At 43.7% G+C, this 72089-nt stretch overlaps 1 protein-coding gene across 1 annotated transcript; it reads left to right on the top strand.

Moving 5' to 3' along the window:
* Positions 1–19340: 19340 nt before the first annotated feature.
* Positions 19341–56324, top strand: LOC147673407 (TRPM8 channel-associated factor homolog). The gene is made up of 8 exons (XM_086947264.1): positions 19341–19621; positions 23685–24320; positions 30562–31553; positions 31889–31983; positions 37211–37424; positions 44079–44318; positions 50617–50954; positions 53639–56324. Exons 2-8 carry the CDS (start codon positions 23704–23706, stop codon positions 53888–53890), a joined length of 2748 nt encoding a protein of 915 aa, XP_086803390.1. The 5' UTR covers positions 19341–19621; positions 23685–23703; the 3' UTR covers positions 53891–56324.
* The last annotated feature ends 15765 nt before the right edge of the window (positions 56325–72089 follow it).

Raw genomic sequence — 72089 nt, 5'->3', positions numbered from 1 at the left:
CATTTCCTCAATCTAGTGGGCATTTCCTTTTGTACTTCGTTACAATGTCTGAATATTACGACGCAGACGATGACTGCTATTACGATGAGGAGGAGGATGACTCCATGGAGTACAACCTGGTCGAGGAATTGGACAAGGGTGTCCAGTTTTCGGTCAACAAGGCCTTGGTTCGAGCCATTACCCCTCTGAAAAGACATCTCAGTGACTATGCTGTGCAGCAGGGGTGGTTGCCGCCTTCGCAAAAGGCCGCGAAGTCCCCTCACAATCCGCATAAATCGGACTTTCAAAGGCTAGCACGGGCCTTGTCTTCGGACAAAACCAAAGCTTCTGTGTCTCAACCTGTCGAGGAGTCGGACCAGGCTCAGGCTTCTTCGGAGCACGACTCTTCACCCCCAAAGAAGCGTCTCCGTAAAGAACGTTTTGTGGACGCACCTGAACGTCCCCTTCTCTTGAACTTTGAGCCGGAGGATATCTTCCACCCTAACTCCACGTCATGGTTGCCGGCTCCGGCTGTGGCCGCATATCTTGAGGCGCACGTTCGCCACCCTTTCGAGGCTCCTGTCAGGGCTCGTCTGCGCTCGGAGTGTCCGAGGCCAGATCTTGCGGACAACATGGCGGAGACACCGGAGGTGGATCCAATGATGGTAACGTACCTCAAGAAGTACGCCAAGGACCCTAAGAAAGGTCTTGACCGCTCGTGGAGGTCCTGTCAGGACAAGTTGATGGACATGCTGGGACCTCTCTCTAAGATCTTGGATTTGGGCTTCAAGGCCAAGGAGGCTTCCGCGACCGTCAACCCTGACGAACTGATTGAATGGGCTCAGCGAGCTGTCTGTATGTTTGGCAACGTTAATTGCGCCATTTCCGCGGAGAGACGCAGGTCCATTCTCCTCAAGCTTGACCCGAAATTGGCGGAATTGGCTACGTCTGAAGCCGGCCCGGAGGCGCAAGGCCTTCTTTTCGGTCAGCCTTTCCTCAAAGAGTTGACCAAATTCGTTTCCGCCTTCAGCGGCATTGACAAGGCGCAGGCGTCTTTGCGCCGGGCCATGCGTCCGGTTTTCAGCAAGGCCGGACGACGGGGACGGTCGTTCGGCCGCGGGTCGCAGCAGCAGTCCCACAGGGGAGTTCCTCAACAGCGCGGCGGTCAGTATGACGCCGGTTATTCCACCCGCGCAAATTTCTATCCTTCCCGGAAAGGAAAAGGCCAGTACGGCAAGGGAAGATCTGGTGGTCACCAGGGACAGTACCAAGATTCCGGAGCTACAGGTGAGCCTAATTCAAGCATGCGAGGTGATGCTGGGGGGCAGGATACAGTTTTTTCTGAACAATTGGCGCTTAATCTCCAGCGATGCTTGGGTGCTGGAAACCGTTCAAGGGTTCAAAATCGAATTCTATCACCCAATTCATCAGACCCGTCTGCCGACCCCTATGCTTTTTTCATGTCACTCTCGAAACTGTATGTCAAAGGAGATTCAGGAACTCCTCAGCAAGGGGGCGATTGTTCCAACAGTGCGCCATCCTCAGGGCTTTGTCAGCTTCGTCTTTCTGGTTGAGAAAAAGGGAGGCGGCTCCCGCCTAGTTCTCAACCTGAAAGACTTCAACAGCGGAGTTGTATACAGGCATTTCAAAATGGAGGGCATCCATCTTCTGAGGGATCTCCTTCGGGAAGGGGATTGGATGGTCCGTCTGGACCTGAAAGATGCTTATTTATCCATCCCGATATACGGTCCCCATCGCAGGTTCCTTCAATTTCAATGGCTGGGTCAGTGGTACGAATATCAGGTTCTCCCATTCGGTCTCTCGTCAGCCCCGTGGTGCTTCACGAAATTGCTGAGGCCTGTAGTGGAACATCTTCGTTCCAGGGGGGTCAGACTGATTATTTACCTGGACGACATCCTTTTTATGGCGGATTGTCCCCTCAAGCTCCTACAGCATCTGGAGTGGTCCATCACCCTTTTACAATCTCTGGGTTTTCTAGTCAATGTGCCCAAATCGGTTTTGGTTCCCGCTCAGTCTATCGATTTTCTGGGTTTTCGGATCGATTCGTTGACTTGTCAACTGCTCTTACCCAACCAGAAACTCCGTTACATCAGGAGAGAGTTGACGTCTGTTATTTCCAGACAGACTGTGTCGTTGAGGTCGTTGGCGCGTGTAGTGGGCCTTCTGGCGTCCTCCATTCAGGCGATCTTCCCGGGTCCCTTACATTACCGGGCGATGCAACGCTTGAAGATACAGCATCTTCAGAAAGGTCTCCGCTATTCAGATCAAATTCCTCTTTCGGAGGAAGTGCGGATGGAGATGCAATGGTGGCTAGACCACATGGAGGCCTGGAACGGTCGAGCCCTGTTCGGGTCTTCTCCGGAGCTGGTGATAGAATCGGATGCCAGCCAATGGGGCTGGGGAGCCCGTTGCGGGTCCATCTCGACGGGGGGTCGTTGGTCTCCCCAAGAATTGTCCCTACATATCAATTGCCTGGAACTCCTGGCGGGTTCCTTTGCGATCCGGTGTTTTTCCCCCATGCATGCGAATTGTTGCATCCTTCTCCGGATGGACAACGTGTCGGCAGTCCGTTATGTGAACAAACTGGGCGGGACACGGTCCAAGATTTTAGCGGAGATTGCCAAAGATTTTTGGCACTTTTGCCTTCACCGGAAGATCACAGTTATTGCCGAGTATCTTCCGGGCCGCAACAATCAAGTGGCGGATTGGCACTCCCGTCATCTTCGGGACTACAGCGACTGGAGACTTCACCCTCGAGTCTTCCGTGCCATTATTCATCATTGGGGCCAGTGTCACCTGGATCTTTTTGCATCTCGCCTCAATACGCAGCTTCCCCAGTTTTACAGCTGGAGACCGGACCCATCAGCTCTGGCCACGGATGCTTTTCTCCAACAGTGGCCCTCGACTCTTTGCTATGCGTTTCCCCCGTTCATGATGCTTCCCAGAGTCCTGGCTTACGCCAAACGCTTTCGAGCGGAGCTGATTCTGATTGCTCCCTTGTGGAAAGCTCAGGCATGGTTCCCGGTTCTCCTAGAAATGTGCTGCGCGCCTCCTCTCCTTCTTCCCCAGAAGCGGACTCTATTGCAGGATCCTCTCGGGTCTCCGCATCCCCTCATTCTCGCCGGCACTCTCCAATTACTGGCATGGCGAATTTCGGGGATCGCTGGTCGGTCCCAGGCATTTCTAGCGACGCTGCCACCTTTATCAGTAACGCCTGGTCTCCCAATACCCACAAGCGGTATCGAGGAGCTTGGAAACGCTGGAGTGATTGGTGTGCTCAACGGGAGGTTGATCCCGTTTCGGCAGATGTCAGTCTAGTTATAAATTTCTTGACTTCCTTGGCCACGTCGGGCCTTGCCTATCGGACTGTTAGTAGTTTTCGGTCGGCCATTTCGGCAGGTCACATCCATGTTGATGGTAAACCTGTTGGGGAACATCATTTGCTGTCCAAACTCCTGAAAGGCATCCGTCTCGCGAAACCTCCCACACCGAAGTATGTGTCTATGTGGGATGTTTCGATTGTCCTCAGATTCCTGGAAGCCTGGCCTTCTAATCTTCTATTGTCCCGGAAACAGTTGTCTGCAAAACTGACAATGTTATTATGCCTAGTTTCTTGCAAACGTGTTTCGGATATTCGGGCTTTGGACCTGGCGGGCCGCTCCTTCACTCCAGAGGGTGTTACTTTTACTCTTTCTCGAAGGACTAAAACCAACACCTCATCCATTTCCTATCCTTCCTTCCCGGATCACCCCAACCTGTGTGTGGTGCAATGTTTAAAGGATTACGAGGTGAGTACCGCTTCTTTGCGCGCTGATTTGCAAGGGCAGCTATTAATGGCTTTACAGAAGCCTTTTCGCCCCGTAGCCCCAGCTACTTTGGCTCGCTGGGTGCGCTGGCTTATGTCCGAGGCAGGCATTGATGTCTCTGTGTTTGGGGCGCATTCTGCTAGAGGGGCGATGGCCTCCAAAGCCTTCTCTATCGGTGTAACTTTGTTTGACATCATGAAGGCTGCAGACTGGTCTTCGGATTCTGTTTTTAAACAATTCTATTATAAACCTATTGTTAGTGTTGCCTCTGTTGTAATTGACGAGCTTTGAACAAGCATAATCGGAGCCTCCTGTCCTGACATAGAATTCAAAATTTGCAAACATTTGTGACAAGAATTTTCAATTCTATTAAGGACAAGGAGGCGAGGATTATCCCACCCGGACTATGCTTAATTGGTATTAGCATGTGCTGTATATCGAATGTATATTATTACACTTGTGAAGAATTCTGTATTTTTTCCCTCCCCTGTATATCTTATTCCCTCGATGTTGGGATATTACGGCTCTGTCTCTGTTTCAGGTTCCGACCAGAAGTGATTTGGTTTTGCATCATGAGCCTCATCTGTCTCCTTGTGCACGGACCCCGGATGTTTCCTCCTTTGCCTTCAAGATCCTGTGGATTTCGGCGGCCTGCCTGGAGCTGATTCTGTTACTTTATCTGGGATTATTGTTTGATATCGAACTTGTTACCGAAAGAAAGAGGAAGAAGGACTGATTTATGGACCTTTTATAGTGTTTCCTGGGGTCATTCCCAAGTGTTCATGGGATTTGTAGTTCTGTTTTTGATTGGCTGCTGAGCATTTCATTAAAGAAATGAGAAAGCATAATCCTCGCCTCCTTGTCCTTAATAGAATTGAAAATTCTTGTCACGAATGTTTGCAAATTTTGAATTATTTAAAATGAAAATCATGAGTTGCAATAAACAGATATTTGAGGGTGAATTGATTTTACAGAGTGTTGTTGCCTGTAGACAGGTATTTTGCTACATGGAAACTTAAAGATTATGGTAGTAAACTAGGATTTTGGTGATGATTACTTCCTTGGACAATCCCTGTAGGTGGAAAATTTTCAATGCGATATTCCTTGATAGACCTTTGTATATGGACCTGGCAAATATAGTTGTCTGTCAGGCACTTTTAATTATATACTAATTAAAAAAAACTACATAACTTACATTTTTTTTTTTTTTAAACTACATGCATACACATATATAGAGGATCTTTGAGTCAGCACACTTCTGTCTGTATGAGTGTCATTCGCATTCTGATTTTCCGGTGAGGTCGGACTGTCAGTCTGTATCCTCGGGAAGACCTTTTCTGACATTGTTCATATTGTCCTGTGAGTAACGCCATTTTGCCTGATCACATGTGCACTTCCACCGTAAAATAAGTGTGATTAAGGGTCTTTTCATCTGAACATCTTACAGCTCCCACAGACAGTCCTATTAGGCCGCCAGCTTGCATGGGATTGTCCATAGTGTAAATTTGTTTCACTGTTCCAAGATGGCTGACATGTTTAGAAGCATTATGTTGGCCAACTTTGAGCTGTACAACAATACAGAAGAAGATAGCCTTCCAGTGTGATGTTTAATAAACACCAATCTTGTTATGGGATTGTGCTCGGTGTGTCATTGTTATTACAGCTCCAAGAAGCCCAGCACCTCGCTTCTAAATATAGCAGTTAAACTTCAAAACAACAACACACTATCGGCCACATGCATAAACCTCTTTAGGAAGTGCAAACGGTGCGAATCGGTAAATTCGTCCGTTTGCGATTCCTAAATAAGTTTTTGGGCTGCATCATGCATTTTTGTGAAATTTGCTTTTTTTAGCGATTTCCAAAAATGCGATTGCTTTTAAGGAATCGCAAATTTGCGATTCCTTAAAAGCAATGCATGATTGTTTTTCAAATTGCGAATTCGCAATTAGGGAGTGCAAATTACCACAAGGGTGAACCTCGTGGTAATTTGCGAAAAAGTATTAAAATGCTCAAAATTGCATTTTAAACACTGTCATGTTACAGGCACACATGTCCTTAGGACATGTGTGTGTGAAACATGTACTGTAAAATACATTTCAGGGGTGCAGGGGGGGTCCTTTGGACCCCCCCTGCACCCATGGAATGCATTAACATTATGCGAATCGCTAATTGAAATTCGCAAAATGTCAATTCCTTCCCATTGATTCCTATGGGCCTTTTGGCCCATAGGAATCAATGGGAATTGCAAAATCGCAAATTAGAATTCGCATATTTGCGATTCGATAAAAATTGCGATTTTTACCGAATCGCAAATATTATGCGATTAAAATCATGCATCCCATTTTGCGATTCCTTATTTGCGATTCCCTAAAAATCGCAAATAAGGAATCGCAAAACCTTACAATGATGCATGTGGCCGAAAGTACAATACCATTGCAAGAAGGCTGCCGGCTGTTATCTTTATTTTATTTTTGCATTGCGTGCATCTGACCTCCAAGCTTAGATGGTGTTTTTTTTCCTATTTTACTGATTTTATTTCTTATATTTTATCTTCCATATGCTTGCTAGTCTATGTGCCTATTTAGGTCAAGGCTAGGCAGCGTGCATGTGCTGTCTGCAAGACATGTTCTTATATCCTCTTTCGGCTTTTGGCATGCCCCTTAATTGGCATTTGTTCGTTGTTGTGCCATTTAGAAATACAGGGTTTTTATTGGTGCATTGGGTCTGATTCTCCCTCCTTTACATGCTTGGGTCACGCCCAGGCGATTTTACTCATTGTTTGCTTGCGTTGGCCATCCCAATACGTCCGCGGTTCCTTCTGGTCATCCTGATCTGCCTTTTTATTTTGTAGGCTATCAACATTGTTTTAGGCTTTTAGGCTGTTTCACGGAACAATGCTCTTTCGGCACCTGCAAAGTGGCAATTTCTGTCTGGTAGCTGTTGAGCTAGGCCAATAGATCCAAGTCGAAACAATGCGAGACATATTGCATTTCTAATGCTTGCTTGTGGTGCACTGGTAATTGGGAAATACAAGAATGAGTCAGTGGGTGGATGAATTGATGTATGAGTGATAATGCCTGTATGATGGCGAATTGAATTCCGAAACTAATAAGGTACAAAAGAGGAACTTTCTGTTATAAGCCAGGCTTACTGGTGCCACAAACTCTTGTTTACCCAATTTCAAGTTAAAATTCATTATTTCAAACATCTAGACTAAACAAGAAACTGTAGGTCAGGTAGTAGAGGATTATTTTGTTACATAAAATATATACGGATACTCTCACAAGAGCCATGATCATATATTTCAACTAAAACCAGAAGAAATGAAAGAAAGACGGTGAGGAAAAAAGAAAAAAAATAGAGAAAATACATGGACAATATATTATAGAATGATAACTGGTTAGAATGGCCTGACATAGGAAAGTTCCCCAGAATAAACTTGGTCATTTACACACATTTTTCTCTTTCCCAAGGCAATGTGCTATTACTGAAGGCAATTTTCACCCTGTTCTTTAATGCACATTTTGCTGGTGCACAGTTAACTCCAGAGGAAAGACTAGGAGTGCTTCATTTGAATGTGTGCTTGGCACCATGCGCATGGAGAAGTACTTTTACCTGTGCGTCTGTGTCATATTACAGATGCAGTGCACAGTCAAAACATTATTTGAAGGGTTTACTAACTGGAGGAGGGGCATACCCCCCAGGGCATGCCTTGGGAGAGTGCTGGGCAACGTCAAGGAACCTATTCCATTGAGGGTCCAGTGATGAGCTGGCTTGGTAGTGATGCCAGAACGCCTCCTGATAGGCACAGCATGTAGTAACACTGCAAAGCAGTAAGAGCCAAGCTGTCAGTACCTCTGCAGTGGCACCCTGTGTTTCATAGCACCTACGCTCGTGGAGGCCTTTAGGGCAGTGCTTAACTTGTGCCGGTGTTTGCTGGTGCTCGGCACCAGCACCCGTTTACAAACATTGATAGCTATCTATCCATCACATGGTGGCGCTGTGTGTCTATTTTATTTTTTAGCTCATCACTGCAGTGCTTAACAATTTAATAAATTTATAAACAAACTGATGGAACTAGCACGTAGCTACTGCTGTTACTTGCACTTGGCAGCAGTGGAAGGAACTATGGGCGGTGGGAAACAGCAAAAGCAAATACCCTGACCGCAGAACAACGTGTTGCCTTTGCAGGGACTGGAGTTGGAATTGTAAATTATACTATTCCAAAGTCCATCGTCCCCCTAAGGCAAGTGATTGTAACAATTTGCATTGTAAAGGGAATGCGTGGTTCAGACACTTTCGTTGTTCCGCCCGCATTGTTAAGGATCGCATGTTACGGAACATGTGGGAAAGGAAATGTTGGTTGTGTCATACAACACTGGGCGGTACCAGCAGCAGTGACGTCCCGAGTAGTACTTTGAACCTGCCACTTAATTTTTTAACAAGTTAAGCATAGATTTAGGGTCTCTTGTAATTAGGGGAGGTACCCTCATAAATGTAAGGTTTGGCCACTCAACCAATGCTCCACATTTCTTTGCTCTGCTGTCTGTAGCATTCATACTTGCGGTGCAGTCAACATCTATTTATCAAACTGAGGCACAAAGCCCTTGTCTGCACCGCACATACCTCATCATGGGTGTGCACTGGTAAAAAGTGGTGCAAGGCACTTTTACACTATTACGGTGCTCGGTGTTTGATTGTCGTTGCAGTAGTTGTGAAGATAAGTCACATGGGGGGTTGACTGACTAGAAACGAGGTACACTGATAACAGCCTTAGGAGTATATAAGTCAATCAACCAATTAATCAATCAATCAGGGATTTGTGATGCGCACTACTCACCTGTGAGTCTCTCAAGGTGTTGGGGGGTTGAGGGAGGTCGTGCAGCTACTCCTTATCCAAAGAGCCAGGTCTTGAGGCTCTTCCTGAAGGTATGAAGAGTGGGGGAACATCTGACTTTGAGCGGGAGTTCGTTCCAGGTCTTTGACGCGATGTAGGAGTAGGCTCTTCCACCCCTCTTTCTCGGCGGATGCAGAGGTTTCAACAAGGGTGAGGTTGACGGAGTGGAGGCTTCTCTTGGGTGTGTGGAAGTAGATTCTTTTGTTGAGTTATTGGGGTCCGGTGTTGTGGAGAGATTTGTAGACATGAGTGAGTAGCTTAAAGGTTACTCTCTTCTCGAAGGGGAGCCAGTGGTGGTCTTGTCGGTGCTGGGTGAAGTGGTCATGTTGTGGGATGCCGAGGACATGTCTGGCGGTGCTGTTCTGGATGGTCTGGAGTTTTCAGAGCATGGCTTTGTTGATTCTGGCGAAGAGGGCGTTTCTTTAGTCCAATATGCTGGTTATGAGTACTTGGGTGACGGTCTTTCTGGATTTGGGTGGGATCCATTTGAAGGTCTTGCGGTTGATACGGAGGGTGCTGAAGCATGTGGAGAAGACAGCATTGATCGGTCGGGTCAAAGTGAGGGAGGAGTTGAGTATGAAACCAAGGATGTGGGCGTGGTCTGTGGGGTAGGGGGTTGCCAAGGACTGTAGGCACCAGGTGTTGTCTCATGCAGAGGGGGTGGTTACGAGGACTACTGTCTGCTCTAAGTTCAGCTTCAGGCAGCTGCTGCTCATCCAGGATACAACGTCTTTCATTCCTTCCTGGAAGCTGAGTCTGGTTGTGTAGGGTTCCTTTGTGAGGGTGAGGATGAGCTGGGTGTTGTCCGCATAGGATACTATGCTGAGTCCATGCTGTCTGACGATGGTGGCTAAGGGGGCCATGTAGATATTGAAGAGCATGGCGCTGAGTGATTATCCTTGGGGTACTCCGCAGTTTATCTCTGTGGATTCGGAGAAGAAGGGCGGGAGTCTGAATCTTTGATTTCAGCCGGTGAGGAAAGAGCGAATCCAGTCAAGGGCGGTTCCCTGTATGCCGGCATTGTGGAGTCTGATGATGAGTGTACGGTGGGAGCGGTGTCGAAGGCTGCAGAGAAGTCTAGAAAGATGAGAGGCACTGTATGGCCCTGGTCGAGGAGAGTGTGGATGTCGCCTGTGGCAGGAAGGAGGGGACCATGGGGGCACCTGAGTGAATGCTCTTCATTGTCATGGTGGTGTTTTCTGTGGTGGTCGGGATACAGGTCGAGATGGTAGGCTGGCTAGCATTGCTGGAGGTAGGTGTGGTTTCGATATCTAGTATCTGTTCGTTGAAGTTGTCATAGAGTGACTTGATCTTGAGATGGAAGTAGGAGCCGAGTTTGTTGCAGAGGTCCTGGGAGGGTGTGATGTCTGAGTCTTCGCTGGGGGGATTGTGAAATCCTGTATGATGCTGAAGAGTTCCTTTGAGTTGCTGGAGTTGGTGAGGATCTTGTCCTGCATGAAGTTCCTTTTGGTGGATCTGATGTGTTGGTGATATTCTGTCATGGTGTTCTTGTAGCTGATCCGTGCTTCTGGGGTTTTGCTATTTCTCCATACTTTCTAGAGACGTCTGCGGGTGTGTCTGGATTCTCGGAGGTCGGTGGTGAACCCGGTGGCTTTCATGGGGCGCTGTCTGTCGGACTTATGGAGGGAGGCAAGCTTGTCTGGTGATCCATCTGTGTAGTTTGTTGGCTGCAGAGTTGATGTTGATCGTGGCGGGAGGGGGAGCAGGGTTGAGGATGGAGTTGAGGTGTTCTTCATTGATCTTGCTCCAACTCCTGCATGGGGGCGTGGTGTCGGTTTGTGAGGGGTGGGCTTAATGAAGGAGAAGTGTATGCAGTGATGATCCGTCCATAGGTGTTGCGTAGTGTGGCTGAAGTGGATGTTGTTCCCTTGCCAATAAGAGGAAGGAGCTACTTAGCCATAGGCGCTTTTGACTTTTGCTGATAATAAGTGCAATTCATTCTAAAGCGTTATTCTAAAGAAACTAGAAGACATATTTTCATTGAATTAAAACTCAAAGGCAGTTAAGATTAAACAATGTTTGAATTATAATCAGAATCCGCCATTGTCTCTGATTAGTAGGCGCAATCACATCAAGTTGCCAATACTCCCGAAATTAATAAATCTTTTTAACACCTTTCCAATTACATACCACTGTTTTTAGTACGTTTGAATGCCCTGTCATGAAATCAGTACATAATAGTTACAAACTACAAAATAATTACTCGCAAAAAATAATGTTTGCCCCAATGTGGAGATACTAATTACCAACATAAATGTGGGCTATTTATGTGTTCAATTATGGAAGGATATTGGAGACTTTTTTGTTTTTCATGGGGCTACACTATAGTAACCTGCACAACAAACTTCACAAACTACACAGATGCTCATCTGCTTTTCTGCTGGAATCTCCATGCAAGATGATGTAGATGCTGGATTGATTTAACAACTCCAGGAGGGATACTTTAGAGATGAGAATCATTATGTATAACCTCAAACAAGTCCTATCTCTGCCATAGGATAACATTGGGATACCTTTCACACCTTTTAAGTGCAACTCACAATTGGAAAAAGATAGAACCATTAAATTTAGTGTCACTGAATTCACAATTTAAAATGTAATTTATGGGAAGTTGGATTTTATATTCCAGTTTAGCAAATGCCACTTTTAAAAAGTTGGCATGCAGCACAAGATACCAAAAAACTTAGAAACATAGGTGATATTGTGAAATGTATGGCTCTTGTCGCTAATCATAGCCTACCAGAAATACACTAGTTATTCTCCTACTGCATCTCTTTAACATAGAAAAATGTTATGGTGGAACCATACGTAAGAGTATGTACAAGAAATTAGTCCAGAAAGATAATCTTTCGCCAAAGGTTTTCAGTTCAATCAATTTTATCTGAAAATTCACAGATCCCTATGCCATGTGTGATTTCCAAAGATTTATCCCATAGGGGTTTGGAGGATGGATAGGATTTTTTTTGAATTAGTGAATGGATGGATTTCTAAGGAGATGGATTCAACTGAACCACTGATTTTATCTGATGTGACTCAGCTACTCTGTATATTCTTGTTATCCCTAATGTGAAAGTTTACTGTTATAAAGCGCTCTGATACCTGTCAGGTCTAGCTGGCACTATATAAAACTCTTAAATTAAAAAAAAAACAATAATAACAATTTGCATGTGTATTAAAGAAGCCCTTCAAAATTACTGGGGAGGAGCAACTGTGTCTGCCATTCCTTCTGAATAATAATAGCACATATTGACCAGGTGCTAGAGCCCGGATGCTGTTTTTGTCTCCCTCTATTATCTTTAATGTTCTTAAACATGGATTTAACTGAACATTGTTTTAATAGGTGTAACTAGGTTTCATAGACCCTTCGTTTTTGGTGTGAAATTCTATTTAATATTTAATGCAACTTCTTACCACACTATATCGGAAACACATATATAAACTTTACCTTATGGATGGAAGTGAACATTTCAACCCATACAGGGAATAAACACACCAGCACTTGAAGTGGAATTTGGCCCTAGGCCTCAGATGGAAGAAGAGGTAGACGCCATGCATTTATGGTAAGAGCTGTATCGCCAACGACAGGTTCTGTGTTATGAGAATCTAAACAAAATGTTTTCCTAGAATTTTGGGAAAGTTCATTGCCAACAGCCCTGATAAAGATGTTCACATTGTTCTTGATATCAGATTTTTCCTTTAAAAAGTGTAGATCAGAAACCATCACATTCTACAAAGTTAGGAGAGGATGGATATTATAGTTTCAACACAAACAAAGAGATCAAAACAAAAGACTGAAGAATATGCTGTGGCACTGCTGACTAGTCATAGTATGTCAACATGCTGTGGCTTCTCGTAATTCCTCCAGACCGCGAGGTACCGCGAAGAAAGTTTGACCGTAATCCTTGCCTCTGTGTTCTTAATAGAATTGATATTGTTCTTCAGAATTGCTACAATTATTATACTCTTGCAGATGCAAATCCTGGGGAGTGAGGGCTTGTCTCAAGTATTCACCATCATCCCAGCCCAGGTATCTCACCGTACCTCTCTACGGATTATGTTTTTGTATGCCCAGGCATGTCCTGTACAGGCATTTTAAGTCTTGATGGGACATTTCACTCTCTACTCAAGGACAGAGAGGGCAGATCTCCATTTGGGTGTTGTTTCTGTGCAGTTGAGACTGAGGCTAGGCCATTGGGATGGGCCTTGTAATTTATTAATGTTTCAGATCATTGATGATTGAGCTTGGTTATTCAATTTTCTCCATTAACACCTGTTTTTTAATTTTTTTGTAAATTGACATCCCTGTAACATTATGAAAAAAAGATATGCCTGCAACCAAGCACATAAAAGGGTCCTACTCCCAGCCCAAGCGGATGCCTTCTCTGCATCCGCGAGTGCTCATGCCACTAGAAACATGGACCATGAACAGCCATTAACGAGCTACAAGGACATTAAAGTTAGTAAGTATTTACGCGCACCTTCGATCCATGCATTTGCTCAATGGTAACAGTTGGCCCCCTGAGCAATCAATGGACTAGCTTGTGTCCAATGGTCCTATGAGCTGTGAGAAATAATCTCCCATCAGAAACACTGGAGCCATGAGCCTCGCTCCGTGCTCTAGACACCCACGTTTAAGTCCATTCCTACTTGCCAATGAGTAGCGTCAACATCTGGAGCAGTCTCCGATGTCACTGGAGGATTGATTTTAAACTGCTGAAGGCGGTTTTCATGATCTTCATCTTTTTGGTCCTGTGTATTATACTTTTGTGAGTGCCAGTAACACTCATGGCGGTATATTTTGGCATCAGAAGGTGATAGATACTTGTGGTCTTTTGTGTTGTCTACTGATTTATTTTCTCCAACCCTCCCACAAGCATGTAGAGATTGATTCATCTCTAAAAGTAGTAACTTTGCGAACACTCAAGTTTTTGGGTTTGACTGCCATGTTGTTCTACGTAAATGCAAGTCGGTTCTTCATGACCTGGTACTCAGAGTTACCAGGCAGTAGGTGTGACAATGCTGCCTACTATCTCTGGATCCATGGGGCCTGGTACTACTCTGCAGCTCAATGAATTGCCAAGAACCTCCATCTTGTGGTTGTTTTGAGGTCAAATAAGAGAGGCTTGCTCTGTGAGCGAGATGTAGGTTTAGAAAAACTTTATTAAACTCTGAATAACCTTAATTGTCAGTCAATGCTGGTATTTAGAAACAAATTATCACTTTTATTTACATAAGGGCTCAGCTTTTGAGTAGAATGTGATGACTCGAAGGTAATGAGAATTCCATCCAGAGGAGAAGAAAGTAAATCTATCTATCAGATAACAACTCATTCAGGCATGCGCATACTCTTGGACCACACCCGCAGGATGGAGTTACTGGAACTGCATATCTGTTTATCCGTAAGCTGCTTAGAACATTTTTAGGATTTCTCAGTTCACTCCCATTTGTTGGTATTTGGACATTTGTGTAACACTTTGTCATGCGTAGCAATGGAGCAACCAAGCAGTAACTCCGGCAGTTCTTCGTTCCTTACAGTCCCAGACTGATAATCAGGGCCGTCTTAACAGCATTATAGGCCCCCGAGCAAAGCAGTGCACGGGCCCTGCCTACACGACCACTCACAGGAATAAAAATGTAAATTATCGATAAAATAGATTAGCATGGGGCCCCTATGCTCGTGAGGACCCCCGGGTAACTGCCCAGCGTGCCCATGCGTTAAGACAGCACTGCTGATAATCAGCGGAATCACATCATCAGTGTTTCTCGTGTCATTGGAAGTAGGTCCTAGCACCGGGATACCTACAGACAAGAAGTAGGGCTCACAGACATGCCACAGGCCCAGTCAGGCCAGATGGGCTGCTCTGGGTACCTGCCGGTGGCTTAACACTAAATGATGGGGCCCACCAGGATGTGATGAGGGGCCCCTGAGTCTCCTATATCTCACAGATATTCATTGGCCTTAGGTTGAATGGGGGCCCCCTAGAGGGGTGCTCCCCCCACACACCCAGTGCACTGCAGTGGCTGCAAGGGCTTGCGTTACTTCTCTGGTTCTTAGTGCATCCAACGGATTGGAGGATTCCCTGCCATACAACCACGGGAGGGCCCACAGGTAGAATGAACACCTTGTGCGCAGTACTTAATTTGTAAATAAATAAGTGCCAAGGCTCTCGAATGTAGCTTGCGTCTCACATTGCCTCTACCATGCTGCCAATGATCGTAACAACTCAATTACTAAGCATCACACTGCTATAAGTGTGACAGTCAAATTATTCCAGGCCCCCAAAGCTATAATAATGACTTGGGCGGCAGGTAATAGCCATTTTTAATGTATATTGAATTAATAATTAACTGTTGTTGTAGTCATCTCTAACTTAGCCAGACAGTGCTACCTTGGGGCAAACTGTCACAAGCACTGGTGTTGACTATTAAGTGCTGGTGCCAAACACTGGAAACCACTGCCTCAAATTAGGCACTGCTTGTGTGACTTACACAGCATGGCAGCTGATATCCCTGCCTTAGTGTAAGGCATGTGCAACAATGTTCAGCCGCTATCAGGGGGGGAATCGAAAGTGAGCTAAAAAAACTATTTTATCCTAGTGGATTTGGGAGTACAGCACTTGGCACGGGTGCCTCCCATACACAGAAGATCAATAGGGCAGGGCTCGAAGCGGCTGGGTCCCATGGTTTTTACATTCATGTTTGGGCCTCTTTTTAATACTTATCTCCTCTATCCCCTCCTACTTCTCACATCTCTGCCTGAGCTTCTTCCTCAGTCCCAGAGGCCAATGCTGGCTCCACAGGTGGGCAGCAACAAGAATCCTGCCCTCACATTACCCTTTACTGGTCATGATGCACAGAGCTTCAATTAAGTAAACAAAAAAGGGGGTTATTCTAATGTCAATGGTCAACTTAAGTTCTAAAGACCTTGTACTTGGAGAAAGTCCAAAAAGGCCGCCAGATGCTGAGTTAAAGAGGAAAGCGACAAACACTTTCAAGTGCATTTTCTTGTATGTTAAAGGCACATTTCTTTGTAATGAAGCACCCTTTAATATTTGAAGAGTTTCAGGTTCCATGGTGATTCCATGGTGAGGGTCAACATTCCATAGTAATCAAAGGGGGTATACATTTACTCCAGAAAGGCCCAGTCAGTCAGAGTCTGTTTCAGGGGCTGCATTAAATCCCCTGAGCCGACCACAGGACAAGGGGAAGAGCACAGGGCACTTCTCTTTGTCTTAAGTCTGAGCAAGTGGCCATGACATTGGTCTCTCCTTTCATAGCCATAAGCATCTTGTAGGCCACAGAGTGACTTTCCACCTGCTGAAGTAAACAAAAAAGTCACCTGTCTGCTCTATGATAGCTTAATGGAGATCCAGCGTAGACGCAAAACAACCTGAGGTACACTTTACAACATCAACACCACTGCCACCACCACCTTCATCAGGCCCATTAATGGCTAGCTACCCAGATACTACTAGATGAGCTATTTAAGCAGCCACACCAACAGTGGCACAGAGAAAAGGCCTTTGACCAACAAACTATCAACCGCAATCAACCAGCATTCTGGCCATGCCATGAAAATGAAGACCAGACTCCCTTGACAAAAGGTGTTACACGCGGTCGAGGACCGCAATCCCAGAAGGTACGAGTACTCTGCCATGGTGCAACATCAAAAACTCTATGGAGCACATTCTGAGCTGCAAAACGGTCAAGCTCAAACCAGATCAAGACGATAAGGGGGGGTTTCTGCACAAGGAATACCTGACCCTACACTTGGAGTTCCAGGGCCTTCCGACGCCCAGGAGTAAGTCTTTGCTGCTTAACCTAGCTGAAGCTAAAGAGACGCGGAGTGCTAGGTTACCTGTTGGACTGGGTTGAATCCAAGACTAGAGGGCCCTATGGGAAATTATGAGAGACAAGCACCCGAGTGCATGCACACAGACACAAAATGTGAATTCTTTGAATTTAGGACTAGACACACCCGGACCACAAGCTTTTATCACACCCTCCTTTTGACTGTGAGTAAGAACTTGATATGTATGACGTTGTGGTTGTGGGATCCACACCCACAGAAGCCAACCAGACAATAGCTAACTAAACAAACAAAACTCTGACACATAAAGCCCAACAGGCTAGCAGAAAGTGTGCAAAGTCAACAACTTAGATACATATGAACAGGCCCTTAAACAGAGCTCAGAAACCAGATGAGAAGTTTCTCAACATCTCAGCCCTGCAGCTAGAGATTCAGAAAACATTAACTTCAAGTTTTTTCTGAAGGTGAGATGGATGGCTGTGAGGCAGCTGGAGATATGTTCAATGTTGTTGTATTTAGACTTTCAAGTTTCTGCTTCCTTTGAAGCTACTGCCCTGAATGCATCACTTTATTTAATCTATCTGATTTTTACTAACTGTGAAACTATGGACAGGAACCAAACACTTGTGCAACGCCGTTCTGCACTGTCCCAAATACAAAGTCCTTTTCGAATTGCACAGCGTGTTACCTCTATATGAATACAAGCAACCCTAGACATGTTTCGGTCTACATTGGTCTCAACAGTGAGAGACTGGATCTGCATCTGGCCATGTACCTCTCACTATTGTTAATTCACGAAGAATAATAAAAAGTGATCAATGGAAGGATATAATGATGCTCAGCCACCAGTACTTACAGAGTGTAATTCCCAGATGCTGTAAGAGTCCTCGTGCATGAGGGAATTGTCTGCAGACCTACCACCAGGGACAAGGTGATGGGGCCAAGAAAACGGGGAAATAAGGAGAGCCTACAGAAAATGCGACCTAGGGCCACGCCCATTAAAATGCTGCTCCCATTTAAAATTCCCACTGAAATGCATTGTATTGAAGGACCAGGATAGGGGAAGCAGCCTGAAGAAGTCCTGGCAGGCAGATACACTACCGGGCATTAGAAATACACGTACGGCACACTGTTCCAGTCTGCGCGTGGCACACCTGAAGTCGCTCCCGCGCTTCTCACTGCTGGTCTGCCTTTCAACGCAGAGGGCAACATGGCCTGCATTTGAAAGTGGGCAGATGTCCCTATCCAAGATGGCGCATTCACTGAATTCACCGGCCTGCAGGTGGATATCTTGGGGTTCGTGGGATCACATCCCTTTCCACTCTTCCAACGGCTGTGCCTACGGATGGCCTCTTTGCCTCTACATCTGTAATAGGGTGCAGATGCAGCAGTAAAAGTGTTCTTTATTTGTATCTGGCCACGCCCCTATAATTGATGAAGGCCACACCCCCTGTATTTGATCAAACCCCATGTGATCTTGAAAGCACAAATTTTGCACCAGCGCACTCTGTATTACAGACTGGGCTGCAGAAACATCTGCAGGGCCGCGATAAGGTGAGGCGCAAACTTCTGTTTCACCCCTGAGGTACCCCTTGGAATGCAGCTTCGGGTGGTAGGATTATCACCTTTCTCAGAAAAATAAATGCCTAGTTGTATAGGTCGTGAATTTCAGGCAAGGCGAAGATCTGGTACTTGAAGCTCACTCTGCCACTGGATTCAAGCAAGCCGGGCTGAAGACGGCTGGAATGCCAGAAACCGGTCCTCAGAAGCTTGTTTCCGGTCCAGGGAAGACATGGCTTGGCAGTTCGGGCTGGACTGTTCCCATGAGGCACAGGGTCAGACTGATTTCCATATGGCCATGTCTGAACTGGGGTGGTGGAGTGAGCTAAAGAATGGTGATGGATTAAACCCAGATCCGTTGACTGGGGGTGAGGGTTGGATTTGCTCAAACCATCATCCCCTTTGGTATCGCCTTGAAGCAGAAGTGCCTCATTTTGAACTGGAATATCTCGAAGTAATGCCATTGGTTGAAACCACAATACCGTAGGAGGTGTCTTTCCCATTTTTCACTATTACCTTCTCATTATGAGGTAGATAGGGTGGAAATGAGGACAATGCGATACTGCTACATGGTTTCTCCCATTCCAAACTGGAGAACTTTAAATCTTGCATATTTTTTACGTGCACAAATTTCACCAGACTTTACCCAGCAGAATTTGCCATGCAAAAACTGATGGGTCAGTGCAAAATAAGCTTACTGCCTGTTGGCACCAAAACTCCCAGAAATTCAGAACCGCAGCCCTAAATTATTAAAATCCCATATAGTATTATTTATCAAGGAAAATTGCCCTTACTTTAAGAATCATTTATGAACAGTTACGTCAATGTCAAACATTCTTGTATAGCGCACAACTCACCGTGAGGTCTCAAGGCGCTAGCAAACAAAACTTTGGAAGTGACTTCTTCACTCATTTTGTTTTATACTTATATTTCACTGGGGAAAATCACTGGCCTTTAAATGTTCCACATTTTTTTCCAGGGAAGGACAAAAAACACCGTTCAAATGCTGGCCAGGTGACAAGTCTACCAGGTGGAAGGGTGCCCAAACCAGTTCCACTGGCAGAGACCAAGGGGTGAACAGTGACAACCTGTGTTAGCTGTTTTGCTATCCAACTCCCCGTCTCTGCCTACATTCCTAAAGCCGCGGCCTCCGCTCTCGGATGGGCCGGGCCAGACATGGGCGTGTGAGGCCGGGAGTGTTTGCCGTGGCCGGCTCTCCAGGGCTCTGACAGGGAAGTCTTTCTCCCTCGGCGCCGAGGGTGGGTCCCCCGGCTGCCTCTCTCGTCCCTCCCTCACAGCAGCCCTTCTGTCCTGTTTCCCTAATCCCTGCAGGATGTAGTGCGGTTTCTGCCTCAGAATGTAGCTGAAGTGGGTTTGACGCCTGGGGGACCACAACTCCCAGAGATCTGTGCGCGCGTTCCTCTCTGCGTTCCATTGGCAGATAGAAGAGTCGGGCTGCCCCGACCCATCAGCAAGGGAGGAAGAGAAAACTGGTGTGACACAGACACGAAGGGACGAGCCAGACAGGTAAGCTGCTTGATTTCTCTGGATTTTGCACTTTTACTTGTAGGCGACCAGTGCTTCAAAGCTGTCACATATAAGGAGCTTTCAGGAAAGGTTCGCGGCGCTATATATAACCCCTTTAATGTCTTGAGGGAGTAACTGTAGGTTCGTGTCTACACCAAAACTTTAAAAGGGAAAGTAAACGCCGTACGAGCTCGGTGGAAGTTCTGAATCTTAAACGCAACAAGGTGTTTCTTGTCTTAGTTTTTTTTATTATTGACATGAGCTATTCGTAAATTCATCATAACAATTACCAGAATATTTTTAATAACTTATTGCAGTGCAGTGATGACTTAAAGATGCCAGCTGCGAGAACCAGGGGAAAGGCAGGACATAGAGTGGAATTAAAGCTGCTGTTTAAAGAGGGAAATGAAACCTTGCCTTTTCTATTTGTGCTTTCTCTTTCTAGATGATATAAGCAGACAGGAGATATTTATGGCAGCATGTTAATTTTTCCACATGTTTAGGTAATTATAGGAAACATAGATTCTCCCTGCCATCAAGATTTTGAGGAAAGGCTTTTTTTTTATTTGACTTGTATTAAACTGATATTAAAATTTTTTGTCACAATAATCTGTTTTTTGAGTGTTTAATTTTGTACTAGAAATTCTACTTTTATTCTTCACGTTTATAAACATCCTATCTGTTTGCAAACGAAAGAGCAACTCACCAAGGTGATTGTCTCATGATATATTATAAGGATTAAAGTACACCCCACAGTACATTTAAAGGAAATTGCAAGTCGTCTCAGAGTTCTAAGACCTTATAAAGGAACTCAGCCTTGTGTCTCTGTCCTCTATACGGTCAAGCAACTCCTCAGTGACTTTCAGTATGCTTATACTGTATGGCAGGGGGTTCTTTACCGCATAAATACAGTGTCTAATCAGTTGTACCATTGTTATGTCTAAGAACATCAAACAATTGTTTTTGGAAGCAAGGGCTTTGTGCTAAGCTCACCTTTTTAACTTTCTTCTCTACTTGTTGTTTAATAATATCGATATGAACGCTTTGCATTTTAAATGACGCTTCTTACCACATTTCTGCGTTATCTTAGTTCTGTAATTAAAATATGTTACTATTACAAAAAGTAGTGGCACTTTATGAGCCGACCTCAGAAGGATGTAAAGCTGAATTGACTTTGATGAATTCTGACTCGTGACCTGAAGTTAACTTGCTGAGTCATTTGGCTACATCAAAAAGATACAGCTACAAACCAATGATGTGTTCATATATTACTTAACAAGAATGTATACGTTTTAATAATTAGAATTTATTATTTCATCCTAAATCACTCAGTCCTGGTCATTTGAATAGTCAACCCAGAGGGCCAGTTCACTTTTTCTACCTGTGAGTTTAAAGGCTGCTCTTGAGAGTATGAATTACAGAAAGAATACTCTGATCGCAAAAAGTAATTTTAATTAAATTTGGAAATTAGACTAGGCAGATATGAAGAAAAAATGCATGAAAATGTCCAGATGTTCAAGATTGCGAGGCGATGCTCACTGCAGAAGAATATTGATCCAATGCCTTAAAAATACAAATCTGACGAAGGTATATTCCTGAGGATGGTGCCGACTTCTGACATAGACGTTAGATCCATGTGAAATCATCTACAAACAAGCATTGGCAAACCCAACAGCTCTGGCCTTAACAAGCCTACAGTTTTTTTGTGCAAAAATATGCCATATGCAAAGCAGAATGGCAAACCTATAAATGTGAAGAAGTTGCCCAGTAGCCATGAACAGCAGAGAGTATTAAACTGTAACATGTAAACAGGTGTATAAGGGTTTGGCTGGGAGAAGTGGCACATGAAGCAGACTGGGAAATCTGTGACCTGCCTAATGATGGAATTCTTGTCACGGATGCGTGCAACATTGGCCCTAGGTTTACAATGTTTGACAATGGCGAATATATAACATAATTTAATACAAATTCTGAATCAATGACCACAACTAGGAATCCTTACACCATGGGGTAGGCAGATTGCAGCAAGTCAGGTGGCTGGCTGTAAATTGAAGGCCTTAACCCCGAAGGAGGGGTCTTGCACTACCAACAGATAATGGGTGTTTATTGTTCCAGACTCAGAGGTACTCAGTTTATCGACCTGGAGAGGATCATTGGACCACTGAGCCACCAACCCACCATACACTGTGCTCAGGGTATTGTGCACTGGGTTTCACAAACTTGTGCCAGGCCTTTGCTAAAACTGTAATTGGCGCTACAACTAGGAAATCCATTTTGCACCATTATTGTATGAGATCTGGCATCAGCCACCCAGGAGAACAACCCGTGGACTTCTACCGGAAGCGTAAGTAGGCAGGCGTGAAGTTTGTCCTGGGTTCTATACTTACTTAGGCATGAACCCTTGCTAAGACTGGCTGACGGTGTTTCGTATGACATACAAGCACTTGGCAAGGGGGACCTTCCAGAGTAGTAAACTGGCAAGCAGCTAGCCGCAGGCTCCCTCTTTTATCTAAGCTTTCTATCTTTTGGAATGTGATTCTATCTGGCATTTGACCCTACATTTAATTAGACGGTGTGAAACAGCCAAGGTGTACTTTATTCCTTCAATGCACTCTGTAGTATTTGCTCTAGTGTTACAAGTGTATACTTTGTGTAAAAATAATGACTAAATACACTGGTGGAGCAGAGTTGGGCTACTGGACAGTTTTTACTAATGGGTTTATATTGTGCTTTAGTGTTTCATAAAAACGTAATTAAAAAGAAACTAGGAGTGCTCAGGACTGTTTTTCAAACTCACCTTTTTGTGGTAGAACCTGTGGTGCGAGTCCTGTCGTGTCCTGAGGAAAGGCTTAGAATAAAGGAGGGCAGAGATAATTACTGTTGAGCTGTTCAGCGCCTCGAGGCAGCCTGAAGGGTCCATAAGCACTGTATTATTAACAATTCCATGACGTGGCGTGTGATGTTGTGGCAATGTCTTTCTCACCTGAATGTGTGATGTAGACCATAACAATAGCTTCCTGGCAGCTTCACCTACAGTGTTCTGCCTAAAAGGGATTAAAACTGGGCTCTCACAGTGTGTATTTGCCCCGAAGTGGATTCTCGTTATTCAATAAATATTTTGTTGGGTGGCGCAGGGTATGTCGCGCACACCTACGCCCATTCAAGAGAAGATTATTTTAAATTCGGTACAAAAGCAGGTGAGACAATGGGCACCAAACAAATGCAGAAACCTGACACGCAATAGGGTTTCCATGATGGGTCGCAAGGTATTTCAAGAAATAACCTTTGCATTCGAAGGGTGCGATAGAGTATTTTTTTAAATCCATGGCCTTAGTGCACAAGGCGTTCATTAGAAGACTCTGGGCCTGATGTAGATTTCGGTGGATAGGGTGTCCGTCACATCAATGCCGGATATCCTGTCCGCCGAAATGGAAATCCCGTAGGATATAATGGTATATATATATATATTTCTGACCACAGAATATCCGTCACCGTTGTGACAGAGTAACCCGTCCGCCGAGATCTAAATCAGGCACCCTGTCCTTCCTAACCCTCGAATTTCCCTGACTCAAGGCGGTAGAAACCTACAATCCATCTCCATCACCTACTTCCTGCTCCCAGTCCCACCTGCCCGATCCGCCTCTCAAGGTGAAAGCGCATCCTCAGAGGCAGCCTCCGAGCACTGTATCTCCTGCCTCCACACTTGCGATGTTAAGTCGGGTGACTCTTGAACAAAGATGCTAATGCTTGGCATTTAACCAGTAAGTCTCTCCTAATATTGCTAATCAAGTTGTCTTTAATTTTACACTGCCAAGAAGTTTATGCATTTGTGTTCTAATAAATTGACTTAACACAATCATGTAATCAAGTTAAAAACATTTAACTTACTTTGTGAGCCTCGAGTAATGTTTTTTTTGTGAGGCAAGAACTCACCATTTCTATAACCATGCAAGTTGAATTTTCCTTCATTCTTCTGTTTAGAATATTTTGCTGTTACTACCTTATAGCAATGATGCTCTCCTCTTCTAATCAGAAGTGGTCTTGTTTTTCTTCTGAATTGCAGATAACAATTTACTTCAAACATGAGTCCCTCAGAAGCATTCAACGCATTGGTGGCCGGGGTAGATGTGCTGGATTTCACAGTGAAGGATTCCCCCTGTGATCTGCTTCTCTCTGGAGACAAGCCATTTCCATTGCTGGTGAACTCAAACGGTGAAGTTCTGGTTGCGGCCTCCTGGTACGGGAAAGGAAGGGTCCTGGTGCTTACCCACGATGAGTACCTGAATAGTCCAAAGTTTGCCAGGCTCCTCCAGAACGCTGTCAGGTGGCTCCAGCCTTCTCCAGAAGCTGTGGTTGGTGTCCATTCCAGTCTAAATTTCCTGCTCCAGTCTCTTACCAGTGGTGGCGTTCCTGCCCAGTCCAGTGAGAATTTCTACGATACCTTCGGAGTGTACTGCATGAATGCCTACGACGACCGGCAAGCCGGTGACCTTGTTGCGTTTGTGAAGAGAGGTGGTGGGATCCTCATCGGGGGCCAGGCCTGGCAGTGGGCATCCTCACACGGAGCTGCAAATGTCATCCCCAACTTTCCTGGAAACCGCATTGTTGGCGTGGCAGGGATTCACTTCACACCCAACAAAGGTGTGCAAGGGGTGTTCCCGGTCCCTAAAGAGATTCCTGCCGTAAAGCTGGTGATCCCGTGAGTATTGAAACCTAGCTCTGTGCATTTGAAGGATCTTACATTAAATTTTATTTTAGGTTATAGATGTCTTTGTGCTGGGGGAACTGTCGCTCACTTGGGGAGAGTCAACATTAATAAATGCAGATGTACTTGACCATGAAATATTAGATCCTTTGAGCAAAATAAGATATTTATAGGCGGTCAATATATTTTTTATTTCAATCTTTAGCCATTATAATTTATCAAAAGTATTGCATAATAAGGGTTTATCTTAGAATGCTTTAAGGCTATGTATTTTTGTTTTTAAATAAATCTTTTTTATTAAACAGTTGCTCAGTACATTGTAAACACATCATTACTAATAATAGTACAGCGCCTCCAGACATGAAGGCCTTGCCTCACAGCAGGCGCACATATTAGTAGACAATACATGGATTATTGGGAATGGATGGAAGCTCATACAGCCTCACTGCTCAAAGCATATTTCCTCCCTCCCTGACCTAGCCCCAGATCTAGCCTTCATGAGTACCTGTACGTATCCCATTTGTCCCAATTTTTCTCGTATTTGTTTGGGCAACATCAACACTGGAAAAACACCCACTCCGCCTGTAGACACCAATCTACATCATTCTCCCAGGTGCGCATCCAAAGCTTGGGCGACATTTTGCTATGCCACCCCTGCTACTAATGCTAACCAAATCTTGGTGTACCTGGCCCAAGTGTTCTCCCCGGTAATACACAGCAAGTGCCATCTAGCATCAAGTGGCACTGTGAGGCCCGTGACCTTAGTCATAACTTGCCCTGGCCGCGGCCAGGGCGACGGACGCTGGGAATCACTGTTCGATCCCCGGCTCTGGCGGCAGGGGTCTGCCCAGCACCATGCGACTCTGGGCAATGGCTCGCTTAATCTTCCCAACGGCCCCCAGCGCCGAGCTACCCCTTCAGGGAGGATTCGTACTCTATACAAGTACTGTATTTACATTTTACACCACCCTCCTCCAGTATATTTGGATCACAGGGCGTTCCCAGATGAAATGAAATAAAGGAGCCCACCGTGCTGCATCCCCTGGCACAGAGAGTAGTATCACATCAGCCCAAGCGATGCAACAGAGACCTAGAAGAATAGGATTTGTGCACTATACGCAACTGTATGAAGCAGAAGCGGGCACATGTGGCCACCTCCCTAGGGCCGGCCAAAGCCTCCGCCCAGTAGTCATCCGCATTCAGTCCCACGTAACCCTCCCAAACTTCCCGCAAGGAGCGTAGCAGATCCGCAGTTATTCATTATTTCCTTATAAACCAGTGTGGTTGTCTTGGCTGGCATTGGATCTAGCAACAGTCGTTCCTCCAGAAGGGAAGACTCAGGAAACTGTTCCCCCTCCGGCATGTGACACTGCAATGCGTGCTCCAATTGCAAATATCGAAACTGTCCCCTGCTCCCATTTTGTATTCCATCTGCAGGTCTTCGAATTTCAGTAAAGTACCCCCTCCAAATACCTCCAGGGCAATTGATACCAATCAGTTCCCACTTAAGGAAACCTTTATCTGTCAGCCTGCCATCCCAGCCCAAGTTTTGTTTGCATCATTCCACGCTGTACCACCTTCTGAGTGTGGTGTGGCAGCGACTTAGTCTGCTTATCATTATATAGGATCGAGGGGTAGCCCCGACCACCCATGGCCTCCTGATCAACTCAGTAGGCAGGTTCGTCTGTATCTCCAAATACCAAATGTCATTGATTGTCACCAGCTGGGCAGCCCAGTAATAGGCTCAGATGGAAGGCACAGCCAAGCCCCCCTCGACTACTCCCCCTTTGCTGATTTTACTTCTTATCATAAAATGCTTTAGGGCTACATCAGTGTCATATTGGGGTGCTTGAAATTTGCCAACCCTCTGCCCTGTCTCTGTTTACTTTTTAGAGGCAACTGCCCACCATCATTAATTGAGTTTCAGACTTTATGATGTCATCTTGATAGGCCAGTGACTTATCCCTATCCCTTGCACTCAATTAGAGTCCCAGCCTTGTTTAACTGATGGTCCCTCAGCCCTATCTGCTTTTCAGAATAACCAACATGCCACTGATTCTCCAGTCTTTGCTGGCCTTTCAACAGTCTATATGAATTGTGAGTGCCTGTGCACCAGCTTTCTTCTCACAAAGATAACAGACTTTCAGAGACTGAAGTGTGACTCTCTTTCACCAACCCATGTCTGTCTTTTAGTGGATCAAGTGATTGACTCTTCCCTGGCACTAACTTTCTTGTAGAGGTCAGAAAGCATGAATGTTTGTATCAGCCTCGCAAACATAACCCTAACAGACGTCTCATGGGGATCCAGCTTTATCGGTCAGACACATAGCTGCCCCCGACACAATCCTACGGCTTTCCTAGAGTGACCCTAAATTATGGCTTCATCTTCTATTTTGAGACATGAGGGAGATCAGTATTCAATAAATTGAGTGAATACAGACCCTAAGAAGACTGACCCATTTAATATGAAGTCCAGGGAGATGGTTGCATATCTGGGCTCCCACTGTAAGTCATATATTTGATTTTGTCCTCATGGATATAATCGCAGAAAATTCTACATTTGTTAATCGGGAAACTATTATTCATGAAATTATGAGAGAAAAGAAATGTGGGCCATCCTGTGGAGAATCATATTGAGAAATTAAATAGGCACAACAGGAGCACCATGCATTTACTTAGGCCCTTTTCAGATTACTTGTAAAGATCCCAGGAAGAAGGAAGGAGGAGGAGGAGATAAGTTAGGGCAATTTCATTTTGCTCCTTAAATATTTTCTTATTATTTCAGCCCTGTTTTTTACGGGCACACTGTATCACTAAACTGCTTGTAGGTGCAGGAGATACTGTAAAAGAGAAGAAAGAGAACCATCAGGCAGAATGGGTAGGTTTTCAAGTCTTTCCAAAGGCCAGGCGCGGTAGCTAGGGCGGCTCTTCCACAGGTGTAATCCTGCCTCTAAGTAGCATCCATCACCTCTGGATGCGGTTGAGATTGGTGGACTGCAGAGGCCTGGGGTGAATATCTGTGTATTTTGTCTTTTAGATAGGTGGGTGCTGAGCCACTGAGCCATGTGAAGGTGAGGGTGGAGATCTTTAAAGTGGTCCTGTCTTTAACTGACAGCTAGTGGCAATATCTGCAGTGTTGGGTGGTATGTCTGTTTTTTAGATGTATGCCTGTGTTTTATACATTTCTAGTCTGTGACTCTAGCAGTTAATTGTTATCTCCCTAAATGACCTACCTCCTTTTCCGTTGACGTTCTGAATGTTAAGATGTAAGTGGAAAGGCAAGGTTGGTATTGTTACATACACCTCACATTAACGATGCGCTTAAGGACTTTTGGAACGAAGAACAGTCAACAGCTCTGATAGCGCAACATCGATAATCAAAAGCAACCATAATAAACAGAATGAATTGGGTCAAAAGAATAATGGGACAGAAGAAAGACTAAAGGACCATGTATGTGGACTCAGTCACATGGCTATCTGTGCCTAAATCTGCTTGGAAGCCCATAGTAGTAGAGTCGACTGAAAGAGATAGGACCGTAAATATTCTGGTCATCGTAGGGAGGAAGAAGAGGTAGCTGGGGGGGAAACTTGGAAGAGCCCAGGCAATACAAATAGAGTGTTAGGGGATACAGAGAGCAAGCAGGAGGGGATTTGTGAATGAGTTGTAGGTACTCCTTGTGCAACAGAGATGAGAGGATATGTATGTGAAGGAGGGATATAAACTGGAGACAAGAACAGCAAGTACATGAGCAAGAGACAGACTCAGTGGAAGACTAATGAAGGAGATATCAACTAAGATTTCAATAAAGTTATGTAAGTTGTAGCTGTGTGGTGGTTTTATATTAATAGGTAGGTGAACAGTGGTTGCCATGGTGGTGTGAATAGATTAGAACTTTACTGAATGTGTGCTGCTCACAAATAATAGATTCCAAATTGTTATTCCCCAACAAATAGGGAGAAGTATTGAAAGGTTGACTTTACATGCATATGAGAAATGGTGAGAAAGTGATACATCTTACATACAGTATGAATGTCTCTCATTGATGATGTTACACATTTTAGAAGAACTCCATTAGTATACATTGTCAGACTAGATTATTTTTAGTATTCACTCCATTACAAAATCAAAAATCTTATAGATGTCTAAGGATCACACATACTGTATATCATGAGACTTATTCTTATTTTGGCATCATATTGATGCAGAAAATTACCCATATGTTCGTCATCTTAAATAATGATATCCTTAAGAAAGTGAAAATGGATGCTGAAAATATATTAGGTTAAGCATTCACTTGATACACTTTATTTTGTGTTAATTAAGGACTTACACAAATATTGGTTTGTTTTAGTGGCAATTGCTAACTTACAACAATGGCAGAGACTCTTGGGGAGATGGGGTCTTAAAAATTGTGTTTGACCTACTGGTGAATACATTTTTATGTATTAGACAGCTCTAAAGCACTGACTAAGACCCATTTCTTTGATGATAAATCTAGTTAACTCTCACATGGAGTATGCCGTTTAGCAAATGTTACCCATATGGCGTTAGTTCTACCATTGGCAAGAAGCAGTGCATATTAAAATAATCTATAGTAATGGCTGAAGTGTATTTTGATTTGGGTGATGCGAAAATTCACTTCACGGATGGATGTTAAAGCAATTTACTATGGGAAGCATATTCAATATTTGAGTATCCTGCCAGATACAAAATTGTAGAGGGAAGCAGGAAAAAAAAAATTGCGTAATGAGTGCATTGAAACTTTTCATTTTTGGACTTCTATTTGAGAATGATATTGATCAAAACCTACAAAATTAAATAATGCTCGGCTACAATGTTGGATGCCCAGTGTGGTTTCATGAGGCGATATAGAATGTAAATTTTGGAAGAGTACTTTGGGAAGGAGTACTTTGGTGCCTTTTGAGTTCATCTACAGATTAATGATCCAGCTCTGCATATCTGTGTGTGTACAACATTGATATTAGTTTGATTGACTTCTAAATTATGAGAAAACTCCACCTCAGCACTTTTAAAGGGTGTAAGAAAAATCTCAGTTCCGAGTACACTGGAAAGGAACAAGAATCTTTAATTACCTGTATTACAATAGAGATAACTGTGCTGACAGAAGTAGAAGAGGTTGATCTAGAAGGGCCGCAAAACCCAACAACATGATTACACACACGCACCGGCGGACTGCCAGAATGTTCGGGTGCAGTCATCAGAGGTGTTGGATAGCCGAGCCTAAGACATATAACACTCTCTGGGAAGGCAGAATCCTACAGGACCGAAATGTAGAGTGTATGTAAGAGACTGACCAGGAGACGGAGGGTGGGTGGACAGGGAGGGATGGGTAGTTGGGGTTTAGCAGAGATTATCTAAGTCACGTATATGACAAATGAACGATGTAATTAAGAGATATCCGGAGAATTGTAAGACGCAATGGCAGCCTAATTTTGAAAGACATGCTACCAAAAGTTAATGTTAAAGAAAAAGGAAAAGACTGATATAATGTAAAATGATTGAATGTAATGTGAACCAACTGCTACAGTCACGAATAAAGAGTTAAAAAAAAAATACAATAGAGATAACTGAAAATAGTGTTGACTCAACATGAAACATTTGCCCTTAGGGTATGTTCAAATCAAATTTGAAAAACATCTTAGAATGCAGCTATAGAAAATGTCCATATGGCAGTGATAGAAAAAAAAATGTCGAGTGTGGAATTAAATCGATCAGTGTGCAAAACCTCAATTCTTAGTGTCACATTTATTACGAAAGTAATCTTAGGATTAATTTAGAAAAGGGCAGTTAAAATTGCATGGGTCTATATCCCATGGAAAGAGAAGATAAGTAGTGTGTGTTAAAAAAATAAAAAACAAACATGTTTAAATGCAAATTTACAACTGACTCTGTATATATTTTGTTATGGAATTGAAAGAAACAATATGACCAGAATGAGATGCTATGTAAATTCCTGAAGATTTCAAAGAATTGGTTCTCTGCTTGTATAATTATATTGTCTAATCAATTTCAGAAATTGACGCCACTTTTGCGAAAATTAGCAAAGCATTATGTTTGTATATGCAAATTTTGAAATTGTTACTTAAGTAGGCTTTTCCCAGGTATACTTAGAATACTAGTAACTGCAGTTTAAATGTGTATTGTTTAAATATTTATTAAAATCAACACTAAATTAAGTTTTTGATTGTCTGATTAGAATATGTTTTCCCATAGACATGGTGTTGATGCTACTCCGGACCTGAAGTATCTCTTTAATGGTGTGACTCATCTAAACATCAAGGGCAGTGCGGTCCCTTCAGAGCTGTTAGTCCATGGGCAACTAGCCTTCCCCGTTGGACTCAGTGATTCCCATCAATGCTTCGTGGCTGCAGCACGGTATGGAAACGGACGGGTTCTGGTGACAACACATGAAGCATATATGTCCCACTCTCAGCTAAAGAAGTTCTTTCAGAATGCGGTTTCCTGGCTCGACAACGGGAGGAAGGGGAAGATTGGCGTTGACAACAGTGTCAAAGGCGTCCATGGCCTTCTCAGTCAGGATGGAATTGCCAGTGAAATTTCTGGCTTGGTCCCAAACCTTAGCGTGTACTGCTGCAATGCCTACAGTGACCGCGATGCTGAGACAATTCATGAGTTTGTTGCAGAGGGAGGAGGGCTTCTGATTGGAGGCCATGCCTGGTGGTGGGCATCTCAAAACAAAGGAAAAAGTGCAATAGCAGACCATCCCGGCAACAAAATCCTAAACCGGTTCGGCATCAGCCTCCTGCCGAGCACCATGAGTGGAGACAACTTCCCCGTTCTGTGTGCCGAGGAGGATAGCAAACACTACCACTTCCGGCACGCTCTCTTCCAGTTCCAGCAGCATATTCGCAACAAGGATGAACCAAGGGCACCGCTGACGTCTTGGCTTCAGAGGTTGCGCCAGGATTGTGCCACAGTCATGAAGGTTCCAGTTGAGAAGTGTCCCATGTTTGCACCCTTCCAGCGTGTCTTCGGACGGCTAGTCCACAAGGGTGGGATCCCGACAGCTTGCAAAGAGAATCCAGTGAAGAGCAAGTCCAAGGAGGCCATGCTGCTGGGCTTGGTGTGCGCCATTGATGATGCCAGCCCGGACGGTTGTTGCGCCAGCCAGTTGTTGCTACAACAAGCCCCAGTGCCTCCTTCAGTGCCTCCGATCTCTCTGGAAATCAATGCAACCAATCCAGGTAAGACTTGCGAGCAGTAGTTTAAGCTATTGATTTTACTGTGAAATCATTCTGGTCGCAGGGTGCCTAGAGTGTATCTTCAAATGGGAAGATGTAAAGTAAGGAGTGAGAGTGTAAAAAGAAGCTGATACAGATAAAAGGAAGAGAATAGAGAGAAAAGAAAGAGAGAAGGAGGAGGTCCCCCCTTCAGGGTAGTAGATGAAAAACAGCCAATGCCAAGTATGTTTTGTGCCTGTGATTTATGTGTAGATGTTTCTGTGTGTTTGTCTTGGTATCTGTGAATTTCTTTGTGAGTTTGTACCTCTTCTGAAAAAATGCTTCCTTTCTGCCTGCAGGTCCCGCTGCCTGGGTCAGCACAGCCCTCTACATTCCTCCGGCATGGACAGCCACAATTACTCTCCCATCAAATGTGGCAGGAAAAGGTCTTTCAGTAAGTTGTCCTTCATTCAGGATATACCACTTTGCCTTCAGTTCTCTACAGCATGCAATGTTGTAAAATGTATATATGCACCAAAGATTATGAGCTCGATTCACAAAGACCCTCCGAGTTAAGGCGGAGGTTCCAAAGTCGCGTCGGAATCTCCACCATGAGAATTGCCATTGTTTAGATTCCGCTACAACTGCAGAGCCTTATCCATGACTCCAGAGGCTCCTTGTAAATCGGCCCATGAGAATACAATCATTATGTTTTTGGTCTAACGCGCACTTGTGACTAGCCCATCTATTGATGGGCCTTGCTCCCGGAATGAGTACATTGAGGTTTACAATAAAGAAAGTTCATTTGATTTCGTGTGAGCAGAAAATGACTCCTTGCTTACAGGGAAAGGCAACCACTCGAGGGCCTCATGGATGGTCCTGTTGCTTGTGACCGCACCTCCATTTATGCTTTTTCCTGGCAGATTTATTTCTCATTTGCAGCTGCTAAATACTGTCAGACTCACATCCTATAGGGCAGAAGTACCCAATCAGTTGACGTATCACATTGCAGCCAGGCTTACAACACTCAGTGCCCCAGTACAGCTGTGAGGCTCCCACAAACAGTACATGCAAGAGCTTCCCCAAACACATCTCAATCCTCAGTTCCTGCCGTAGACTCCTGGACTTTGGGATTTACTTATAGTTTGGCCAGATAGGTTACTGCATCAGAAACATGGCCGATATTCAGTCCGCTGTATTACAAGCGCATTAGAGCATGTGGCACTTGTAATTCAGCAGACAGAACATCTGTTATGTTTTGGCAGAGTATTCTGTCCACCACAGTCTAAATAAGGTCCTTTGTTCTTTTACACAAGGATCACACACCTCAGACCACATCATCCACATGCTTATCTTCCCCTCATCTCTTGTCGTTTCCACAGTAGTAGTGTAAGGGTTGCCATTACTCAACTGGCTATAGAATCACCCAGGCTTCCAGCTGGTTGACCTGCTGTGCCGACATTTCTCCACTAATTTACAAACTAGTGTGTGCCCTTGTCCATTGATTTATATAATTAATAACAAATTCTCTGTATTTGCATGCTTTGTCCATGTCACCTGTCAAGTCACCCGTGAAAAAAGGTTACTGTCACTCAGTTAAACACACAACGGTTTTAACTTTTATTTTCTATGATCCTAAACTAAAATATATAAAATATATCATCCATAAATTTATTTTTAACTCTACCACTTCCATTTTCTTGCCATAATCCTAATCTTAAACCAGAGTGGTATCCACTTCATCCAATCCTTTTAGTTCCCATGTACCTTTCTTCTTCCCATAGTACCATAAGCTATACCTCATCACCTAACCAAGAGCTCATTTTTTTCAAATTGGGGATACACACAGAATGATAAGGATCTCGAATTTTCCATTTTCGAATGGATTGAATAACATGAATTAAATATAATTTGCTAGATTGAAACAAATAAAGTACTTTCACCAGACAGGAAAGACATCCTCCTTGTGGGTTTTTTACTTTTTTTATGAACATGAAGGCGCATTTTGTATATAGTGATTGTAGGCTGTGTGACAATGGAAGGCTGGACTACTTTCTATAGGCAATGTTTTTGTGGGGGCTGCATCTAGCCTAAAGTACTAAGGGCCAGATGCACTAACCCTTCTTACGAACGCAACAACACTGATTTGTCATTTGCAATAGATAAAATGTTTTTTCCTCTGTACTAATCCCATTTTAGGAGCTGTAAAAAAAATTCCAACTCATTTCTTTTTTACTCATGAGATGGGACTCCAAATTGATACGATTCAGTATCTGGAAGGGGGGTTTTCTAGGTGTCCAGAGGACCACTAGCAATTCTTAAATAAACTTTTAAAAAATGAAAACTTTTTTAAAGGAAAGGGGATGCAATAAAAAAATGGGTTTACTTATTGAAAATCAGTCACAGACATGGTGGTCTGCTGACCCTTGCGGGCAGCAATTCCTGTTATTGTGGCCAATTGGATTGAGTCACAATTTGTGATAAGAATAATATTTAGATAGGTCATATTGGGACTGAATCCAATTCTTTTTTTTTTTTATACAAACCCACTTAATAGTTCATAGAATGGTTCGGAAAAATATTTATTGGTCGCAAAAATACTGGTTGCAAATTGCGACCATTTTTGTCTAGTAAATAGTACACATGGCCTTGAATGATCTATTTGTGTGTATATTGGAGGTCTCCACTTTGTGTTTCCTTGGTCATCTGGGTGACAGGAGCACTGGCCGCCAGAGCCACTTATATCTTTATAGCTAGTTATAAGAGTGCATAGGCACATACATGAGGGTCTTAAGGGGGTGTCACACTGGCTACCATTGAACCGTAGAGGCGCTGCCTCTACTCTTCCACCGATCTCCTGTTCGCTTGAGTTTGGATGCCACAAGGATATCTAGATTTGAAAGAAGATAAGGTATCTTGGGGAATAAGGTCTTCAAGACATTCTCCTACCTTTTTAAAATTAAGATATCCATCATTCTGAGCAAAATCTTAAAGTTGGTGGTCAGAAAATTCTACAATTGAAGGCTCCAGAGGTGGTGTGCAACAGATCAATATGCTGTGCAAATGTGGTGTGATTCGCTCCCTGTCCTTACTGACTACCCAGCCTGAGAGCCAAAATATGCAGAAAGTTTCTGTGATGAAATGAATCAGCTACTCTAGTCACCTCTACAGGGCTCCTATAAATGTACGAAGGGTCTGTATTTATTCACAGAGCTAGACCGATTAGCGATTCAGGAGCCTTAAACCACAAGAAAATATTGAAGATTAGCATTCTTGATCCAATTACTTAAATGTATTCAATTTAAGACCTCTGCGCATTCCATAAAAGTACCAAGAATGACAAGAGCAACCAGACGTTCCCTCTCGATCGCTTAGATCAGGAGATCAAGAACTCCTATGTGTCCCAAGGATTAAGAAGACAAGGCAAGGGGGCAGGGCCTTATCTTTTGCCGGCCCTAAGCTGTGGAATAATTTCCCCAGAGACATCAGACAATGCAGGGAACACCTTCCGTTTAGGAAGAAACTAAAAACCTTTCTCTTCCAATATTAGGTTATCTATATCAGGAAATAAGGATACATGAAAGAATCTGCTTTGCTTAAAATGATGCCAGGGGCGCGGAGATACTCCTTCGGGAGTCGATTCCCAGCGCGGTATAAGCTTGCAAATAAATAAATAAAATAAGAGCAATCAGACTCAAGCTTTAAAGATAAAAGATTATCACACTTTACCCAAAATTGAATTGTATGTTATAGTACGAGAAGGACTAGCACTTAAGTGCCCACCCACCCATCCAATGAAATGGAAGAAAGACTTTTGAAAGAATAAAAAAGACAGCAACAATAAGAAGTGCTTCCATTACTGAAACAAGCTTAGGCCCTCAGTATGGATAAAGCATGGATAAATTTTGTCTTCCACACTACACGAACCCATAGACAAAAAACATAGCGTACTTATATGGAGTGTTTAAAATTGAGAACATTCCTTCAGCTCTTTGCAGAATTAATTTGATATTGGATACTATAATATTCACTGCCCACTTCTTATCTTGTCCCATAATGCTTTGCAGGGCCTTTGGTTGGGATTGTATGTTTGCCCATAACTGGGCTTGGGGTGGTCCTAAGAGGATGGGACCACCACAGAATCGTTCAGCATGATATGCTCTTTGTGTTCAATTCATCTGATTGGTTATCTCCCTAGGTTAGGGGGACCCCAAAATCATCACCTCTCTCATTGCCCGATATTTTTTATTTTCAAAGTTCACTTTTTTGAATTGGTTATATGCTTATTAGAATGTAAAGTTGCTTTATGAAAGTATTTGTGGGTGCAATTTAGTAGATGGCTCCGCTACGCAGAGGAACTGAGTTATTGCCTGAATTCCGTGTTTTTAATGGAATGCGTAGTTAACCAAACTCCACGAGCGGAGTTCATTGCCCAGGGTTAGTTTGAATCCTGGCTCAAGTCAACATCCTTTGATTCTGGGCAGATCTCTTAATCTGCCAGTGACTCAAAACATGGGTAATGTAGTCTGGTTCTGTTGGAAAGAGCTCTAATGCCCTCCAGCCAGATTCAAGCTATAAAAACTGCAAAAGAATATCAAAGATCATAAAGGACAGTAGTCTGTAGGTGATATTTTCACAGGTAGATACATATTATGTTTTGCACCTGAATATTAACTGATGATAATAGATTGATAGCAGAAGCCAAATGCAAGCTTATAGCCCATGTTAACAAATCTTTCATTTATGCTGCTCCCCGGTGTCTGCCTTCATGTGCTGACCCACACCCTGGCGACCAAGGTGCTGGGGGCAGAATGGCCAATGCGCCACCTTGACCGCTGCTTCATAGTTGGCAGGCCACTTCCTTATCCTCGTTTCTGTACACTGCGACCACCATGTTTTTTTGGCCATCATGAGTTGTCTTGTTTTTTGTTCTCCTTTCTCCTACCCCTCCTGACCGATCACTTCCACTCTCATAGTTTGTCCCCACCGCTTCCCGCATACCTCATCATGCAAGTAGTTCTCACCGCAGAAGCAGGGAATAGGCGGAATGTGTACTGATGTGTATTTTGGCAGCAAACACACCATTTTATTTTGATTGGACTGCTCCAAAAATTATCTTTTAAAATTCTCCCCTGGCCCATCTGTTGTTGACTCCTACACTGTTCAGAGTTCAGCTTTTGGCCTCTGTGGACGGGATGTGGGGGCGAGTGTTTTTCACTCTGGTCACTTTGTGCGTGGCAGTGATTTGAAACCTCCTTCCCATATGATGTTGCTACTTCTTTGTGCAAACGTCTGCATCCACTTGCAGGAATCCAGAGCTCCAGAGCAGGAATGTACCAAAGACATCCATATCCTTCTTTGCTGGGAGCTGCTTTTGTGACCTGAAAGATCTATACTTTGTCAGTAGTGAATTTCCTTTAATATTATTAAGAATTCCTAGGGAATGAATGATTTAATGTTTCTAGCCTGGATTATTCCTATCTATATTGACTAGTACATTTAAAAAAATGGATTTTAATGCATCCATTACAAATATTTTGTGAATAAGTGCTTCATTGACCAATGCATTGTTGACAAAGGTAAGGGTTGAAATATAATTGTTTATCTTCCAAACATTAATGATAATTTGTCACCTACAATGGGATTCATTTACAAATTCATCAATTCAATTGCAATTCCAGGTGCAAATTGGATGCCATTCAGATAACCTAAACAGCGCTGACCAGTTCTGCCGTGCTCCGGTAGTTATACGGAAATATAGCGTCAACGAAGAAAGAATCCCGGTCTCTTGCCTCTGGGGAGGCCTGCTCTATTTTCTGGTGCCTGAAAAAAGTAAACTTGGCAAGGTGCAGGTCACCGTTGAAGGTGCGGTGCGAGCTCCCTTCTTCCGGCGTGGTAAGTATGTACACAAGTGCCAGTTTACAACAGCTTGTTGATTGAATCCACTGTGTGGTTCTCCCTGGTCTCCACCAGGGGCGGCCTTAGGCATGTGCAAGCTGTGCACCTGCACAGGGCCGCCAAACCCCAAGGGCCGCCACGCCAATATATATCCTTCACATAATAATCCTCTGAGGATGGATACATATTTGCGTGGCGGCCTCTGGCAGGGATTTGGCGTATATAAGACACGACCACAGGGGCCGCCACGCCAATATATATCCTTCACATAATAATCCTCGGAGGATGGATACATATTTGCGTGGCGGCCCCTGGCAGCGACTTGGCGTATATAAGACACGGCCACAGGGGCCGCCACGCCAATATATATCCTTAATATAATAATCCTCTGAGGATGGATACATATTTGCGTGGCGGCCCCGGGGTCCCCTACCTACGCTCCCTGCCCAAGGCCGCCAGGAACCTAGAGTCCTGTCTCCACCATGCCAATAAACAAGTCAAAGTATCAGTCTTCTTTCCTGTACAACCATCCAGAGTTTCAGCTGGCTGCCGCTGCGGAAGGAGGTGGTCTCAGGAAATAAAGCTCACGTTCTCCACAATGTTGTCTACACATTCTGAGGTGTCTGATATAGAGAGGATTACAATGGCTTTGAGTCTTGACTTCACCAGGTTACAATTTATTTTTCCTTCCCATGGTATAGTGCTTATTATTTTGTACCTGAGAATATTTGCATTTATTACCCGTCTGTGCTCTAAATATCTTAGTTTTCTCTGGTTCATTTTTACCACCAGATGTTTCATGGGTTCATCAAGTTTTGATATGGCATGTTGTGTCAATTCATTTGTGCTCTAAATTCTTTCTTTACTCATAATTTGTTGGCTTTTTTTGTTGGTATAACACAATTGATGGGGTTCACCCAAACCCATTAACACTGACAGCACTGTCTGCTGCAGAGAAACAAGCCTCAACCACACCGCAAAGGCTTGTCGTCTCTTTGCAGTTGCATTATATATTCTTTTGTTTCCACTTGGCTGCAAACCTTCATTTTGTTTGTGCATAAGTTCAGTGTATGACATGAAAACAAGACTGTGGGATCAGCAGACTCCTCACCATGGCCCATCTAACTCCTTTACCATTATACTTACAGGCTACTGCCCGCGACAACCCCGACCATCTCTTTGTCCACCCATGACCATGTAAATTTAATTTGATCTCTGCGTACATTGCTCCCATGATGACATCAACCCTATGGGATTGCACCCCAACTCCTCGAGGCTGCCTGCCAGTACAAAGTCTCAAATTGCCTTTCTTGTACATTGTTCTTAAGGGCAGTTCCCCAAACTTCAGTTCATTTTTTGCAGGAGGAAATCATAAAATAAAACGTTTATGTAGTTTACAAATTGGAAGTGATTCCATCATTTGCAGAAGTTTAAATATGAATGAATGAATATTGCTTTATTCAATAAAAACATATCTTATAGCAAAGTTTAAATATGTACTTTCATGTTTAACATTTTGACAGAAACTCACTCCAGTGGCAATAAATTGAGAGCAGTCGGTGAGTGAGATGGAAGACGAAATCCACTGCTGTTCATTTTTTAATTTTGAGATCAAAGTGAATAACAAAGTAGTCAACCACACTTGCTGAAGCCCCTGCATAGGCATAGGAAGTCGATGGATAGACTTGTAGAGATGTTGAGGGTAAAAGATATGTTAGGAAATCAGTTTAATGCTACAAATTTGACTTTACATCTTGTTGCTTTCACTGTTTCCTCCCCAGCGCAATTCACAGATGCCTCGTCATCAGAGAGCGCCTTGATCATTCCATTTTGATAGGTTTTTAGTGCACCCTCTTATGGCTTGCTCCCAAGTGTCCTTTCCGCAATCCTTCTCAGTGCGGCCCAGATTCCTATCTGTGCCCCTTCCAGATTGCTTTTCTGTGCTCCATAAGGTTTTCCCTCAGATCCTTTTCAGATTGAATTTCAAGGCCTTTGCCAAATTGGCGCCCTTTGAGGAATACTCTTAGGTACCCTAGCAGCTTGTTGCTTTTAAATGCCTCCGTTATGGCTTACATCTCAGAGCCTTTGCGCCCTTCTAAATTGTAGCTTAGTTCTAGATAGCATCTTCGTGCTACCTCATTCGCGATTTGATTGCTCCTCGGTCTTCCTCCGAAGAATTCCTCCTCAGGTCCCTTTTAGGCTCATTGGTTCCCAATTCCCATTGCTTTTCAGTGCCCATAGCTGACAGCCACTTCCAGTTTCTTGCCTATCCATTCCTGATTTCTCCAAACCGCCCACTTCCAGGTTCCAGTCCCTGTCTCATATTGCTGCACAACTTTTTTTATCTAGAATTCAGCTCACTGCCATCTTTGAATTTATGCTAAGTTTTCTGGTCTGGATTTCTGCTTACTGTTCCTACTTGGATTTCAGCTCTGTGCGCTCATCTTTATTTCTACTTGAGACCCTCTTTCAGATATCTGCTCAGCATCTTTTTCCAGATTTCAGCTCATTGTCCTCTTTTATATTTATGCTGACTGTTCGCGTCTGGATTTCTGCTTGCTGTTCTCCCTCGAATTTCAGTTCTGTGCATTCACCTGGATTTCTGCTTCGAAATATATTTCAGATTACTGCATAGTGTCCCGTCTTAGACTTCTTCTCAGTGCTATCCTGTGGATTTCTGTTCAATGTTTTGGTTTGGATTTCTCTTAAGGCCAATTTATGGATTTCTTCTTAGATCCCTGATTCTTATTTCTTAACTAAACACTTTTTGGCATGTCTTCTTAGAGGCCATATCTGGATTTCTGATTAGTGTAATCTTCTAGTCTTCACTTCCATGCCTTATTTGAGATATATTTGAGGTCACTTCAAGTTTGATGATTCTGAAAAGTTTTTATCTTGTTACTGAGCTCCAGATTGTCCACCCCATTGGCCTTTTCATGTTTTTCTTGACTGGCTTGTCATTTTTCATTACAGTCCTCCTGGTTGTTCATCTATAGCCTCTTGTTGTGTCCTGTGCTCTACTCTTGGAATACTTACTTTTTCCTTATTCATAGCTCAGCCTTGCAGTGCCTCTTTTCTAGAGTCACATATTTCGATTAGTCAAGGCATAAATGGGAGCAAAACATGTAATATCTTAGATGCTCTGTTCTGCAGTTCAATCCCATCTTAGTCTCTGATTAGGTACAGTAAGTTGGTAATGATTGTGGCGATATTAGCATTTAGGGCCATATGTATCATAGTTCCGTTTTGCGATTCCAAAATAGCGATTTTTAAGGAATCGCTATTTAGGAATCGCAAAATGGTATGTATGAAGAAAATCGCTATTTTTTAGCGATTCCTTAAGCTTCCTTAATTGCGAATTCGCATTTTGCTAATCGCAATTTGAGAATTATTGCAAGGGTGCAGGGGTATCTCAAGGACACCCTGCTGCACCCCTGTAAATTACATGTGTGTGCATATGGCGCACATACATGCCCAATGGGCATGTATGTGCGTTATATGCCACCCTCACAAATGCACAATTGTGCATATTTACAAGAAATCGCAAATTACCACCAACTACAAGTTGGTGGTAATTTGTGATTTCTAAACCTCAAATCGCAATTCTTAAAAGCTTCATACATAGCATTTAAGGAATTGCAAAATTGCGATTCCTTAAATGCTATGGCAAATTAAGGAATCGCAAGTATTTGCGATTTCCTTAAGATGCGAATGTTTCATGCATTTCAAATCATGCAAAATAGCCTTTTGCGATTCGCAAAGGCCGAAATTTGGCGAATTTCGGCCTTTGCGATTCCCAAAAGGCTTGATACATATTAGTGTAGCAAGAGTGCTATGGCGTCTCATGCAACAAAAGGAATAACCCCCCTCTGCCTCTGAGTAGTGAAAGACTGCTGCAGTTGGGTTCATTGGACCATCAAGCCCCAAGACAGTGCAAAAGCGCCTGCTGCAGTAATGACATGTTATAGTTAACAGGAGTATGACCCATATACCTGATTAGGACTGGGTAAGGAAGGTATAATCAAAAAACAATGTCCCAATAGGTAAAATTAAACAGTCAATTAAACAAGCATGCACATCGCATTGCAAAAAGGAAAGAAGGAGAACACTCTGGAATTTTTTGACAAGATAGTTAAATCATCTTATTTATAATATACGGTCATGGTCAAGAATATACAGTTATTTCAGCAGCACTGTGTAAACTCAATTACGTGACAACCATAAAACTTGGTGCTCTACAAAAGTGACTGTCGTGAGGATGAAAGTGGCGACGCAAGTGAAGAAATAAACAGCGTGAACGGCGCACTGTGAACAAGGTGCAAATTGTCTACAGTGGGTGGCTCGTATCATGTGACAAAGTGATATCACAGATTACAGATTTTTCCACTATTTGAACCACAATAGTAAAGTACGCCAGTTAATAAGCTGTGGAGTCGACGGCGTTTCGATCCACGTAAGTGAGGATCATCTTCAGGACTTGGTTGTCTAACTCGGGGAGTGCTGGGAAGGAACTTTGTTTGGAAGCGATCAGAGACGATCGTCAACAATGGGTTGGGGGCCTGCCCGGGGGCATGGCTTATGAGGTCTAAGCGGTCATCTGTGATCCGCCGAGTATCTGGATGTGTCCTTAAGTTGGTCAACTGGAGCCAGAAGTAATCCAATGATTTAATGCTCGCCGAGTGGCTGCACGTGTCCTTAAGTTTGTCAGCTGGAGCCGGCAGTAATCCAGTGATTCAGTGCTCGCCGAGTAGCTGCACGTGTCCTTCAGATCTGCGTGCTGGAGCCGAAGATTCACTCCGGCTCCAGCACGCAGATCTGAAGGACACGTGCAGCTACTCGGCGAGCACTGAATCACTGGATTACTGCCGGCTCCAGCTGACAAACTTAAGGACACGTGCAGCCACTCTCGAGCATTAAATCATTGGATTACTTCTGGCTCCAGTTGACCAACTTAAGGACACATCCAGATACTCGGCGGATCACAGATGACCGCTTAGACCTCATAAGCCATGCCCCCGGGCAGGCCCCCAACCCATTGTTGACGAGCGCCTCTGATCGCTTCCAAACAAAGTTCCTTCCCAGCACTCCCCGAGTTAGACAACCAAGTCCTGAAGATGATCCTCACTAACGTGGATCGAAACGCCGTCGACTCCACAGCTTATTAACTGGCGTACTTTACTATTGTGGTTCAAATAGTGGAAAAATCTGTAATCTGTGATATCACTTTGTCACATGATACGAGCCACCCACTGTAGATAATTTGCACCTTGTTCACAGTGCGCCGTTCACGCTGTTTATTTCTTCACTTGCGTCGCCACTTTCACCCTCACGACAGTCACTTTTGTAGAGCACCAAGTTTTATGGTTGTCACGTAATTGAGTTTACACAGTGCTGCTGAAATAACTGTATATTCTCGACCATGACCGTATATTATAAATAAGATGATTTAACTATCTTGTCAAAAAATTCCAGAGTGTTCTCCTTCTTTCCTTTTTGCAATGCGATGTGCATGCTTGTTTAATTGACTGTTTAATTTTACTTATTGGGACATTGTTTTTTGATAATACGCAGTAATGACAGCTACACCCCGACTAGCACTAGTCGGAACTAGGCCTGGGCGGTAAATTTCGTTCCGTTCGCGGAATTTGGGTAATTTCGCGTTCCACGGAGAACGCGAAATTTCTCAAAGTTCTACATTCCGCAACTTCGCGACATTTTTTGCTTGTTCTTGTTCTGAAATGCGTGTTTGCGAGATATTTCCCCTTGAGCACGCAAACAGCTATTGCATACAGTAAAAAAGCATCACGAACAAGCTATTCCGCATGTTCGCAGAATTTCTGCGTGTTCGTGGAGATTTTTTACCGTTTCGCAGAGATTTGCGTATTACGATTACCCAAATTCCGCCCTCCCCTAGTCGAAGCCGTTACTGCCTTACTTGAAAACTTGTGGAATATCCTCTGGTTAATATTACTATCACCGGTCCTTTCCACATCCTCAGTGCAGACGCTTTGCAGTGCCAGAAGCATTTGTGGAAATTACCGAGGATTGTGACAGTATTCATTCCACACCTCCGAGTAATAACTTTAAATGTGTACATGCCACAAAGTACAAAAAAAATTCTTTCGACCCGGTTAGCAGACCTCGGTTTTACACGGGCAGCATTAAGCCTGTGTCAAATGAGGAACCTAGGACCTGGTTTAGAGTTTGGGCGATAACATTCTCCATCATTGACATGTCAGATATCTCGGCAACCATTGCATTATAGTCTGAAGCACTTATAATACAGCCGACTGGATAAAAGCTATCAGGAGCGGCCCATGCAGGTAGGAGCGGTGGGCAGGATGGAGGGGGGGGGGGTGGTCTCGACAGACGACGGCGAGGGTAAATAAAATAAATAAATAATTTTCCCTTGTTGTCATCTGTCAACTCCCCCGCCCCACCACTCTTACCTGCACGGGCCACTCCTTTCAGCTATGTTTGTGATGGAGAATCAGAATTCTCTTTGCTTCGATGGGCTAGGTGTATCTCTTGACTCTGGTTCTGCTATGAACTGTTCCATTACCATTCAGAGTTATTACATTATGTTTTAAATCCATCTAATTTATCTTAACAACTATAAGGAAGATGATGATGATGATTTTCTTCTTGTAGGTGAAACCAGCAAGTCGGCTTGGCAGAAAACCATCCGCCATTATCCATCACCCTGGGCAGAGCTGGCCACAGAAAACATTATCCTGACGCTTCCCTCTGATAATGTTCGCGCGATGGAGGACCCAGATGTTGTACTTGCTCTATGGGACAAGATGATGGGCGCCATAGCGGAGCTAGCGGCTTCCTCGCCACACTTCCCTAGGCCTGAGAGGTTTGTCACCGACGTTCAGATATCTGCCGGTGAGTACTGGGTTGTCATTAGCAGACTGCATGTGTGTAAGAACTTGACATAATGAATTAGTAGATTCTCAGTCATGCTTTACGACTGGGAATCTACTTGGAAGTGGCAAGCTAAAGTGATCAAAAGTAAGCAAACCTCTCAATCATAGGCTCTAGAAAGAGGTTTTAACATGATGCAAAAATAACAAAATAATGCCAAAAAGCATAATTAAGTTAAAATGGAATTAAAGATCACTTTCTTAATCCTCAAAGGTCAGCTCCAGTGGAGCCTAAAGAGAAAGTTTTAGAAGTCTTGAGAGGTTGGAAGTGCAGGTATGAGTATTAGAAAGAGACCTTATTTTGATGGAACAAGGCGAGTAACCTTTTTATTTTAAGTGCGTGAGGTATCTTGCTTCTGGGTGCCAAGTTCTAATCCACTACAGAAAATAGCCAGAAAAATTGTGTTTTGCAGTTTTTGCCATTGATTCTCAGTTTTGCAAAAATTGGTAAAACATGTAGAAAACGGTAATTTGTTATTGCTATTTCCACATTTCCCCCTGCTGCACTGTTTTCAGTTTTCTCCATGTAGTACCTGGAGGAAATTGTGTCTGTAAAAATTCTGACTGGACCTGTTATTGTAAACCTGGGCTCTAACACTGTTCAAACACAATTGTATACTTTGCACGATACGTTGAATGCACTTGTTTCAATATAAAATTGACTGGTAGAAAGAAACAGATTACCAGAAGAAGTCTGTGCTACCTGTTGGTTCCCACAGTTCTCAGTATCTAGGTATTAAACCCCTTAAAAGAGGGGCACATTTTGTCTATGAAGGAATCTGCTTTGCATTAAAAAAACAGTTTGGTTTATTAATCTTTTGTGCGCTGTGAATTTCACTTTTTCTCTTTACAAATCTTCCTCTTCCTACACTTTGTTTCCCTTGCCCTCTTTTTTGGACTGATTTCTTTCATACTAGTTTTTTTCTCCATTCGAGGACTACTACTTTTGCATTGCTTTTGTTTCACACCCCCTCCCACTCTCCCTGTGCGTTGCTTCCTCTGTATTTCCCTCCCTATTTTCCTACAATTGATCCTCTTGCTCTAATTCTCCTCTTTCCGCCCTCCAACATATACTCCAATATCCGCTTTCTCTCTCTCTCTCTCTCTCTCTCTCTCTCTCTCTCTTTCTCCTCTCTCTCTCTCTCTCTCTCTCTCTCTCTCTCTCTCTCTCTCTCTTTCTCTCTCTCTCTCTCTCTCTCTCTCTCTCTCTCATCTCTCTCTCTCTTTCTCTCTCTCTCTCTCTCTTTCTCTCTCTCTCCCTCTCTCTCTCTCTCTCTCTCTCTCTCTCTCTCTCTCTTTCTCTCTCTCTCTCTCTCTCTCTTTCTCTCTCTCTCTCTCTCTCTTTCTCTCCCTCCTCTCTCTCTCTCTCTCTCTCTCTCTCTCTCTCTCTCTCTCTCTCTCTCTCTTTCTCTCTCTCTTTCTCTCTCTCTCTCTCTCTCTCATCATCTCTCTCTCTCTCTCTCTCTCTCTCTCTCTCTTTCTCTCTCTCTTTCTCTCTCTCTCTCTCTCTCTCTCATCTCTCTCTCTCTTTCTCTCTCTCTCTCTCTCTTTCTCTCTCTCTCTCCCTCTTCTCTCTCTCTCTCTCTCTCTCCCTCTTCTCTCTCTCTCTCTCTCTCCCTCTTCTCTCTCTCGTTCTCTCTCTCTCTCCCTCTTCTCTCTCTCGTTCTCTCTCTCTCTCCCTCTTCTCTCTCTCTCTCTCTCTCTCTCTGCCAGCTTCCTCTCCCACTGTGTCTCCTCCCTTCTCATTTGTTCAGGGTGACTTCTCCCCCTCTTCCCTTCATCTGCCCACCCTGTCCTATGTAACTTGGTGACAATCTGTACTGTTAAGTGGAGGGCATGAAATGGGTTCTACTTGAGGAAGCAACCAAGGAAATGTTTCCAGGGTTGAACAGGATCGATACCTGCAAGGAATGTTATTTTGCAAGGTGGCACTTTCAGGGCTGGAGAAATACTATGGAAAGATCAGTGTCTTGCTTCTCTTCCAGTCCTGGCCCACCTCCAGTCTAAAGCTAGTAGGAGTATGGAGTGGCAGACTGTAATATTGGCAGTTTTGTGCATGAAACTGCTGCAGCCTATATCAATAAAATGTGTCCTCGATTATCACCTGTCGAAGGGTCTCCAGCGACAGACTCTCCTCAAAGAAGTTGAGCTCTGTAGCAGAAGGATCCGAAGTTCTGAACCTTGGTTCAGGAATTGCTGTAATTTAAGGTGGATGGACCTCGCCTGATCCCTTCTGATCCAGGTGTGGGGTTCACCTGCATGTTGCTCTCCTTGTTGGTTCCTGACTGACTTCTGGATGCTCTAAGTACCAAGTTAAAGGATGGGACGGCAACCTTATCTACTCCAGGACTACTTGCTCCCAGACCACCGCAGTGTTGTACTACTGGTTATCCCAAAGGTAAAACTCTGTCTGAAGCTCCCTAAGCTGTCCTCGTTCCCTTTCTCAGCTGGACACGCTGGAGAGAGTCCAGTTAACCCTTTAGGCCCTGCTTCTGGTAAACCCAATATTATCAAAAGGGCTGGTGATGAACCAGCGGATCCCTCAGCCACAACATCTTTTCCCTTCGACTCACTGTTTTCCAGACCCAGATATAGAATCTGATGCCAGTAGCAGGAAGGACAGGCAGCTACACTGTGGTATATTTCTGTGCCCGGGGACCATGGAAATGATTGTGCGCTTGAAAGCAAAAACATCTTCAACACCTCCACTCATGTTGTCCCCATTATGTACAAAAAAAGACAGAATCATGAATACATTTCTGAGTAACTTGAATTGGGTACCAACCAGACCCCAGTCCTCTTTTCATGTGGTGAAGGTCAGCATTTCAAAGTCAGAATGTCCCAAAGGATCCAGAAGCTAATTGGACAAAAGTAGGCATTTCAGTGGAAAGACTTTCTCCATTTACCAGACTTTAACAATGGCAAAGAGGGCCCAGTAACTTCAATGGAGTTTTGATGTCCTCGTTACATCTCTGGAGTAACACTCCCCTCCAGTGGAGGCAGGTCCTCCTTCCACATCCACAGTCGACCCCAATCACCGTTGATGCACGTGTGAGCTAGGTGAGGCGGTGAGAGCCACTATATTGCATGTTGTATTACAAAGAAAATTGCAATATATTAACTACCACAACATTGTCATGATAAGTGGATATGGAGTTGAGAATATTAAATCTATACTTAACTATGAATACTTACCTTAGTGATTGAAAGCTAAGTGATATGGGGATACAGTATGTCAAAGGTCGATGTTGCTGACCCTGATATAGTGACATACAACTATGGTTGCTCTCAGTTGCACTGGATGGCTGAGCGCTACAGTTACCCCAGCCATGACAGGCAGGATCACCCCCATCTTGTTAACACCTGCATGAGGTCAAGTGATTTATTCATGTTCAGATGAGAAGTTTGTCATACCTTCTTGTATGGAACGAAAATATGTGGATTTGCATCATCATATATTCATACAAGCGCAATGAATTCTACCTGCACGCCGAACATCAAGCTGCTGAGTGGTTGAATGTCTTGCAGATCAGATTTCTAGAACACAAATTGGCTGTGCACAGTGGACCTGAATGACACATGCATGTGGCCATCTGGAAGGACCAGGGGAAGTCGATCGGAATGGGGGTGGAGAATTCATGCTATCGGCACAGGATGCTGATTTAGGACGGAGTGCAGTACATTGTCACTGTAACAAAATCCAGAATCTGGTGGCCAGTTTTGTGCTCCATGGAATAGTCCACTGCTACACTTACCTTAATGAGTGCCATGTAAGGCAAACTCAAGTGAGACTTAGGTTCTCAATAAACAACCCTCAAAGTAGATTTAACGAGACCTTTTTAGGTCGAGCCTGGGTGGCTCATGGGATGCTCTGCGAGGCATGCTGTATTCGAGTATAGACTTGAAGCCCCTCCCACTCCCCACCCATATTTGTCATTGGCTTGTGTCAATGTCCTTCGTAAATGCTGGTTTCTGATTCGTTAATAGGCTTGTTAGTACCGCCTTGTCTTCATTTGTAACCTCCTATGAGGACTGGCCATTTGTGTTGTATTGTGTTGTTACACGCGATGTCTTATTTAGTCTGTAAGCATTATTTTCTTTAATGAGTTTCTCCTACTGCAGACACAACATGCTTTCCTTCAACACTCAGAGTGCCATGAGTGCTTTCACTTTCCACGCAGCCCGGGACAATGGCGGCCGCTTATTTGAAATGAAATAGGTCTCACATTTACAACAGTTTGCGCTATTCGCATTGTAAAGAACAATGCATTTTATTTATGTATTGATCATCAAAACAGATAAAAGGCATTGTCATTTACAATGCCAATCTCGTGCAAATGTGGGACTTATTGCATTGCAAATGCTTGTTGAAAGTAGCATCCAAAAAACAGAGTAAGAACCGGTTAGACCAGCCATGGTATGCAGATCTCCACGTGCGCTGCCTGCAGCTGCAGAAGGCTGTTCCTTTGATATGGTAATGGACCAGAAGTCTGAGCCTCTTCCTGTTAATCAAGTTCTCTGTGAGATGTTTGGCCCATGCTGCCGGCCTTCTAGACACTGCCCGTTTCACCTACTATTCCACCGATCATGGACATTCCTAACTCCTAAGTGCTCTGCTGGTGGGCTCACAGTAGCATTCTTTTGAAACAGATTCAATACATCTTTTCCTCATACATTTTTGGGAGTTAAAAGTGCTTTCTTGGCCTAATAAAATGCATTTTAGTGGCAAGCAAAAGTAGGAGTGAGCCAATGTCCTCAATTTGTTTCTGATGGTTTATCACATTGACTCCACAACTTGAAAACAGACCTCATCAGCCTTGCTCTGCAAGTTCAGCTGTGAACGATGAATCTATTAAAAAGTCATTGACAGAGTTTTTTCGGGTGTTAAACTATCCATGCTTTGTGATACATGTGTAAACAGTTTCCTTCCTCTTAAGGAGAAGACCAAATCCCCAGGCCAGGAGACATCTGTTGACTGATGGAGAACAACCTTTTGACACATCTTGGTTCTGACTAAGCTGATCCAGGTTGCCATTCAGAATGTGAAGGAAGCCTTGGTCGTAGTGTCATTCGGGTAGCCTGGCTTTAGTTCTGCTAGGCGAGGCTCTCAGACATCCTGTAAATACTACACAGGAATCTGCAGAGGATGGACCCTCTCAAAATAGGAGACTTCCACGCCGCATCCTTACATCAATCTGCTCAAGTGCCTGGTTCTTGAGGACCTCGCCTTCCATTTCATAAGCCTCACGGCACATGCGGATTTCCCAATAGATGCCTGAAAACAGCACAGTAGACTGTGAAAATTTCTAATATTAGACATTGCCTTGAAACACCTATCAAATCGCCTGCTTAGTGGATGCTGTTATTTCTTTTTCCATGCAATAGGCAGAGGCAGGGATCCAGGTACATGTGCAGAATTAGCCCTGGCCACCGGTGCCTAAAGGACCACCTTGGGACTCTTGATCCTCAGTGTTTGAGCGGTGATTGAGTTACCTTCTTCAGCTGTTCCACTGACAGACATCCGGCAGTTAAATAAGACTTAAGCCCTGGGATTAGGCAGACTAATGCTTTCCCATCCCATGTCCTCAACCTGTATATAGATCCTCTCAGGTAAGACTTCTTGCTAGTCGCCATAACTTCAGTCAAGTTCATGGAGGGTTTCAGGCTCGCTGCGTTCCTGAAATGTAGACTGTCTACAGTCAAGCCTATGGGTTGCTCCGGAGTGATTTCGCTTTCGTTCTTGGGGAATTTGATTTTCATCTGTACAAATGAGCATTTCTTCCAATCTTTTGCTGAGTTTCTGGTACAAGGTGTACAGTGCACTCCAGAAAAAAACTATTGAGGCAGTTTCCAGCTATTTAATCAGGCTACTTTTAGACTTTCTATAGGCTATCATTAATAGATTCATCATAAAGATAACCTTTTCTTACTAAGTCCATAGAATGTGAGCTTTCAAATCCATAAGTGTGCCCCGGTAAGGATTCCCAGCACTTCAGTGGTATTCGGAAACATGGGTCTGCCTTCAGATGTTACCAATCAGTTACTCTGACTGAAAGATACTATCTATAATTTTTTATAATGATTTTACCTTCTTTTCCACTGGTAAAAGAATTACTGAAAATACTAACCTTTAATTTTGTCCTGGAAGCAGCTTGTATGGAAAACTTTGCTCAAGGATGCAATTGTCTTATTTTGTTGTAAAATAAAGCATTGTTACCTCTATCAAAAACTGAACTGTTGTCTTTGTCCTCTGTCTTCAGGGTGGATGCATGCGGGTTATCCCATCATGTGCCACTTGCCTTCCGCGAAAGAGCTGACCAATGCGGAGCACATCGCAGCCAATGGCCTGTGGGGTCCTATTCACGAGTTGGGACACAACCAGCAAAAACGTGAATGGGAAATCCCGCCTCACACCACAGAAGCAACCTGTAATCTGTGGTCTGTCTACGTACATGAGAACGTTCTCGGAATTAAAAGGGATAAAGCTCATCCAGCTCTTGCGCCGAAGTCCAGGGAAGAAAGAATCCAGCAGTTCTTGAAGAACGGTGCGAAGCTGAAGGACTGGTCCGTGTGGACTGCCTTGGAGACATACCTGATGGTAAATATAAGGATATAGATGTTCAAGTGAGGATACTTTTTGGATACTTAAGTACAGATGATCATCTTATATGGTTAAGAACAGATAATAGGAACATCTGAAAGGTAGGATTGTTACTGCTGTAGGGGAAGACAGGGTGGAATGAATGATTTTTGTTTACATAAAGCGAGGTTCAAGTGGTAGCTTGGTTTGGGACCTAGGGCCATATGTATCATCAACCTGATTTGCGATTCTCAAATAGCGATTTTTAAGAAATCGCTATTTGAGAATCGCAAATAGGTATGTATGTACAAAATCGCATTTTTTTTGCGATTTCTTAAAATTCCTTAATTGCGATTAGCAAATTGCGAATCGCAATTAAGGAATACTTTCTCATTCATTTCTATGGTCCAGGAGGCCCATAGGAATGAATGGGAAGTTATTCTAAATTTGCGTTCGCAATTTGAGAATCGCAAATTGAGAACAATTTCAAGGGTGCAGGGGTGTCCAAAGGACATCCTGTTGCACCCCTGAAATATGCATGGGTGCACATGTGGCGTACATACATGCCCTAAGGGCATGTATGTGCGTCACATGGCACTTTGAAAAATGCAAAAATGTGCATTTTTCAAGGAATTCGCAACTTACCACCAACTAGAAGTTGGTGGTAATTTGCGATTCCTTAAGGAAAATTTGCAAATGTTTTTTGCTTCATACATTGCATTTAAGGAATCGCAAAATTTGCGATTCCTTAAATACAAATGCAAAATAAGGAATCGCAAATTTAGCGATTCCTTGTTTTGCACCAGATTTTGTTTAATACATACCATTTAGCAAATTCGCATTCGCAAAGGCCGAAATTCTGCGAATTTCGGCCTTTGTAAATGCGAATTTGCTTGATACATATGGCCAATAGAGGATAAAGTTAAAATGCATGGTTGAAGCTTAATCAAAGTTTAGAATCCCAGGGCTAGACCTGGGTGAACTAGGATTTAAAGGCTAACTTAGTGTCATGTTTATTGATGATTGCCTAGGCATGGCCAGGGATGCTTTACTGGAAAAACAAAATCAATGGCAGGTCCACTGGCCAATGGTGAACCAATCCACGAGTAAAGAGAGGAACTTGAGGGAGCTACCTTATACTACCTCCCTATGCACACATTTATTGTATGAAATGTATCAGGAAGACTGGCTAGATGTATGTGGTGTCATGACATTGTGCACCTATCTATGCAACACCATCTGAGAGAAAGATGGGGTAATTTAGTCTCCAATACCCATGTGAAGATATTTCTTTAAAAAAGATGTTCCTCATCCACTTCCAGTGCACGCTTCATCTTTAGGTACCTCCTCGCTACTACCAATGATTTACGTAAGTAGCGGGCACCCTTAGGAGCACTTCATCAAGTGGTGGTTTGGAGCAAATATGTGCGATTTCACCCCGTATGTATATATAGACTCTCCATGAGTGTGTATTTAATTGGAGAAAATATAACCAGAATTGTAATGACTCCTCCTTGAATAGTGACGGACGATTGTATAAAAAGGCATATATCAGGCTTAATTCATTTTAATATTCTGTAATCCTGTTTTTGCATGTTAAAAATCAGTGACCCTAGGAAGTTCAGTAAAATACAGGTGCTGCTCAGTCAGTGTGGCGCACAAGTCAGCAGCATATATTTGTTCTGAAGAAAAACTTGCAAAGCAGGGTTTGTTTTTGGAAGATAAGAAAGGGAGTGCCTGATAAACTGGGACTTTTCTACCAGCACACAAGGGACTTTTGGAATTTCTCATGTAGTAGTGCAATGCTGTGCATGTCAGAGTCAGTCTTGAAAATGGCCAATGTAATTGTAGGATCCCTCTGAAAATAAGCCAGGCACTCAAAAACCATTTATGCCAACATCTCTGCTGGGGTAAGAGTTTCCCAATGGTGAGTCAGAAAAGGTTCTCTCTTCCGGAAAACCTGCATGTCCGAACTGTCGATGAGATGGTGGGTTCAAATAGTGTGCGTTCAGTGCTCCTGCCAATTTGTAGTGGAGGCCAATTGTTGGCCAACTGACCCCCAAAGTCAGCAGTGGAACACAACTGATTTGTCGGTTCATCTAGTGAGCAATAAGTCCTGGAAATATTGTCTGTAATTATATTCTGAATTTCAGAAGATAATGAGCAGGTTTGCTGTAGAGGTAGACATTATTCCACAGTCTATTAGTACAGAAGAAGAATGCCAATTTGTGGATCATATTTTTGTGGCATTTATGTTTGTAGATGTTGTTAGTGCGTGCACCAGGCGATTGAGACCTTCTACAGATTTAATGCCTTCTGTGCAAAAACGTCGAGGAATTTTGCCGATCCCAACCTTGTAGAAGATACATAGCACTTTGGCTACCAACACAAGATAGATTTACATACCATTAATATAAATAGGAATCGTTTACAGACCTTGGGTAATCTGAAAATATACTCTTCCTGTGGATTTGCAGGACCAATGCTATACTTCCTTATGCAAATCTAACCTTCCTCTTCTTGCACATGTAGCAGCTCTGTTCTTACTTATAATGGACATGGGTGTGAACATGAATGCAGTCTCAAATGGACCTAGATTAAGTTCCAGGTATTGTTTAGGAGGGTCATTTACAATGGCTCTCTTGAGCGCTGAAAGGTCGCCAACGTGCAAGCGATTGAACCTGGTTCTTGCTTTCTTCCAGTTGCAGGAAAGCTTTGGCTGGGCTCCCTTCATTCAGCTCTTCTCTGACTACCAGAAGATGAAAGATGTCAAGAACGAGAACAATTTCAAGATGAACCTGTGGGCGGAAAAGTTCTCCTTGCAGGTGCAGAAGAACCTGGTGCCCTTCTTCAAGTCGTGGGACTGGCCAATTACTGATGAGGTGTCAAAGAAACTGTCCTCCCTGCCCGAGTGGGAGGAGAACCCCATGAAGCGCTACCTTGCTAAGGCCTAGCCACGGGGAGAGATGGGCCCAAAAGCAATGCTTGAATCAACCACATTTAGATATCTTTGTAGTTCAACAAGTGATAGACGCTTAATAAAACACCATGGGCAACATGGAGCAAGCCGTGGTGGACTTATAAACACAGATCGCTTTCTGTTAAAGTGCAATATAAAAACTATTGTAGTAATTCCATTCAGATTTAAATATTTCCGCAGATTGATATGAGATCCCGTACTCAGAAAAGAGACGATCTTTCTAAATCTCTAGAATAAACTTGTAGGTATCTCTAATCCCATGAACTTTGGCATCTTCTCTAGATGTAGTCAATTGCGATTGAATATTTATTGATCCATACAGGTAATGCCTCCATCAGTCAAAAAAGAATACACTTTGCAACAGCGAGTCACATCCAAATAAAATTCCTTTGATTTGAATGTTTTAGAAGTGTTAATGAACATTGTTTGGTGACAGAGTTATAGGAAACAAATGCTTTCTATTTTTAGGCGTTCAGGACCCACTGCCAAATGTTTCAAATCCTACTATCTATAAGGATCAACATTCATGCCAAGTGAAATGATTTAAGAGGTAAGGGATTGCAATTTTGGCAGAAATGCAGGCCTGCAGATTTATCAGAGTAATCTACAGCTTTTGGTGGAGTTGTGGATTGAATGTGTTAAGAGGTGAAATTCTGCGAATTCTTCTTCAGGAGTTCTGATTTAAATCAATGGACGTCTCCGTGAGGTTAAATCCAAGACGCCTCACAAAGGTTGTCTTTTTTTGTCATTTAAGTCATGCATATGTTGCCATTTACTGCTTCTGCCTGGTCATCTGATTTTGAGGGTAAGCAATGTGTTTTTCTCCTGACAGATTTCTCTGCCTTATCCTCTTGCTTTACTGGGAAGTTGCAAATGTAACCGGTTAAGAGGTAAACTTGTTCTCCACTCAATGATAAAGTTACTGATTAACATCACTGGATGTGTTAGATAGTTTATCTCTTGCCAAGGTACACACAGGTTTTTTTAATTATTGTCATGCCATTTATTGCTCAGGATTCAGCCTGGGTCAGACGCCACGTGGTCCAACCTACAATGTAATGTGATTTCCTTTGATGTTAAACTCAGGCGAAAGATCATGTGTTGAAAACGAGTGTCTTTGACTTCGGTTACATTAAACATTTGTTATTTCAGCACCAGAAGAACCAAAGATAGATATTCATCTTACAAATAAACATTGTGTTATGTCATGATTGTGGTAATTCTTGGTTTCAAAACTGGAAAATTCCAACCTTATTTTTGGTCCAAGAATGTTGGCAAGTATGAATTGGTTCATAAAACCATTTTGTTATCATCTGCATGGAGCTAAGTTTCTACTGGACGTTTTGCGTATGAGACTTTACTGCTCAGAAAAAGAACCCTGCCCATTTTTCGTCTGTGGCTCGCATTCCTGTGCTACAGTCAGCTACCCGGCTGCAAACGTCTGGGGTCAACCTGCATTCTGACTACGAGCGGATCCGAATGCTGATCTCTTAACCATAGTACAGTGAGGCATTTAGGCCCCAAAATCTGGACACTGAAACATGCGGATAGGAGTACAACTTTAAAAGTTCAACCCTTTGGTTGGATCAGGCTTCCAGCCTACGCCCTCATGTGAAATATATGTAAGTGCTTTGAACCAAACATGTTGCCAGGTTATCTTCACATGTGGATGTTGAAATATATGCAGAACCTGTACTAGTCATTTCTTGCCTTCCTGTTGGAGGCTGGCAAGGATTGTGGGAGGCTCCTGTTGTTGGGCCCAGATTGGGAATATAAATGAACTGCTCCACTTTGAGAGGACCGGACACCTGATTGCTTGGAAGATCTGTACACTGCTTGACAGACTGACACATCTGTGGGAAGCCTCCTAATGCAACAAAGCCACCCAGTAATCGTGAGCAAGTCTATGACACCCCAAGGGCTATGCAAGCATTCAACATTGTTGACGTTTCACTGCTGGGTGTTTGGGGGATTGATTTTTTTGAATATTTTTTAACCTGAAACTCAGCAGCCGTGATTGCATCCTTGTGATTTGACAAGTTTGGGAGAGTGTGTTCCTAGATTTAGAAACCTTTGTAACAAAAAGGCAAACCTATCACGGTAATCTTTATAAATTGTATTTTCTTACCCGGTAACTCTTTTCCATCAACTGTGCTAACAAAAACCAGGGTAAGCTCATGAGGTTCAAAGGCAGCCGAATTTTCACAAATACTGCCCTCTATGACTACTTTAGTGATAAGGCTCAATTTTAATTTTAAAACTAGGATAAAGTACATATCCTCTATAAAGTGCTTGTAATCTGAACTCTGCCGCAGAAGATGCTAGCACTTTCTTGTTTTAAGCTGTTGTAATCTTAAATGCTCTCCTTGTACCTGTTAATAAAAGTTTGGTTCTTCTTTATAAATCTAGCATTGCCTGGACATTACATTTATGGAGTTTGATGTACTTTCTTTTGGTGTATCTGAGTTTGTGACCAGTCTTGTAATATCTTAGGGCGAAGTGTTGATCTTTCCTTATGTTTCTCTTCCTTCTAGTCCCTTAGCTTTCATGATGCCCCCTTACCTCTTGGTACCTTCCTACCTGTGATGTCATCAACATTACATTTAGAATGTTGTTGTGAAGACAGAAAAAGAGCAGAATAGAGATGCTGTTAGAAAAGCTTAGGAGGCTGTTTATATTTTTGAATAAGGAAACTTCCCTTTAAATATGGATGCTGTTTCTTCACCCGCCTGTTCTAAACCTGAAGTGATTGACTCAGTACACCCTGGAGAGCCAAGGAGTAACTTCTTTATCCAGTTGGAGTACAGTACTGTGGATGGCCCGGTGCCATCAGCAATAAAAACAATACACACCAGCATTCTGCACACGACATACCGCATACTGTACCAGAACCAGGATCGGTGCAGGAGGGTCCGGTCAATGTAAGCTTTAAGGCTATTACTTTAAATCAAATTAATTTAAATGCAAATCAATTCCAGAGCCGGTCGTTATCCTGATAATCGGATCACTAATGCACATAATTAAGAAAGGCGAACAAATCCCGGGTGCAGGAAGTGGCATTACACAAAGGTGCTCTTATGATTTGGCACATTTTTTTAGTTCTGCAGATTGAGGTAGCCAACATCCTGGTTGGGCGTAATTTGTCCTGGTTTTGCTTTCCTGTTTTGGATGCAGATGGGGGTTTGCAGCTACAATGAGACTACAGGTCCTCTAAGAATGAGGCTCAACATATACAAAAGATCATCACAACAATTTGACATGTACATTTTTTGTCTGAACAGAAAAAGATCATTAAAATAACAGGTGTTCAAATATACATAGGTGCAATTACAGTATTTATATTGCATGTTCTGTACAATAGGATCAGTGACACAGAAAGCAGAGTTTAAATATGGGTCATAACTGGGAAAGAAGGTAGGAGCACACATTTTACATCTCTTATGTAGATTTCAAAGGAAAGGATTACCAGAAAATCTTGCTGAAGAGTCTTTTCATTTGGGAAAGAATGGATTTTAAAAAGATGAATACCAGTCCTCAGGAAAGAGCAAGGTCCAGTTGAAATTAATAGTTTCTGCACCATATAGTTAGGCTTTCTAGAAAGAAGAGTTTTATGTACAATGCAAGACAACTTGAGCACATATCTCATGTGTTTATTTAGAAGTTATTCATTATCAGTTTCATATAGGGCACATTAGACCTAAAGAGTTGATGCAGAAGCATAAGTTCAGGGTTGGTTCTCCAGTATTACATCACGTAAACAGAAAAATATTCCACCACGGTAACAGCAAAAACAATGTTCTTAATATTTTGGAAGTTCTAATTACATTCTAATATCCAATGTTCGATAATTGCTTTGGCTAAAGATGGGGAGAGTCTTCAGTCTGTCAGGAAGCACTGGAACGTTAAAAACATAGGCTCCATCCTCATTTTTCGGTCAAGCCTGGGCAGGGCGCTGCACTACGAGGCATGCTGTATTCTAGTATGGATTTGAAGCCCCGCCCACTCTGCCTTTATTTTTCATTGGCTTGTCATAGCCATCATAAAACGCACATTTTGCGATTACCTAAATTGCGAATGCATTTAGGGAATTGCAAATTACGATTCCCTAAATGCAATGCATGATGCACTTTAAAATTGTGATTCTGCAAACGTGATTGCAAATTACCATCAATTTAAAGTTGATGGTAATGTGCGAAAACTTAAAAAAATGCACAAAAGTGCATTTTTTAAAGAGCCATGTTGCACACACATATGTCCTTGGGGCATGTGTGTGCGCAACTTGTGATCACATGCCCATTCCGGGGATGCCTCAGGGTGTCCTTTTAGCCCCCTTGAACCCTTGAAATTGCATGCACAATTTGCAAATACCTATTTGGTAGTCGCAAATGGCGCTTGCAATTCCCATTCATTCCTATGAGTCTCTAGAAATGAAAGGGAAGCTATTCCTTAATCGCAAATCGCAATTTGCAATTTGCATTTAAAGAATATGTAGGAATCGCTAATATTTTAGCAAAACCTACATGAATAGGCAATTGCGATTCCTTAATAATCGCTATTATAGAATCACAATTGCCTACAATGATGCATGTGTTCCAATGACTTTTATTTATGTGTTAATTATCAAAACCAATAAATGATAAGGCATTGGTATTTACAATGCAAATAGCTTAAGCTCCCACAAATGCAGGACCTATTGCATTGCAAATGCTTGTTACTTCTGGAATCCATCAAATAGCATTGTAAAGAGCTGCTTTAAGAGGGGCAACGAGAATCTTAGGAACACCAATACATAGAGATGTAATATTCTAAAATAAATGTTTGCTCATTGACAAATCAAATAACAAAACGTTTTGAATCAAACACATCAACATTAAAAATACAAACACAAAATGTAAGATTAAAGTATACAAAATTAGCATATCCTCTTAAAATCTTAATACAATGCTGATATGATGTTTAATCAGTTACGCATGTACAGTCCTGTTGCCCACCACCTCCTTTTAACATCGGTTATCCAACCAAGAAGTGATCATATAACGGACAGGCCAATATTGTGTGACAGACACACTCCTTTTTTTTTTCCTCACGGCACATTTCCGTGGGTTTCTAAAAGTAAACCCAAATTGCATGCAATAGCCCTTAACTTTACATGGGTCACCCTTAATTTCCCAATATTGTGTGACAGACACACTCCTCCTTTTTTTTTTCCTCACAGCACATTTCCCTGGGTTTCTAAAAGTCAACCCAAATTGCATGCAATAGCCCTTAACTTTACATGGGTCACCCTTAATTTCCCAATATTGTGTGACAGACACACTCCTTTTTTTTTTCCTCACGGCACATTTCCCTGGGTTTCTAAAAGTCAACCCAAATTGCATGCAATAGCCCTTAACTTTACATGGGTCACCCTTGATTTCCCAATATTGTGTGACAGACACACTCCTCCTTTTTTTTTTTTTTCCTCACAGCACATTTCCCTGGGTTTCTAAAAGTCAACCCAAATTGCATGCAATAGCCCTTCACTTTACATGGGTCACCCTTAATTTCCTAATTTGCCCAATCATGCACATATTGTTAAAGGAAAAATATTTCTGGTTGTGAGCGTGATAGGGCAAAGTGGAGAAGTGTGGCTCACTGGTTAGAGGAGGCATACCCTGAAGCAGAGGTCAGACCCGGGACCAGGGTTCAAAACCCAACGCTGCAGGGTCTTGAGCCCAATTGTCCTTGGACTCGATAATTCTCGCTTCGGTGCCCACTCTAATCACGGGTTCACACTCTGCAACTCTGGGCATTAGCTTGCTTAATCTCCACAACGGCCCCCCCGCGGCGGGATGCCTGGCTTTCACCTTGGGGATGCCCAGTATGGGTTATCTCACAGGGAAAAACCAGGACGGGTTCCCAAGGCAAGCGCCGAGATGCCCTAGGGTAAGTCGAGCGCTATATAAGAACACACATACATAGTTAAGGATCCACATAAAGGAAATATATGGCATAGGATCCACCTCAAGTCAACTTCATTTTTTGGGCTGAGGAAGATTCGTTGATATGTAAAGAACCACCTATGGTCTAGGCCATTCGCTCCCAATCTTTCCTTAAAATCAGGCCCAAGAGAATGAGAAGAATTACTGGCACACAACTGCAGCTGCTGATCTGCTCATCAATGTAAACAAACATTGGCAAAGCCAATACCTCCAGCCTTGGTAAGCTAGTGTGATGGTTAATTTATATTTTTTATTACAAGCTTGAGCCATAAAAATAAAAGAACATATGCCACCACCTAAACTTATCCACCAAATGCTTGCAGTAAAATTGTACATTTAAAAAATATTCACTGATATGGCTGTTTTACTACGTATGCTTTAAAATAAAAAGCCTTTCAGTAGTGCTATGCATTTTATTGTTATAGTTTGTGAATGGAATAGGATTATCACTTAATCACTTTATAATACCACTTATACAAAGGAGATCAAAAACATATCGTAGTTTAACTGAGCTTGCAAAGTTCCATGCAAAATAAATAACCATTATGTAAAGTTGAAAATAAAAAACGTATAATGTAAGACAGCATACTTTGAATCAGTTTTGCCACTGAAGAAAAATGCACTATTTTTATGAATACATGAACAATGTGCACAGATTTTGTGCGAAACCCAAAGTGAAGGGAGCCAATGTTTAGAGTGGTATCTGACACTATTACCCATTCATGTATCCTGTGGTGGGTGGAAGCAAACTGTGAATGCCCCTTTAACAGAACGGTGGGCGAAACTCATTTAGCAAAAGCCAATCTATCTATGTATATTTCTGTGGATTTTGTTAGAAAAACAATAGTCTGACGAGACAGCAAAGGTTGTCTCAAAAGTCAGGCAATTGTTTAGAGAAAGTTTGACGCAACAGCTATTGTGGTCTCAAAAGCCAGACCTAAAAAGTGCGAGAAAAGTGGTGCTCCTGTTTAAAGTATTAGAAGGGCCTCTCGAAATCCCATGTTTACGTGAAAATGTTGTGTTTCTTTTGTTTCACACTTTGACACAAAAATATAAGCGCATTCGTTAATTTAGTCACAAACTGCAACAGTGACACATTCCCACAGTATGGAGTGCTGCTGAGCCTGGAACTATAACGCTGGTTGTTGTCTACATGAGTTTTATGCCCAGTGTCGCGATTGTACCCTTATACAGTGCTTAATTGGTAACAAAGTAAGTGCCAGGGCCCTCAACAGGCGGCAACTGCATCTGGCACCACCTTTTGCACCTGTCATCGCTGCCAATGATGCTGCCAACACAACTACTAACCATCACAGCCACAAGTGAGACAATCCAGACTATTTAAGGCCCCCAAAGCTATAAGAATGGCTTTGGCAACAGGTAATGGTCATTTTTAATGTATCTCGCTAAATTACACAGACAGCGCCACCGTGTGGCAGACTGTCACAAGAGCCAGTGTAGACAATTACCTGTCAAGCCCTGGAAACCACTGCCATAAATTAGGCACAAACCTTACCCAGTCACATACCGCAAATACCTGTAACGTAGACCACACTTGTTAGCTTGGAAGATTAAAGGCCTTTGATCTGACCAGTGGCTATTGAAAGATAATAAGTGCCAAGGAGAAGACTACACTTTTCATACCAGATGTCTTGTACCAGATGAGGGTGATCCCCTTTGGGCTCATGAATGCTCCTGCCACTTTCCAGTGCTCAGTGAACTATGTTATATCACAGCGTTTGTTTTGGCATACCTTGACGTCATTGATGTCTTAAGCAGTTCCTGGGTGGACAATCTGGGGCACCTGGAACAGGTGTTTGGTAGGAAAGAGCAGGCAAAACTGGTATTCAAAACAACCAAGTGCCAGGTGGGGAATCGTCTGTAGTCTAACTTGAGTTTAAGGAAGGCACGGGTGGGTGCTAAGTTCCGGTTTGTATTGGAGCGCGAGGTTCCTGCCACCCAGGTTCAGGTGAGAACCCTTCTAGGACTCTCGGGATACCACAGGAACTTGGCGGCCAATTATGGGTCTCCAGTTGTGCCCTTGACAGCATTAACATGCAAGAAGTAGCCTAAGAAAGTGATATGGAGTGTCAGAAGGCCTCTGAGGATCAATGCCATTGTGTTGAAGGCACCTCTGGTCACCACAACATTATACAAACTGAAGCTTCTGACAGAGCAGTTGTAGCGGCGCTGACTCCACTTGATGACAAGAGTAGGGAGCGTTTAGCGGGATTCATGGGCCACAGATTGCTTCCCAAGGAACAGAACTGATCTGCCGTTGAAAAGGTTTGCTTTGAGATAGCGTGAGCCCAGAGGAGATTCCAGCATTACTTGTTTGGCATGAAGTTTGTGATCCAGGCAGATGTTGAAGGCTATAAACAGTCAGAACCCCAGGCTGTTAAGATAGTCTACCTCATGAGCGAGGCATAGATTTCACTGTAGAGCACAAGCTGGAATGCAACATGGGAATGCAGATGGACATTCCTGCTTGTGACTGGACATCTCCAATGGAGAAGTACGGCTCTGGATATTCTGATCCATGGGAGAGAGGGGGGTGGCATCTGTTGGGATGGAATATCTTGTGCATGTGCCCCGTCCTAATTTCTTTGACAACATGTGAATGTGATAATCAGATCTTTACGGGCACAGTTATCACACTAATCTAGCGTTTGTTACTGTCCCTGCCAACGCCAAGGTCCAGGAATGGGTCTATGACCTGCAGAACTACACCAAGCATGCCAAGTTTTTTATGGCATTGGCATGGGCCTACTGTCCTTGTGCTGGATTGTTGCTATGAAGCAGTGGCGGCAGCCACTCGATTTGTGTGAATTCGTAGGTCTAACCGGACCATTTATGTCAGTCAGAAGGGAGTGTGGCCTGCTGATCTCACTTGATTAAACATTACCGACTTTGTCAATGGTTTTTAGACTTGCTGCACAGCATCTCTGATAATGTGCAGTATGGTTAAAGGATTAAAAAAAAGAATATGATGTGACTGCCTGGGACATTTTGTAGGTGTGCGCAGTACTCATACGCAAGACAACAAAATCATGCTGCCACGTTTTTTCCCGCTTTTAATTACAAATCAGAGTTGGGTCAGTAATGAAAAAAACAAGCATTGGAAATGCAATAGGTCTCGCATTTGGAAAGTTTGAGCTATTGGTATTGTAAATGACACTTTTTTTTATTTATGTGTTGGTTTTTAAAGTAGCAAAATTAATAGCTTTGTCAGTTACAATGTCAATAGTTTTAACTTTTGCAAATGTGACACCTATAGCATTTGTAATGCAATGTGTGTTGTATTTACGTGACTTAGATGTATTGATATTACAAATAACAATGGCTTTTAATTTTGTAAATAATTAATACGTAAATAAAAGTTATTGTAATTTATAATGGCAATAGCTTAAACGTTTGTAAATAACTTTTGTGAAAATTATGTTCAGTGTATTTTATTGTGACGACAATCCAAGAACATTGCATTTGCACCTACACACACACCGAGCCACACACATGTAGATGTGGTGGTGGTGGATCTGGGGGATATCGTGGTGGTGGATGTGGTGGTGGATGTGGTGGTGGTGGTGGATGTGGTGGTGATGGTGGTGGATGTGGGGGTGGATGTGGTGGTGGATGTGGTGGTGGTGGTGGATGTGGTGGTGGTGATGTGGTGGATGTGGTGGTGGTGGAGGTGGTGGATGTGGATGTGGTGAAAGTGGTGGTGGATGTGGTGGTGGAAGTGGTGGTGGTGGATGTGGTGAAAGTGGTGGTGGATGTGGTGGTGGAAGTGATGGTGGTGGGTGTGGTGGATGTGGTGGTGGTGGATGAGGTGGTGGATGTGGTGGTGGATGTGGTGGTGGTGGATGCGGTGATGGATGTGGTGGTGGTGGTGGATGTGGTGGATGTGGTGGTGGTGGTGGATGTGGTGGTGGTGGTGGTGGATGTGGTGGTGGTGGATGCGGTGGAAGTGGTGGATGTGGTGGTGGATGTGGTGGTGGATGTGATGGTGGTGGTGGATGCGATGGATGTGGTGGTGGAAGTGGTGGTGGATGTGGTGGTGGTGGATGTGGTGGTGGTGGTGGATGTGGCGGTGGTGGATGTGGTGGTGGTGGTGGATGTGGTGGTGGATGTGGCGGTGGATGTCATGGTGGATGTGGAGGTGGTGGTGGATGTGGTGGTGGATGTGGTGGTGGATGTGATGGTGGATGTGATGGTGGATGTGGTGGTGATGGTGGATGTGGTGGTGATGGTGGATGTGGTGGTGGATGCGGTGGATGTGGTGGTGGTGGATGCGGTGGATGTGGTGGATGCGGTGGTGGTGGTGGATGCGGTGGTGGCGGTAGTGGTGGATGGGGTGGTGGTTGTAGTGGATGTGGTGGTGGATGTAGTAGATGTGGTGATGGATGTAGTGGTGGTGGGTGGGGTGGTGGTGGTGCATGCGGTGGTGGTGGATGCGGTGGTGGTGGATGTGGTGGATGTGGTTGTGGTGGATGTGGCGGTGGATGTGGTGGTGGATGTGGCGGTGGATGTCATGGTGGATGTGAAGGTGATGGTGGATGTGGTGGTGGATGTGATGGTGGATGTGGTGGTGTTGTGGTGGATGTGGTGGTGGTGGATGTGGTGGTTGTGGATGTGGTGAAAGTGGTGGTGGATGTGGTGGTGGAAGTGATGGTGGTGGATGTGGTGGTGGTGGTGGATGCGTTGGTGGATGAGGTGGTGGATGAAGTGGTGGATGAGGTGGTGGATGAGGTGGTGGATGTGGTGGTGGATGTGGTGGTGGTGGTGGATGCGGTGGTGGATGTGATGGATGCGGTGGAAGTGGTGGATGTGGTGGTGGTGGTGGATGTGGTGGTGGTGGATGCGGTGGTGAACTGGTGGTGGATGTGGTGGATGTGGTGGCGGTGGTGGATGTGGCGGTGGTGGATGTGGTGGGGGTGGATGTTGTGGTGGATGTGGCGGTGGATGTCATGGTGGATGTGGATGTGATGGTGGATGTGGTGGTGGTGGTGGATGTGATGGTGGATGTGGTGGTGATGGTGGATGTGGTGGTGGATGTGGTGGATCTGGTGGTGGTGGATGCGGTGGTGGTGGTAGTGGTGGATGGGGTGGTGGTTGTAGTGGATGTGGTGGTGGCTGTGGCGGTGGATGTCATGGTGGATGTGGAGGTGATGGTGGATGTGTTGGTGGATGTGGTGGTGGTGGTGGATGTGATGGTGGATGTGGTGTTGATGGTGGATGTGGTGGTGGATGCGGTGGTGGTGGATGCGGTGGATGTGGTGATGGTGGATGCTGTGGTGGTGGTGGATGCGGTGGTGGTGGTGGATGGGGTGGTGGTGGTGGTGGATGCGGTGGTGGTGGATGTGGATGTGGTGGATGTGGATGGGGTGGATGTGGTGGTGGATGTGGCGGTGGATGTCATGGTGGATGTGGAGATGATGGTGGATGTGATGGTGGATGTGGTGGTGGTGGTGGATGTAATGGTGGATGTGGTGGTGATGGTGGATGTGGTGGTGGATGCGGTGGTGGTGGATGCGGTGGATGTGGTGATGGTGGATGCGGTGGTGGTGGTGGATGCGGTGGTGGTGGTGGTGGTGGTGGTGGTGGATGGGGTGGTGGATGTAGTGGTGGTGGGTGTGGTGGATGTGATGGTGGATGTGGTGGTGATGGTGGATGCGGTGGTGGTGGATGCAGTGGATGCGGCGTTCCAACCCGTCACACAGCTAGTACTTGTGGTTTAGAACAACAGACATATGAACTTCGATTATTTCAAAAGCCAATTTCCAACATGAAAATATTACCTTGTCTGACACCGACTCTTCTCACTGTGGTAAGTGTAATGCCGATACTTAAACAGCGCGCAGGCTCCTGTGATTATTGTTGAGCACGTTTGGCCCACACCTTATCAATAAAATACACGGAGAGTGTCGTGGCTGACCAACTGCCCAACACAACAGTAAGGGCACATAGTTAACTGGCTCTCGGAGTGTCAGCTAGTCTTGGATATTTTAACCGAATGGGTAAAGTTACACCACAAGTCCCGACGTGCTAATTGTAGACTTAAAAGTCCGAAATTGTTATGCATGGTTTTAGAAGCTGCAGCTCACTGTCAGGAGATGCCGCCCCCAGACCAATGGTGACCAATCTCAGACCACAAGAGGCACATTCTTATCGTTTCAAGTTTTCCACATTGGATACATTTGCATACCATGAATTTGAATAGGATAACTCCCATTATGCCTCGGGTGTTCAGTAATCCGTGTGGTTACTCCGAATACTCCGGTTTCCCGGCTCCATGTGAATGGTAAAGGGTTGGAGGTTTGCAGAATCCAGTGTAACTAGTAAACTAAGCACTGGAGTCTGACCAGTTGCTTTGAAAATAGTAAAATAAATGCTGGAGACAGATTTCAGTGTAAGTGATAAGCTAAGTGTTGGAATGTGAACATTTTCCATAAGTGACGGAGGGCATTGCTGTGGGGAGGGGGGAGGAGAAATGCGACATGGCGGGCAGGGGAGGGTGCGGAGCGGGGGTGTGGGAGGAGGGAGAGCGATTCGGCGTTCCAACCCGTCAATAAAATACACCGAGAGTGTCGTGGCTGACCAACTGCCCGACACAACAGTAAGGGCACATAGTTAACTGGCTCTCGGAGTGTCAGCTAGGCTTGGATATTTTAACCGAATGGGTAAAGTAACACCACAAGTCCCGACGTGCTAATTATAGACTTAAAAGTCCGAAATTGTTATGCATGGTTTTAGAAGCTGCAGCTCACTGTCAGGAGAGGGAGAGCGGATTAAGGAGAGCGGGAGGAGGCAGCGAATAGTTAAAAGAACAGCGAGCCAAGACGGAGGGCATTGCTGTGGGGAGGGGGGAGGAGAAATGTGACACGGCAGGCAGGTGATCATTTGAATCTATTTTATGAGTCAAGCATTGTCCGCATCCGTTCCCTGCATTTTAGGTCAATGCACATGCGCATTGACCTAAAAGCGCATGGGCACAGCATCAAATCGCCAGTCAATCGCCAGTCTAGGTAAAGCTTATTTAAGCCCCTATATATCTCGCTCCCGCTCAATGCGCATGCGCATTGAGATAGGTCGCTCGACCTAATAAGTGTGCAAAAGCATTTTTAATTTTCTGGGAAAGCGACGGCAGGAGAGCAGTGTGGAATGGAGGGGGACAGGCACATGGGGGAATAGGCAATAGGTTTAAGCATGGGGGTGGGGAGGAGAAGCAACAGGGGAGAGAAGAGGGCACGCGTGGGTGAAGCAACAAGGTGTGTGGATTCGGGAGGAGAAGCAACAGGCGATAGAGCAGCATGGAGCAGGTAAAGCAAACAGGCGAGAGAGCAAGAACAAAAGTACACGAGGACGAGCTCACCACTGATGGGAGTTGGAAGAATCACATGAGTGTCAGGGAGCACCTCAGAGCGGTGATGGAGAGAACATACATGCCAATGTAGACGATTCAGACGGGAAACTCAAAATTTAGAATGACAAATCGCTTTGTTTTAGCTGTCTCCTGCCTGAAATTACCTCTGTTTCAATAAAAGTTGATGGGACAAATAAATTCCCCTATTTTATTTGCTTCAAAATCTCCCACTTTCCTGTTCTAGAATGTTGGCATGTATGATAGAAGTACCATAGGGAGACTGCACAAGGGAAAACACATGCACTATCATGGAGTGTTAAACCAAAAGAAAAATGTAGTGATTAAAAAACAAGCCGTGGAATCACAAAACCAGGCAATCAAATGCAACGGTAAAGAGGCAATGACAAGCTGGGACACAATTAAGAAGCAGGCAAATGAGTGATTAGAAAACCATAGGAAAACAACAGGAGAGACAGGGAATTTAAGGAACACTCTCTCGGTCCCCAGTTTTAGGTAAGCAATCAACAAAAGAGAGGTTACATGTGTGTCTTGAGCCACAGTGACAGAGCCATGTAAACAGCAAAATTACCAGCCCGATTTGGGAGGATAGGAAGGCCCTCACACACCAACCTAGTCAGTGTCATGCTTCATCACAATTAACAAGCACTGGAAGATCATTAAATCAGCCAAAGAAGACTGGGAGAAACCCCTATTTTCTTTTAAAAAAGGCAGAAGTCTCAAGGATGCCCTAGTCCATACCCGCCCTAAAGAGACAATCCTTCCAAGCACCCCATCGATCACCGTGGCATGGGGCTTACCACAAGTCACCGGTCACTACCCTTGCGCGGATTGTAGTGTATGCCATTTAACGAAGGTATCGAAAACACTGAATCTAGAACTTGGCAAAGTGTGGACACAGGTCTCTCACACAAATTGTAACTCAACAAATGTTGTGTACCTAATCACATGCCCGTGTGCCCTCCGGTATATAGGCATGACTACTCGCAGAGTCAAACAACGTATTTGTGAGCACCGGAGCAATATTCGTTGCAAAAAAACTACCACGAAACTCAGTAGACATTTTCTATCTAACAACCATACAACTAATGATATAGTTTGGACAGTGATAGAGACAATCTCTGGTACAAATAACATTTCAAACAGGTTGTTCGAAAAAGAACAACGCTGGATTTATCGCTTGGGCACAAATGTGGTTGGATTAAACGACGATATTCCCTGGAATACAGTGTTGAGATAATCTGTAAACTTATATTTCCCTGGTTACTCGTCGAATGAACCGCCATGGGCAACAAGGTTGTCGGACTAAGCTTGGCACCCTTTGGAATACTATGTTGAGATAAACTGTAACTCACATTTACCCTATGTATTGGATGATAATAACTGCTCGTGTCAACTACCGCCATACACTACATCAACTGGTGGTGACATAGTCTATACCAAATATTATTTTTCATCAACTTCAGCCATCGTGTGACCTACTGTAATATGATTGGTCAATGCGAACTACCCAAAAAATATAAATAAAATATCACCATACCCGTTCATTTGCCTGCATGAATCATGCTAGATCCTTTCCGCATCAGTGAGAAAATTAATACCGGTATTGAGTGGCACGTTACTTTATAAACATCCTTGGCACCCTCGGTGTCTCATAACTGGCATTGCATTTTTTTCCCATCTTAATAGATTATAGCGTAATGTGGTATTCTACATCTTACACGCGACAATGTTTGCTTTGTTTACATCCTTTTAGCCAATTGAGTGGGTGCCCTTAACTACAATTGTACAGAGGATTTGATCGGATTATATGTGCAAGCCTTGATACCAACAGGGCCCACATTCACCATTTATCCCTTTCAATTTCTTCCCCTTTCACATTAAACGGATGACAGCGTATTCTGGTATATTACCTTCACACGCAACATCGTTTATCTCATTTACTCTCTGCCAAATTTTCTGACAACATCGGAATGAGAACACTGATTGGTTCGTGCGTCCAACCCTGATTGGTTCTTGGGGCCAAACCTCGCTACCAGCAGGTCCACGCCTACCAATCACGGGACCTATGCGTTCCAAGCCTCTTTCCTGATGCGCACCACGCCCACCCGGAAACGCATTCAGTAGCGTTCACTCACTTTAAAAGACATCGGCCGGCCCGGCTCTCGATCGTCGGGGTCCGGTTGTGAGGAGAAGCTAGGTGCGGATGCGGGTAGCGAGCGCTGAGGGCGTAAGTTCGCTTCACCGACTCCTGAATCTGTCAGCGGAAACTCTGAGCTAAGTAATAATTAAGACCTTTGACTCCCAATGTCTGCTTCTTCTTTTCACGCAGGATGTGCCAGGGACGTTCCTACCCCCCTCCCGAGACCCATGGTGCATTTAGCGCCACGTTTTAAAGTGAGATGTGATTCTGTGATTACACACTGTTTATGGGGAGGTCACCGACCTTTGGTCCATTGATCCCTCCTATGGAGAACCATCACAGTGTAGGTTTTAACTCCCCCTCCCACCATTTTATTCCTTATCACACATTGGCACTTTCTAGGCACTCCACTTCCCAGTGCTAATGATATAATCCTTTTAGGGATATATGGATGGTGATAACTGTTAGTGTATAGTTATTGACACTAGCCTGCCACAGCGTGGAGCACTTTGGACAGACCATCTGACTTACACTCATTATTGACTTTGGTCTATGTTTTGTGTTTGTTTGTGTCTGTCTTTGTTCTCTCCTTACAGGTGCAGATAATATCCTAATTAGGATTGTGGGGACTGGGCATTTTTCCCTCCCTTACGTTTATCTTTTGCACTTTTTTCACTCATTTTTGTATTTTCACTTTCACGTCCTCTGGTCAGGGTGGACGATTAGAGAGTCCATACTGCCGGGGTTACACTAGTCCTGATGAATGTCTAGGTAAATTTATACCAATTAAAAGGCTGAAACATGTTGACTGACTACTGATTACTGAATTAAACCAATTCATTACTTTGGCTATAAATTCAGACACATAGCTTAAGTTTTAATTGTGCTATAGGGATCGACTAATAAAATATTTTTGAGATACCCTTAGTCACGTTTTACTTATATTTCTCACTGCACGCCTTATCACAAACCTGCTCCGCAGTCTCCTGGCGCACACCGAGGAGGCACTCCGAGGTGGGGCCCTATGATGAAGCATGACACTGACTAGGTCGGTGTGTGAGGGCCTTCCTATCCTCCCAAATCAGGCTGGTAATTTTGCTGTTTACATGGCTCTGTCACTGTGGCTCAAGACACACATGTAACCTCTCTTTTGTTGATTGCTTGATTAGAAAACCAACCAATGGTAAGTAATGGGCCTGCCTCAAGACCCTGTATGTTCTTGGTAGGCACGCATATTTTTTGCAACAGGTAACGCTGCCTAGAAGGCAAGACCTAATACAGATTTAGAAATGATATATTTTCATATATTTATCGGAGTCTAGAAACATGACCAGTTTTAGAATTGTGTGCATTTGCAATAACAAATAAATAGAAATATGTATTCATCAAGTAACAAACATACACAAAATAAGAACGAATAAACACAAATAATATTCTACTATTCTCGCGGAAAGTAAATCAAATTACAAATATATGTGGTTTTGTCCCCAACATCTTGACTGAATACCCATTAGCCGGTTGTTCTGTAGAAACACAAACTATTGTAATATGGCCGCGACGGCTGCACATACCAGGAAGCGAAAGGCTTGGTAGCCTTGAGAATGTTTTCTATGTCTATGACACTTTGCCAGCTCCAGGAAGTGCTGTCTTCAGACATTTCTACCGGTGAGGGGTCAGATACCTGACTATCAGGCGTCGACATTGCATAAGCAACACAGTTTCACGTCTTTCCGTTTTGTTCTTAGCTAAACTTTCGGAAAACACACACTTGTTTCTGAAATCGTTGTGCCATGTTTTTCACGTCGTTTATTCAGTGTGTTTATGGCTGGGACCTTTCGTAAAAGTTTATAGGTATGATATTGACTTTGTGTACAAGTGTGTTTTGGGGGCGGGGTTGGGTGTATTTAACCAACCACTACTTCTTACGCGAAGTGACGTCTGACTGGCATACGTCATATATGATCACTACAGGTGTCTGCGGGTGTAACCAGTCGCCGAGCTGAAACCTTCCTTACTATGTCCAAGGCTGCTGCTGAAAGTACAATTAATGTGCAAGTTAATCAAAAATGAGTATAAGTAATATGCAAGTTAATTACATTTAGCATAAGATAGGCTCCTGCTAAATGGGCAAAACTTTTTAGTGTTCATGATAAAATAAGTGCTTTTCTAAATATATGTTTGTTATACACAATTAGACTGCACCTAATGCAAACTTATTTTTTTAATAAGTTAGAAGAATGCACTTCAGAACTTAGATTACCTGTCAAAAAGATGGCCTTGTCCCTATACACTCCCAGTTTTTTTTTTTAACGGAGCTCATAACTTGACCCGAAGGTATCAGGGCGCTTTACACGAGAACCAGTTGCATTACATGAGGACACATTTCTTTTTTTTGTTAGACAAGGTGAGGTAAGTGATTTGCCCAGAATCACAGGATGTTGCGCGTCCTTCCTGAGAATCGAGCCCGGTTCCGCAGATTTGAGGTCCACCGCCCTCGCCACTAGGCCAAGTCCTCTCCCAAATGGCCGGCTATATTAAAATAACGACACTGGTTCCAATGCAGCCTTAAGAATGGCTGATTAACCAATTGCTTGCATTTACATTTCTTTCTAGGAGCAGGCGCCTGGGTGTGAAATCTTGTTTCTTCTTGCACTCTCTGCTTCTCTCC

This window comes from Lissotriton vulgaris, chromosome 12, assembly GCF_964263255.1.
Source record: "Lissotriton vulgaris chromosome 12, aLisVul1.2, whole genome shotgun sequence".
NCBI lineage: Eukaryota > Metazoa > Chordata > Amphibia > Caudata > Salamandridae > Lissotriton > Lissotriton vulgaris.
This window is presented reverse-complemented; position numbering and strand designations above follow the sequence as displayed.

What these genes read in the sequence shown, in the direction of transcription:
- LOC147673407 (XM_086947264.1), top strand. Translation starts at nt 23,704, where the DNA reads ATGAGTCCCTCAGAAGCATTCAACGCATTGGTGGCCGGGGTAGATGTG. An exon ending in GCCGTAAAGCTGGTGATCCC is followed by an intron (nt 24,321 to 30,561) that starts GTGAGTATTGAA and finishes GTTTTCCCATAG; the next exon opens with ACATGGTGTTGATGCTACTC. An exon ending in AGCTCCCTTCTTCCGGCGTG is followed by an intron (nt 37,425 to 44,078) that starts GTAAGTATGTAC and finishes TTCTTCTTGTAG; the next exon opens with GTGAAACCAGCAAGTCGGCT.